Raw genomic sequence first — 72,089 nt, 5'->3', positions numbered from 1 at the left:
AGTGAAGATGAAACCAGTGACTTGTTGAAGACAATGATATGTTGGACCAGTTCTAGTTGCTGTGACAATTGTACGTCTGGTTGGAGCGGCTAGGTATTTAAACCTTAGGACACACAGTCCCGGACACCCAGTCCTGAACACACAGTTCAGGACACCAAGTCCTCACCGTAATCTCCTTGAGCTAAGGTCACTTAGTCCTCGCCCAATCACTCTGGTAAGTCTTCAAGGTAGACTCCCAAACCTTCACAGACTTCGTTCACTAGCAATCCACAATGTCTCTTGGATGCTCTGAACGCGACGCCTAACCGTCTGGAGGATTCACAGTCCTCAAGTGTAATAAGTCTTCAGATCACACAGACAAGAAGACTTAAGTGATGCCCAATTTACTCTGGCTCTGGGTGGTTAGGGCTTTTCTCCTCACTAGGAATTTTCTCTCAAAGGCTTCGAGGTGGGTTGCTCTAAAACGACAAAAGCCGTGCACTGAAATCTGAGCAGCTAACTGTTTATGGTTGTGGGGGTGGGCTATTTATAGCCACTTGGCAACCCGACCTGATTTGTCCGAAATGACCCTGGGTCACTAAGGAACTGACACGTGTCTCAACGGTCAGATTTCGAACTCTCATGGCAACTTTACTTGGGCTACAAGCAAAGCTGACTTGTCCGGCTCTGGAAAAGATTTGCTCTCATTGTCTTCACTCGAAGACATAGGTTTTTGATTTAGGCATCACTTAAGTCATTCTGACTTGTTCTCCTGGACCCCACTTAACAGTACGGTGGTTCCTATGACTCAACAAAAATAAAAAGAACTACGAAAGATCTAAGTCTTCGAGTTCCATAGGCTTCATAACGTGTCTTCTGTTGTCATAGTCTTCAATGTGAATATCTTCATATACCACCTTTGACTTCAATGTCTTCATTCATTTTTAGGGGTCATCTCTGGTAGTAAACCGAATCAATGAGGGACTTCTACCTGTGTTTTCCTGCAATTCTCACAAACACATTAGTCCCTCAACTAGGTTTGTCGTCAATACTCCAAAACCAACTAGGGGTGGCACTAGATGCACTTACAATCTCCCCCTTTTTGGTGATTGATGACAAACTAGTTGAAGTTTTCAACGGGGAATATAAAGTGTGAAGTCTGTAAAGGAATTGTCACCATAAGTTGCAAGTGCTCCCCCTGAAGATGTGCATATAAGTTAATTTGCTTTTGGAATGCAAATGCACATGGCAGGTTGTACTTGTGGAGATCAGCTTCAGCTTATGATGACAATCTACTATGCATGTGAAAGTATATGATGATAATAACATGCATAATGGAAAATGGACGTCTGCAGAATGAGATGAGTGCGGAATTTATCGTCGCACAAGGAGTGGTAAAACAAGTAGCAGACGACCATCGAGTTTTAGTGTTTACAACTCAAAAGAACCAAATGAAGCAAAACAAGAGTTGCAAACACGAAGCAAGTATAACAAAACAGGGCACCCGCCCATATTGACCCGCTTGAAGACTATAAACATCATATGCTCCTCCCCCTTTTGTCAGGAATGACCAAAAAGGTTTGAAGACATAGAGTTTTCTACGCGTTCCCAGGCGCAGCAGGGTCGGTGGAGTTGTTTGGCGGTGCTGAGCTTTGAGGTGCTGAAGCGGGTGGTGGTGAAGTAGCATCATCATCTTCATCAATGATCCTCGCAGTGACGGTGGCAGCAGATGAGGAATACTCAGAGTCTTCAAGTGACGGTGTGTTGCGCATCACAGCCCTCCTAGGAGGTGTGGTGTCAAATTTGAAGCGCTCTGTGAAGCCATCCTCTTCAAGTTCAGCTTCAGTGCAGATCATTGAGAGCCCTTTCCACGTACGACGGCAACTCTCATGCGTAACGAAGGCATTCTTGGTGGCCAGGTTTCGAAGAGGATTGACATCCACCAAGAGGCTCTTCATCTGACGTTTCAGCCAGTCATGATGCCTATCTTGATTTTGGTGAAGGGCCACAAGAAGCTCTCGGTCAGTGAGGACACGAGCATGCTTCTTGGGTCTTGGAGCGTTTGTGCTATCTGTGGCTTCAGTTGATGCTGGTGCACGTGTAGTGCCAGCCATAGGATAGACCCTGGACATGGCTTCAACACCTTCAACATTCTGCGTGAAGCTCTGGTGTTCGGCATTCTGAAGACTTATTGGTTGCTTGGCAGGCTCAGGGTATATTGCTTCAGCAAAGATATCCACATCTGGCAGGATGATGCGATGGTTTCGGGCTGAGGGCTGATACGAAATTGTAGAGTGCAGTTTGATCAGCCTCATCACCCAAGGGGCATAGATTTTTAGACCAAGTAAGTCCGAGCCTGACGCAGCAAGTTGTCGTATGAAAAGATCCTGTGCATTGAAGCATTTGCCATGCATGATATAGAATATGAGAGTCTTCATTGCACCCTCAATCTTGGCATGTGGAGAGTGTCCCTTAATGGGCCAGAGAGTCCGCCGGATAATACGATATATGGTCCTGGGCAGGTACTCTAGGTCTTCAACGAAGAACTCAGTTGGATAGGGTGCATCTTGAGGCAATGGCTTCATCATTGAGAGCATCTGACTCATATTGGGTTCAGGTCTCTGAAATATGCTCTCAATAGCTTCAGAATGAAGTTGACACCCTTCCTCGAAGAATTCGCCTGGAGTGGGCAGGCCAGTGAGCTCAATGATATTGAATGCATTGGCTTCATGATGGACATTTCCGGTCATCCACTCCAGGATCCAAGTCTTAGGATCTCTGTTGTAGCCTTTGATGTGGAGAGTGGCATAAAACTGAAGCAGAAGCTCTTCGTTCCAGTGCTCTTCATCAGTCACGAACGGCAGCAGACCCACTTGCCTGAAGCAGTCCAATGCTTCCTCAAGACATGGCAGACCAGCAATAGCTTCAACCTCAAGGCGCTTGTGTGGGAAGATGCGACCTTGGTTGTATAAGATGCAAGAATAATAGCTGCGCTGCGAATAGCTCCAGAACCTGTCTGATACAATCCTTTCCCTTGAATAGGGGTTCTTGGAGCTATCGAAAAATGTGTTGTCTGCCTTGAAGCTATTTACATCAAAGGAGCCAGGTGCTGATGCAGGACCTGGGAACCTTGGAAGCCTTGGGATTGGCTTCTGGACATGAGGCCTGTGCTCTATGTGGTAGTCAAATTGTGGACCTGCAGCAGACTCAGGAACTGAAGTGTCTGGCTCAGTGGCTTCGCTGTCCGCTGAAGCATTTGGTGGGGCGGGCTCCACATTGGCTTCAGTGTTAGTAGTTTGAGGGACATCTTCAGGCACGTTCTCTTGGGGAACTGCATCTTGATGGAGCGAGGGAGTGAGTTCTGGAGGTGCTTCTTCATTGTCTTCGGCTGATGCAGCCGGAATTTCTGCAGACTGGACTTGAGGCCGTGGACCTTTGCGAAGCCTACGGAACGCAGAGGACGCTTGTGGTGTCGGAGTGGGCTGGGCCTGAATGTCTTCTTCCTCCTGAGGGCGATCCGCCTATGACTCATCTTGTGCCATTGGCGTTAGAGGACGACCAATGCTGATGGGTTCGCTTGTTTCAAGCTGAGGAAGGGCTGCATCACCTTGCACATTGTCCTGATGACCAATGTCTTCAGCAGCTAGTGGGTCGGCTGCTGGAATATCTTCAGCGTCAGGTGCCTCTGTGGGAGCAGGCTCATGAACTGTTAGTCTTCTTTCTGCATTGGGGTGAATGACAGAAAGGGGTTCAACCATCAAGGGCTCTGTGGGAGCAGCCCTAGATTTCTTAGTCTTGCGCTTCTTTTTACTGGGGGCAGAAGGAGAGGCTTTAGAGCTCTTCCTTTTTCTGGCTTCAGCTTCTGCAGCTCTTGTCTTCTTTAGCTCTGAAGCTGTTGACCGGCTCTTTGGCTTCGAGCCAGTCGTGGCGGTTGGGAAGACAATGGAAGTGGCTACTTGTCTTGATGCCTCTGGTTCACTCACAGCAGGCTGCTTCTTCTTCTTTGCGGCCATCTTGGGGTCGATGCCTGGACGCCCAAGTGCCTTGCGCTTTTCAGCCTCGTTGTAGGCTTGAACACATTTGTCAGCCAATGACTTCATCCTTTCACGCGGGCCTTGAGCTTCAGCACGCTTTTTCAGAAAGTTTTCTTTGAGATCATGTAGCATGATTTTGAAGCTTCTCACTTCCTGCACGCTGAGACTGGCCATGTGCTTCTTGAACTGAGCTTTTTCGTGATCAATTTTCTGCTTCAGCTCAACAATGCGCTGAGCAATGGCCAGTTCTGAAGCAATTGCGCCTTGGAAGGCGACGCTGAGTCCAACAGGCAGCTGCAGATCATTGAAGCTTATATCTGGTGTGTCAAACCATTCATCGATGAAGCTGTGGATGATGGCGACATCAAAGAGAGGCAGATTGTTGAAGATTTCCGCTTCCTCCTTGCTTTTGATGAGCTGTTCTAGTGCGTCATCGCCCAGATCTTCATCGCTTGATAGATCAATGGCTTCACTGCGCAGAATGGCAGCAGCAGTGAGCTCTTTGCCTGTGTGTTGCTGGGGCTCCTTATCCTTCAGGGGCTTGGAGATGCGGGATACATCTTCAGACTGCACACTGACTTCAGGAGGTGTAGTGTTCAATGGCTTCACCCTTGAGATTTTTGAGGCAGGGGCCGGCTTCGAAGCTTTTGGTTTCTTTGTCTGCTTTGGCTTCGGCATAGCAGGAGCTTCATTAGACTCAGAATCAGCTGGAGGGTCATTCACAGCAGTCCCTTGGACTAAGATGTGGGTGATCAGGCCCTCAAGATTGGCAAACGGACCGATGATATTGGGTTCCGCGCGTGTGCCATCTGCCCTTGGTGAGGAGGGACCAGGATTGAAGCCAAGCCCAAATTTCTTCTTGTTTAGCTTCACAGACTGTTGAGCAAACTGAAAGTTGTGTTTGAAGAGATTGTCGTCACGACACCAGAGAAGTGACGACGGATGTGCATCATCAGGCTGTGGTCCTCGGACCATGCATGGGTAGAAGCCTTGAGCAATGGCTTCATCTCTGGTTCTGGGTACAAGGTTCTTGTATAAGATATCCCCCCATGGACTCTTGATTGCATTCTTTTCAGCATACTCCTGGGTGACGAAGCGGTATTTGAACCACTGTTCTGCCCAATAGCGTCGAATCCATTGGATTCGGGTTTTGCGCTGCCCATAGCTCTCTTCTGGATCTGTTTTGTACATTTCTGCCAAGTCTTCAGGCAGATCCTTGGAAGTTCCCTCACGTCTCTGTCTGCCCCCCTTTCTTGCTGCTGCAACTGAAGCCATAAACTTTAACTTGAAAGGCTTCAAAACTTTCAAAGGCTTCAAAGGATTTCTTTTTCTGGACAAACAGGAACTGGCTTCAGGAGAGTTTATGTGATGCTGTAGGAATTCTGCAAATGAATGCAGACTATGAGAACCGAAGGATTCTCCCACGGACATGTACCTGTGACAGCATTAAGGTGCGAGGGAAGGGGAAGAGGTCATATGCATTCTCAGAAGGTCTTGAAGATTAATCAGTTTAGAAGACATTGACCTCATTGTGCGAAGACATTCACTTATAGATAAGAAGTTGGTTCCAGATTTGTACGAACCCATAGATCAGTACAAGTGAGGAATCTAACTACTTTATGAAGCACAAGTGAATATACTAGGCATGTTATGAGATGCAGCGAGAGATCTAACTGGTGTGAAGAGAAACTTCTTATGGTTGAAAGTGACAGAACCAAGAGATCAAAAGAGGCTGTAAAAAGAAGTTTTATTTACCACACTGGAACTGCTAGACGGAAGGAAGTTGATGCCGAGCAGTTCAGTCCTCCGTGCCCTAACTTGGCGACGGAAAACACCTACGGCGATGGCGGAGAGGACGATGTCCGCGATCGGTGTGAGGACGGTGTTGGAGAGGTTGCGGCAGCGAAGCGCTTCGTCTCCGGCGTCGTCGAGTGCTAGCGGTGGCGCTAGGGTTCGTGCGAGGATGGAAGAAGGAGATAATGACTGCGGTAAGTGTGAATTTATAGACTCAGAGGCGGCACTGTGCTATTACGCAGGTGCCCCTGGCGGTTCGCATTTGAGGCACGCGTGGCCAGTTAGTGGAAGTTTGGGGTTTGTTCCACGTCCCACGCATGCCTAAATTGTCGGGCGGTCGTTCCTGCTTCTCCGGATCTTATGTGGTGGAATGAGCATTAAAAACGGACTTTTATGGTTGTCTTTATGTCTTCAGCTGACAAGGACACAGTGAAGACATTCGACAGTTTCAACAGAATGCATATGACTTGGAGAGATAGAGTTTGAGATAGAAAGCATAGAGAGGTTAGGGTCCGATCACATTCACTTAGTTCAAACGATTCAACCAAGAAGACATAGTTATAAGTGAATGCTGTAGAGGACAGAACACTTACAGCATATATATATATATAATCATCGTAGTGAAGATAATCATGAATACATGTTAAGTTCAAAGCCAAACCAATGTGAAGATATTGCAAGGTAACGCCATGAGTTAAACACTTCAAAATGGAACGTTTGGTGGTGGCGTTACCCACCGTATAGGAAGTAATAGACCCAGACACGGCGCACAATTATAGTGGCGCTCCGAAGTCAAATTCCACATTAATGTATTCACACTTAGAATGTATGTCTTCATTGATTGAAGATATACTTTACTTTGTGCATTGCACATCTAAGTCATCAATATGCATAAGTGTTAGGATGTGTGCCTGATCACAGGACATTTGAGGATTCCAAGATATTTAGCTCACACCGTAACTTGCAAAACCTCTTCTCATCCAAGGGCTTGGTGAAGATATCTGCCAATTGCTCTTCAGTGTTGACGTGTATGATATCAATGTCTTCCTTCACAACATGATCTCTGAGAAAGTGATGGCGAATTTCAATGTGCTTTGTCTTTGAGTGCTGAACTGGGTTGTTGGCAATCTTGATGGCGCTTTCGTTGTCGCAGTAAAGTGGCACTTGCTTCAGATGAATGCCATAATCCTTGAGTGTTTGCTTCATCCACAGAAGCTGAGCGCAGCAAGATCCAGCAGCAATGTATTCAGATTCAGCAGTGGAGAGAGATACATAGTTCTGCTTCTTTGAAGACAAACATACAAGTGATCGTCCCAGAAAGTGACATGTGCTTGATGTAGACTTGCGATCAACTTTGTCACCAGCATAATCAGCATCCGAAAATCCAACCAAATCAAACTCTGAGCCCTTTGGATACCATAATCCTAGAGTTGGGGTGTGAGCCAAATATCGAAGAATTCGCTTCACAGCTAAGTGATGCGACTCCTTTGGTGCCGCTTGAAATCGAGCACACATGCAAACACTAAGCATGATATCTGGCCTAGATGCACATAAATAAAGCAAAGACCCAATCATGGAGCGGTATACCTTTTGATCGAACTCTTTACCATTGTCGTCAGGACCTAGATGATGTTTGGCTGGCATTGGTGTTGTGAAGCCTTTGCAGTCTTGCATACCGAACTTCTTCAGGCAATCTTTGAGATACTTCTCTTGAGATATGAAGATGCCATTGCGCTGTTGTCGGATTTGAAGACCAAGAAAGAACTTCAGCTCCCCCATCATGGACATCTGATATTGCTCTTGCATCATATATCCAAACTCTTCACTGTACTTCCGATTGGTGCAGCCGAAGATAATGTCATCCACATATATTTGGCACACAAACAGTTCACCATCGTATGTCTTCGTGAAAAGAGTGCGATCCAGGGAACCAGGTATGAAGCCTTTTCTCTTCAGAAAGTACTTGAGTGTATCATACCAGGCCCTAGGGGCTTGTTTGAGGCCATACAGTGCCTTGTTGAGCTTGTATACCATATCAGGATGTTTTGGATTTTCAAAACCAGGTGGTTGTGCAACATACACTTCTTCTTCAATCTTGCCATTGAGAAAGGCACTTTTCACATCCATTTGATATAGAAGTATGTTATGATGATTTGCATAGGCCAGCAGTATGCGTATGGCTTCAAGCCTAGCCACAGGAGCAAAAGTTTCATCGAAGTCAATGCCCTCTACTTGAGTATATCCTTGAGCAACGAGACGAGCTTTGTTTCTGACAACTTGACCATGCTCATCTTGCTTGTTGCGGTATATCCATTTGGTGCCTATTATGTTGTGCTTCCGTGGATCGGGACGCTTAACCAGTTCCCATACATTATTCAGCTCAAACTGTTGAAGCTCTTCTTGCATAGCTTGAATCCATTCAGGTTCCATGAAGGCTTCTTCAACTTTCTTGGGTTCTGATATTGAGACGAATGCGAAATGCCCACAGAAGTTTGCTAGCTGAGTTGCGCTTGAATGAGTGAGTGGACCAGGTGCATTGATGCTGTCAAGTATTCTGTCAATCTGCACTTCATTTGCAACACGAGGATGTATAGGGCGAAGACTTTGCTCTTGCTGATCTGCGTTGTTGTTTGGAGGAATGTCTTCATGCTGAGCATTGTCTTCATGTTGATCAGGTGCTGAGATGATGAGTTCTTCTTCAGGATGAGCTTCAGAAGGCATAATCTCTCCAGTTCCCATAAGCTTGATTGATTCACTAGCTGGGACTTCATCTAGCACATTTGGCAGTTGCTCTCTTTGTGAACCATTTGTTTCATCAAACCGCACATCCACTGTTTCGACCACTTTGTAATGGAAGAGATTGAAGACTCTGTAGGAGTGTGAATCCTTTCCATATCCAAGCATAAAGCCCTCATGTGCTTTTGGTGCAAACTTTGAGGTGTGATGTGGGTCCTTGATCCAGCACTTTGCGCCAAATACTCTGAAGTAACTGACATTTGGCTTCTTGCCAGTTAGGAGTTCATAAGATGTCTTGTTCAGAAGCTTGTGAAGATAAACACGATTGATTGTATGGCATGCAGTATCAATGGCTTCAGTCCAGAATTTTCTTGGAGTCTTGTATTCATCTAGCATTGTTCTGGCCATTTCAATGAGTGTTCTGTTCTTGCGTTCGACGACGCCATTCTGCTGTGGCGTGTACGGAGCTGAGAATTCATGTGTGATGCCCAAGGTATCAAGATATGTATCAAGGCCAGTGTTCTTGAATTCAGTGCCATTGTCACTTCTAATGTGCTTTATCTTGGCGCCAAAATTGTTCATAGCTCGATTGGCGAAGCGTCTGAAGACATCCTGCACTTCAGTCTTGTAAAGGATTATGTGTACCCAAGTATATCTAGAGTAATCATCAACAATGACGAAGCCATAGAGGCAAGCAGTAGTAGTAAAAGTTGAGTAGTGAGTGGGACCGAAAAGATCCATGTGGAGCAGTTCGAAGGGTTGTGTAGTAGTCATGATTGTCTTCAAAGGATGTTTTGCCCTTGTCATCTTCCCTGCTTCACAGGCACCGCATAAATGATCTTTCTTGAACTTGACGCCCTCGATGCCTATGACATGCTTCTTCTTCGCAAGGGTGTGGAGGTTCCTCATGCCAGCATGCCCAAGCCTCCGATGCCAAAGCCAGCATTCTGAAGCTTTTGCAAGAAGACATACCGCAAGTTGTGGTCCTGCTAAGAAATCTACCACGTACAAATCACCTTTCCGATACCCTTCAAACACTAGAGATTTGTCAGATTCCATTAGCACCAGGCAGCGATATTTTCCAAACATTACAATCATATTCAGATCGCAAAGCATTGAGACAGACATTAAGTTGAAGCCAAGGGATTCAACAAGCATGACTTTATCCATGTGTTGATCCTTTGAGATTGCAACTCTACCTAGACCCAATACCTTACTTTTACCAGTGTCAGCAAATGTGATGTGGCTCTTGTCGGATGGACGTAATGTTGAGTCCATAAGAAGGCTTCTTCTGCCAGTCATGTGATTTGTACACCCACTGTCAATAATCCATTCTGAAGATTTTGTATTCGCTGGTGTCGTACCCTACAGTACAGTTAGGGGGATAGGCTTCACGAAGAGAATTGTGAAGCATAAACATTTGACGAACCAGTGGGTTATGAAAACTTAAATCCAGATTAGGACTAATAGGGAGAGTAGCATGCGATTCAGGAACGAAGTACATATTGATCCCATTCGGGCATTTTATCTTGCGCCCTACAAGATTTTTAAGGTCCCCAGCAATAGCATCAGAAGATTTTGTTTTTCTGCTGGAGACCTTTCCCTGCAAAAGAGAGTTAAGCTTTCTTAACCACCCACATCTTCAAGGGTGGCTTAGAAGCAATAAGTCTAAGTGCAGCATCTGAGAATTTTGGCTTTGAAGCCTTAGCAAACAGTCTAGCAGGTGGACAATAATACTCATAGGAATAAGCAGAATAATTTTTGGTCACATGAACACGGTTCGATGAACCGCTCTCATACTCATGTGCCTGAGTATGGTTTCCCTGCAAAACATTTGTGTTAGTGTGACTCAGGTGAGTCCTCTGTTTGTATGAAGCCATTGGACCGTATGAAGCCTTTGGTCTGAGATTTGTCTTCTTCAAGTGAGGTGTCATGAAGACATTCACAGGAAGATTTTCCAGAAACTTTTTGGAAACCCAGATCTTCTTCATAGGCGGTCCATTCCTGCAGTTAGTACCAATGTACCTGGCAAACACTTCACCATTCTGATTCTTAAACAGTTTATAGTTTGCATCAAAGGATTCATCAATGATAATGGGGTTAGCACAAGTGAAGCCAGATAAGTTGGATGGATCTGCTGAAAGTTCCTTTGCAGCAACCCATGTGGTTTTGGGGTACTGCTCAGGTTTCCAGTAAGAGCCATCTGCATTGATTTTCCTCACAAATCCAACACCCTCTTTCCTAGGGTTTCGATTCAGGATCTGCTTCTTGAGGACATCACATAGTGTCTGATGTCCTTTAAGACTTTTGTACATCCCTGTTTCAAGCAATGTCTTCAACATAGCATTCTCATCAGCAATAGCAGTGGTATCCTCAGCAGAGGGGTTAGTTACCACGTCAACAGTTGAAGATATTGCAACAACAGTAGAAGTGGAACATTCAGCAACAGAATTAGCATTATCACACTCAATGCATTTAAGACATGGTGGTTCAAATCCTTCCTGAGCGGGACTGATCTATTCGGAGCGAAGTGACTCGTTTTCCTTTTGAAGATCTTCATGAGCCACCCTCAATTTCTCAAGTTCTTGCTTCCTTTGAAGATAATCATAGGAAAGCTTTTCATGAGTTGTTGAGAGAGTATCATGACGATCTTCAAGTTCCTGATACTTAACGTGAAGGTTTTTTATGTCTTCAATTAAGGATTCAGATCGAGTCATTTCTGCACCCAACAGATCATCGCTTCTGTCTAACAGTTTTTGAATATGTTCCATAGCTTTCTGTTGTTCAGTTGCAATTTTAGCAAGTGTTTTGTAGCTAGGTTTTGAATCACATTCAGAGTCATCGTCACTAGATGTTTCATAGCGAGTAGTGCGTGTGTTTACCTTGGCACCGCGTGCCATGAAGCAGTAGGTAGGAGTGGAGTCGTTCTTGTCATTTGCGTTGGTGTCGGTGATGCAGTCATTGTCTTCAGTGTTGAAGATGGACTTGGCGACGTATGCTGTAGCCAGACTCGCAATGCCAGAATCAGACTCCTCCTCAGACTCCACCTCTGCCTCCTCAGATGCGGACTCCTCCTCTGAATCCATCTCCTTTCCAACAAACGCACGTGCCTTGCCAGATGAGCTCTTCTTGTGTGATGAAGACTTTGATGAAGACTTGGAAGAAGACTTTGAGTATTTCTTCTTCTTCTTGTCGTCAGAATCATATTCCTTGCTCTTCTTCTTCCTTCTGTTCTCATTGTCCCACTGTGGACACTCAGAGATGAAGTGTCCAGTTTTCTTGCACTTGTGACATGTTTTCTTCTTGTAGTCATGAGCAGAAGCTTCATCATTCCTTGAGCTTGATCGTGAAGATTTTCTGAAGCCTTTCTTCTTGGTGAATTTTTGGAACTTCTTCACTAGCATTGCAAGTTCTCTTCCAATGTCTTCAGGATCATCAGAACTGCAGTCAGATTCTTCTTCAGATGAGGAGACAGCTTTTGCCTTCAAGGCGCGAGTTCGCCCATAGTTTGGACCGTAGATATCTCTTTTCTCAGAAAGCTAAAACTCGTGTGTGTTGAGCCTCTCAAGTATGTCAGACGGATCGAGTGTCTTGAAATCAGGACGTTCTTGAATCATCAGGGCCAGGATGTCAAACGAACTATCAAGTGATCTCAGCAGCGTTTTGACGATTTCATGTTTGGTGATTTCAGTGGCGCCGAGAGCTTGAAGCTCATTTGTGATGTCAGTGAGTCTATCAAATGTGTGCTGGACATTCTCATTGTCATTTCGCTTGAAGAGGTTGAAGAGATTGCGAAGGACACTGATTCGTTGATCTCTCTGGGTTGAGATGCCTTCATTGACCTTGGAGAGCCAGTCCCAGACCAGTTTGGATGTCTTCAAGGCACTCACACGGCCATACTGTCCTTTGGTCAGATGACCACAGATGATGTTCTTGGCAGTAGAGTCCAGTTGAACGAATTTCTTGACATCAGCAGCAGTGACACCTTCTCCAGCCTTGGGAACGCCGTTCTCGACGACATACCATAGGTCGACGTTAATGGCTTCAAGATGCATGCGCATCTTATTCTTCCAGTAGGGATATTTAGTTCCATCGAAGACGGGGCACGCAGCGGAGACTTTGATTATCCCTGCAGTCGACATAGCTAAAACTCCAGGTGGTTAAACCGAATCACACAGAACAAGGGAGCACCTGGCTCTGATACCAATTGAAAGTGCGTTATATCGACTAGAGGGGGGGTGAATAGGCGATTTTTATGAAAGTCTTCAAAACTTGGGAGTTATGAAGACAAACAGTGAAGATTATGCCTATTACTATGCAGCGGAAGTTAGATTACACTAGGCCAGCCATGGTCATGTATTCAATAGAGTGAAAGCACAGTGACAAACAGCTTCAGTGTAATAAGGATCAAGTAGGAAGAAGTTATGAAGCCAAACAGATCATGCATTCACGTTGTGAAGACAAATGATAAAGCAAGCACGCAATGACTTCACAATGAGTAACAGCAAGAGAAGGAAGTGAAGATGAAACTAGTGACTCGTTGAAGACAATGATATGTTGGACCAGTTCCAGTTGCTGTGACAACTGTATGTCTGGTTGGAGCGGTTAGGTATTTAAACCTTAGGACACACATTCCCGGACACCCAGTCCTGAACACACAGTTCAGGACACCAAGTCCTCACCGTAATCTCCTTGAGCTAAGGTCACTTAGTCCTCGCCCAATCACTCTGGTAAGTCTTCAAGGTAGACTCCCAAACCTTCACAGACTTCGTTCACTAGCAATCCACAATGTCTCTTGGATGCTCTGAATGCGACGCCTAACCGTCTGGAGGATTCACAGTCCTCAAGTGTAATAAGTCTTCAGATCACACAGACAAGAAGACTTAAGTGATGCCCAATTTACGCTGGCTCTGGGTGGTTAGGGCTTTTCTCCTCACTAGGAATTTTCTCTCAAAGGCTTCGAGGTGGGTTGCTCTAAAACGACAAAAGCCGTGCACTGAAATCTGAGCAGCCAACTGTTTATGGTTGTGGGGGTGGGCTATTTATAGCCACTTGGCAACCCGACCTGATTTGTCCGAAATGACCCTGGGTCACTAAGGAACTAACACGTGTCTCAACGGTCAGATTTCGAACTCTCATGGCAACTTTACTTGGGCTACAAGCAAAGCTGACTTGTCCGGCTCTGGACAAGATTTGCTCTCATTGTCTTCACTCGAAGACATAGGTTTTTGATTTAGGCATCACTTAAGTCATTCTGACTTGTTCTCCTGGACCCCACTTAACAGTACGGTGGTTCCTATGACTCAACAAAAATAAAAAGAACTACGAAAGATCTAAGTCTTCGAGTTCCATAGGCTTCATAACGTGTCTTCTGTTGTCATAGTCTTCAATGTGAATATCTTCATATACCACCTTTGACTTCAATGTCTTCATTCATTTTTAGGGGTCATCTCTGGTAGTAAACCGAATCAATGAGGGACTTCTACCTGTGTTTTCCTGCAATTATCACAAACACATTAGTCCCTCAACTAGGTTTGTCGTCAATACTCCAAAACCAACTAGGGGTGGCACTAGATGCACTTACACTATTCCATTCATGATAACATGTTTTCAAATTCAAGTACTGTCATTCTACTCTATCGCAATGCCATCTGCTTAATTTGGACATCATGCTTCTGAATATCTTATGCATTGTTATTCATCAGTATGTACTTCATCTGTCTACCATACCATATTTTTTTTACATTGAAGTGTTGTTCTAGTGCTCTGTTGCAATGCCATCTTATTTTCCCAATCATACACGTGTATGTTGCCTTAGTTATTTCTGTACGTATTCCTCTAGCATACAATTTTACATTCAACTAGTGTTTTTTCGCTGTGTTGTCATGTCGTATCCCTAGCTCTTACACCATACTCCCTCCGTCCGGATTACATGTTGCCGAAATGGATAAAAAAGGATGTATCTAGAACTGAAATACGCATAGACCCATCCATTTATTTCCGGATGGAGTGAATACATGTCAATATGTCATGCCTTTCTATTCTTCAGTACCTATTCCATCTCTGCTGTAGCATGTTTTATAACTGAATCACCATTCTTCTATATAAGGCATGCAAGGGGAAGACGGCTATGTTAGAATGTGAAGGGTTACAAACCAGGTCTTTGCAAAAGATCCAAACGCCAGGAGATAATAAATCAACTCCATTTTTCATAGATACTGCTCCAGCACAGAGAAACCCAACTCCCACTAATAATAAGCAGATTCCAGTGGCCAAAGAACTAGTCCGCTCCAGTCCAGCAAAAGAATGTCAACTCCATTCTAAGAAGTGTGTGCGTATCCTCGCATCATGAAATTTTATAGCATTCTGATCATATTTTCTACATGTTTCTTACCCGTATCTCTTTTAGAAAATAAGGTTAAATGATACAAGACTTCCTCCATTGGGATCGTATTCGAGGAAAATATCTTGCGGGTATTCTCTGTGATCCAGTGCTGATGTAAGTACCTGTTGTATATCGCTATATTTTTACATCAGCATGTATTTTGTTAATCGACATGAATCTAACCTTTATCTGATCTAAAATTAGTTGTAGCAAAATGTTAAAGGCGCCAATGTTGATTTTTGTAAGGAAAACTGCCTGCTAGTTTTGCATACTGAGCTGCATGAATGTGCTATCTCATATCACGCACATTACTGAATTGTAGTGCTTCTCTGATTGCCCATTCATTCATTGTGTCAATGTTGCTTTCGTATTACCTTACCTGGCTGATGATAGCTGTGCCATATTGTGTTAATTTGGTGTAGGCTAGTTGCCCAAACGTTCCTTGTGTCAATGTTGCTTTCCTATTATCTGACTTGGCCAATGATAGCAATGCTAGTGTGTTAATTTTGTGCAGGCTGCTGAAGATAAGAAGACAAACTCTGAAAACAGCAAGGCAACCCCATTGTTTCTTTCCAGTAAATCTAGGCCAGGTAATATGGAAATAACTCATGATTAATCTGTTTGGTTCCCGTCCTAATTTATGTTATGATGCAGTGGTCAAGACACTCTCCACTATCAATAATACAAGCCTGCCAAAATCGCCATCTGAATCTGTTCAGTATCCTCTGTCTCGAATGCAATGAAATAAATGTATGTTTGTGAACCAATTAATGGCTGAAGCAATGATGGAAATGGTGGATGAATTAGAGGTGCAGAGTCGTGCGACACAACAACTGATCAATGTTTTCAGAGACAGTGTGGCAAAGCAGCAAGAACTTGCCCACATGCTTATGGGCGTCATCTGTGCTGAGGTTTGCAGATTGTGACGTTGTAGATGGTTAGGTTCTGCTCATTTATTTGCACTGACATCAATCTTTGATTGCCCAGTGGATGTAATTTCCTGTAATATATTCTGGATGTGCAACGTTATTCCCTGTATGCCGTACCTTTGCTCGTCGTAATGGGCTCAAATTATCTAATTTGGCCTAAAGACATGAACGAACTTTAGTGGGCCCATTAAGTTAATGGGCCGTTACTAGGCCGAAAGTTAATGGTCGGCCCTCTTACCTCCCGGGTCGTTAACAGGCCGACATCGAAGCGGGCAACAGGTGGCCCCAATTTATTTCACGGGCCGTTAGTAGGCCGTTACTAAGTTTGGGCTACATATGGCCCAACTATATTGTAGGCCTTTAATAGGCTGAAAGAGACAGCGGGCTTGTATTGGACCATGAAGAGCATGGGCCTCTAAGAGGCCGAAAGTCAGGTCGTATTGTAAACGGCCCAACTGTGTTGTGGGCCTTTAGCAGGCCGAAAGAGAAACCGGGCTGGTATTGGACCATGAAGGGCATGGGCCATTAAGAGGCCAAAACTAAGGTCTGACTACAAATGGCCCAACTCATTTATGGTCCGTTAACAGGCCAAAAGGCACACATGGCCGGGAATTGGCCCAACACTTAAATGGGTCGATAAAGGCCAAAACTCAAGTCCGACTACAATTGGCCCAACTGATTTAAGGGCCGTCAATAGGCTGAAAGTGACACCGGGCCAGAAATTGGCCCAACACTTAAATGGGCCGCTAAAAGGCTGAAACTCAGGTCCGACTACAAATGGCCCATCAGATTTATGGGCCGTCAACAGGCTGAAAGACACACTGGGCCGGAAATTAGCCCAACAGTTTAATGGGTCACTAAAAGGCCGAAAGATGTACATCCTGAAAATTAGCCCATCCATTAAATGGGCCATTAACAGGCCAAAATCTCATCGGGCCGATATTGAGCCCAAATATATAGCGGGCTATTAACGGGCTCGAACTGAAGATGGGCTGCAATGGTGTCAAATCTTTAACGGGCCGAATTGGCACATCTCGTATGGGTCATGGGCTTAAATGTACCTGACACAAGTAGGCCTTATATGGGCCGGCCTGCTAATTTTTACTGGGCCGGCCTTTTTCACCGGAATGGGCCACTGTTAGGCCGTGCCACGTGTCGACCTATCATAGGCGCCTCCTGTCCAATGAGTGGATGACATATGTCTGTGACGCCCCCGATTTAATCGTACACTAATCATACACGCAAACGTGTACGATCAAGATCAGGGACTCACGGGAAGATATCACAACACAACTCTACAAATAAAATAAGTCATACAAGCATCATATTACAAGCCAGGGGCCTCGAGAGCTCGAATACAAGAGCTCGATCATAGACGAGTCAGCGGAAGCAACTATATCTGAGTACAGACATAAGTTAAACACGATGCCATAAGATGGCTAGCACAAACTGGGATACAGATCGAAAGAGGCGCAGGCCTCCTGCCTGGGATCCTCCTAAACTACTCCTGGTCATCATCAGCGGGCAGCACGTAGTAGTAGGCACCTCCGGTGTAGTAGGAGTCGTCGTCGACGGTGGCGTCTGGATCCTGGGCTCCAACATCTGGTTGCGACAACCAGGTAGAAGGGATAGGGGGAAAAGAGGGAGAAAGCAACCGTGAGTACTCATCCAAAGTACTCGCAAGCAAGGAGCTACACTACATATGCATAGGTAAAAGTGTAAAGGGACATATCGGTGGACTGAACTACAGACAACCAGAATAAGAGGGGGGATAGCTAATCCTGTCGAAGACTACGCTTCTGGCCACCCCCATCTTGCAGCATGTAGAAGAGAGTAGACTGAAGTCCTCCAAGTAGCATCGCATAGCATAATCCTAACCGATGATCCTCCCCTCGTCGCCCTGTGAGAGAGCGACCACCGGTTGTATCTGGCACTTGGAAGGGTGTGTTTTATTAAGTATCCGGTTCTAGTTGTCATAAGGTCAAGGTACAACTCCAAGTCGTCCTGTTACCGAAGATCACGGCTATTCGAATAGATTAACTTCCCTGCAGGGGTGCACCACATAACCCAACACGCTCGATCCCATTTGGCCGGACACACTTTTCTGGGTCATGCCCGGCCTCGGAAGATCAACACGTCATAGCCCTACCTAGGCACAACAGAGAGGCCAGCACGCTGGTCTAAACCTAAGCGCACAGGGGTCTGGGCCCATCGCCCATAGCACACCTGCACGTTGCGTACGCGGCCAGAGAGCAGACCTAGCAACCTCCATTACAAAGGAAGTCACGTTACGCGGTCCAACCCGGCGCGCGCCGCTCAGTCGCTGGCGTCACGAAGTGCTTCGGCTGATACCACGACGTCGAGTGCCCATAATTGTCCCCGCGTAGATGGTTAGTGCGTATAGGCCAGTAGCCAGACTCAGATCAAATACCAAGATCTCGTTAAACGTGTTAAGTATCCGCGAACATTGACCAGGGCCAGGCCCACCTCTCTCCTAGGTGGTCTCAACCTGCCCTGTCGCTCTGCCTCAAAGTAACCGTCGGGGGCCGTCGGGAACCCAGGCCCACCTCTACCGGGATGGAGTCACCTGCCCCTTCAGCCCCCATCTCCGAACAGTATCACAGGTAATGTAACTGTGTAAAGTATATTGTATATGCCCGTGATCACCTCCCGAAGTGATCACGGCCCAGTAGTATAGCATGGCAGACGGACAAGAGTGTAGGGCCACTGATGGAACACTAGCATCCTATACTAAGTAGTAGGATAGCAGGTAATGGTAACAACAGTAGTAGCAAGGACAGGCTATGCATCAGGATAGGAATAACGGAAAGCAGTAACATGCTACACTATTGTAATGCAAGAAGTATAGAGAAGAGTAGGCGATATCTGGTGATCAAAGGGGGGGGGCTTGCCTGGTTGCTCAGACAAGGAGGGGTCGTCAACACCGTAGTCGATCGGGGTACCAGCAGCAATGTCAGTCTCGTAGTTTACCGGAAAGAAGTAACGGAGGGGGAACAAAATAAATAACAGAGCAATCAAATGTAACACAAAGCAAGACGCGGCAATACGTTGTGCTAGGGGTGACCTAACGCAGGGATAGGTGATACCGGCGAAGGGGGGAAACATCCGGGAAAGTATCCCCGGGGTTCCGCGTTTTCGGGCAGAGGAGCCGGAGGGGGAAAGTTGCGAGTTTGATATGTTAGGGATGTGTGGCGGATGAACGGGCTGCGTATCCGGGTTCGTCTCGTCGTTCTGAGCAACTTTCATGTTGAAAATATTTTAATCCGAGTTACTGATTAAAAGATATGATTTTCTAAAGATTTTATTAATTTCTGGAATTTAATTAATTATTGAAATTAATTCAAAAAACAGATTAATGACATCAGCATGATGTCATGCTGACATCAGCAGTCAACAGAGTTGACTTGGTCAACCTGACCAGTGGGTCCAGTGGGACCCACCTGTCATACACTGTTTAGGTTAATTAGATATTAGGGTAAACAAACTACTGTTTAATTAACTAACAGATTAGTTAGATTAATTAACTAGGATTAATTAACTTAATTAATTTAGTTAATTAATTAATTAAGTTTATTTATTTATTTATTTTATTATTTCTTTTTCTTTATTGGAAACGTTCTGTGGGGTGGGGCCCCTAGTGTCAGTGGCACAGAGGCCATAGTGGGTTACGGGCGTTACGGGCGGGTCGGGCGTTGCGGCGCCCGACGGCTATGGAGGGCATCGGCGAGCTGCCCACGCTCGAGCGCATCTGGAGGGGCGAACGGGGGCCGCCGGGTTGACGGTAGGTGGACGACGTCGTCGCCGTTCGAGGAGGTAGCGGGGGCGGTGGCCGGCGCTGGCGCAGGGGGGGCAGCGAGCGGCGCAGGGTGCAGGCGAGGGCTGCCGCGGCCGCAGGGGTGAGGCGCGCCCCGGGCATGCGCGAGCTTGAGGGAAAGCAGCAGGGGGTGGCCGGAGCTGGGGCTGCCGGAATGGACGCCGGCGACGAGGTCTAGCGGCAGCTGAACAAGAGCTCGACGGATCCGGTGAACCAAGAGGAGATTGAGGTAGGAAAAGGGTCAGGCGACATCTGTACAGCTCCTAGAGCTCGCGCACACCAACGGAACGCAGCGGGGAGCACGGCAGCGATGCATTCATCGGCCATGGCGGACGAGAGCTTTGGGGCTCGCAGGGGACGATGCCTCTGTGGTTGATTCACGCGGGAGAGAGGGGAAGCAGGTGGGAGCTCACATTGAAGCTCGTGGGGGACTCGGTGGAGCCGGAGCGGTTCAGGGCGAGGCAGATCGCCGGTCAGCCATGGCGGATCCAGTTGGGGGAGAAACAAAGAAGGCGACGACGGTGCGGCATCCCGGCTAGGTCCGGTGGTTGCGGTCGATGAAGATGATCCCTGGAGAGCTCTTAGACGTGGAGAGGCGGCGATGGGCGGTTGCCAGCGAGCCGGTGCGGCCAACGCGGGCGGGGAGCGCGGCCATAGGGGAGGGAGGGCGTCGGGCGCCGGCGACGTGGCCCAAAGCAAGGGCGCGTGCGGGGGACTGCGGGGGTTCTCGCTCCTCTCTGTGTCTCCTCCTGGCGGCGCGAGGAGGGAGGATGGGATCGAACGGGAGGAGTGGGGGTAGTGCGGTCCATGCTAGGGTTTCGGGGGTTATGGGGGCGCCGGCTGGGCCGGCCTGGCTTGCCCAGTGGCCAGCTGGGCCGAGGCCCAGCGGGGGGGGGGGGGGTTCTTTTCCTTTTTTTTGTTTGTTCTGTTTTCTATTTACTTCTTTTTTGTTTTTATTTTATCCTGGTATTCTTTTTTTATAAATCACAAAACAAATTCCTAAATTAGTGTTTCAACACAATCCAATGTCACAAAAAAAAAACTTTTACCCTGAAATAAATTAGTTTAGCATTTTACAAAATACCAAAGGCATTCAAATAATTGTTTTAGCTACTGTTTTGTTCATGTTTAAGTATTCAAACATTTTATAAAAGTTTGATTTCTACACCATAATTACCTGTGCATTATTTCACTCACACTAAACATTTTAGTTTTAATATTTGAAAACTTTTATTGTTTGTTAGATTTTGAAATTGAATTCGAATCGGTTTCGAACTAAATCGAGATTAGCAACAGTAACCATGGTGACGTGGCACCATTAGCGTGGAATCACTGTAGCTTAATTATCCGGGCGTCACAATGTCCCAACGCTGAGCCGACACGTGTTTCCTCTAGCCAATGATGATTTTACACGTGGAAAATCCCCATTGGTCAGGGTTGTTAACGGGTTATCGGATCCAAAACCCGACCCGATAGCTTAACGGCGTTCCGTTACGGTGGTTGCCACGTGTCGGTCACCCTTGACGAAAGCACTTCTGTGACGCGCGATTTATCGTCATGGAAGTGGACACTTCCGTGATGATAATTTTGGTAATTTCATGGAACACTTCTACGACAGCACATGTATGACTATCTTGATTCTGTCATATATTTGTCATGGATGTACATGCATGACAAAAAACGCGACCTACTGTGAAAAACACGTATCATCACGGAAGTGCATTTTTTTGTAGTGATACCTTCTATCACATATCCGAAGGCAAGATATTCGTTGCTAAGAATGGATCCTTTCTAGAGAAGGAGTGAACTCGAAAGAAGTGATGGTAGGAAAGTAGAACTTGATGAGGTAACTATACCTGCTCCCTTATTGGAAAGTAGTTCATCATAGAAATTTCCTACACCAGTAAGTGAGGAAGCTAATGATGATGATCATGAAGCTTCTTATCAAGTTACTACCGAACCTCGTAGGTCAACCAGAGTAAGATCCGCACTAGAGTGGTACGGTAATCCTATTCTGGAGGTCATGTTACTTGACCATGATGAACCTACGAACTATGAGGAAGCGATGATGAGCCCAGATTCCGCAAAATGGCTTGAGGCCATGAAATCTGAGATGGGATCCATGTATGAGAACAAAGTGTGGACTTTGATTGACTTGCCCGATGATCGGCAAGCCATACAGAATAAATGGATCTTTAAGAAGAAGACTAACACTGACGATAATATTACTGTCTACAAAGCTCGACTTGTTGCGAAAGGTTTTTGACAAGTTCAAGGAGTTGACTACGATGATACCTTCTCACCCGTAGCGACGCTTAAGTCCGTCTGAATCATGTTAGCAATTGCCGCATTATATGATTATGAAATATGGCAAATGGATGTCAAAAACTGCATTCCTTAATGGATATCTTAAAGAAGAGTTGTATATGATGCAACCAGAAGGTTTTGTCGATCCAAAAGGTGCTAACAAAGTGTGCAAGCTCTAGCGATCCATTTATGGACTGGTGCAAGCCTCTCGGAGTTGGAATACATGTTTTGATAGTGTGATCAAAGCATATGGTTTCATACAGACTTTTCGAGAAGCCTGTATTTACAAGAAAGTGAGTGGGAGCTCTATAGCATTTCTGATATTATATGTAGATGACATATTGTTGATCGGAAATGATACTGAATTTTCTGAATAGCATAAAAGGATACATGAATACGATTTTTTCAATGAAACACCTCGGTGAAGCTGCTTATATATTGGTGTTAAGGCATGTCTCTCGCTAATTAGTTTTGGTGATTGATGACAACGCCTTTGCGGACTAATTGTGTGCGGTGAGTATTTCAGAGTTTCATCCTTGGCACGAGATGATTCCCTCCCCTCGGAGTTTTAAGCAAAGACGGTGTAGCTCTTTCGATTCAGTTCTGGTGGTCTTGTGTCGTAGGAGTCACCGTACTATCAAGAGGGGGTCTACATTGGTTAGGCTAGGGTGGAATCAACATGTACACATCCCCTTTGCACCCTCTGAGCCTTCTCGCTGCGATGGAGGCTACCTCATTGCCTTCTCTATGAAGTCTGGTACCAGCGGTAGTACCATGGACCCCAGCGGTAGTACCGCTCATGAACTACAAGCGGCAGTACCGCTCCTCTGCGGTAGTACCGCCTGGAGCTCTCAGCCATTGTACCGCTACTGTTCCGCACACCTACCGCCTCGACTCGAGGTTTTCGCCTCTCGTATCAGGTTTTGCGGCACTGGCAGCGGCCGTAGAGGCGGTAGTACCGCTCGTAAGCGGTAGTACCGCTCGTAAGCGCTGTTAGTACTGCCCTGGGTCCAGGTCCTACTGCACCTCTTGCTTTCCTCTGTCTGCGAGGCAGTACCGCGAGGGGGAATGGTAGTACCGCTGGTCACAGCAGTAGTACCGCTATCCCCAGCGGTAGTACCGCTCTATGCGGGGCTGAGCGGGGGTAATGGTTGGATTGTTTCCCCCTTATAAAAGGAGGTCTTCTTCTCCAAGTTGACTTGCCTCTTTTCCCCCAAGCTCCATTGTTGCTCCAAAGCTCTTTTTCGCCCGATCTCTCTCCCTAGCCAATCAATCTTGTTGATTCTTTGGGGATTGCTTGACAAGGCCCGGATCTACACTTCCACCAAGAGAAATTTGATTCCCCCACTAATCCCTTGCGGATCTTGTTACTCTTGGGTGTTTGAGCACCCTAGACGGTTGAGGTCACCTCAGAGCCATATTCCATTGTGGTGAAGCTCTGTGGTATCGTTGGGAGCCTCCAATTGAGTTGTGGAGATAGCCCCAACCTTGTTTGTAAAGGTTCGGCCGCCGCCTTCAAAGGCACCAATAGTGGAATCACGGCATCTCGCATTGTGTGAGGGCGTGAGGAGAATACGATGGCCCTAGTGGCTTCTTGGGGAACATTGTGCCTCCACACCACTCCAATGGAGATGTACTTCCCCTCAAAGGGAAGGAACTTCGGTAACACATCCTCGTCTCCACCGACTCCGCTTTTGGTTATCTCTCACATTTACTTGTGCTAGCTCATTTTGTGTTATTTTCCTTGATTGATTGTGTGCTTGTTGTTATTGCATCATATAGGTTGCTCACCTAGTAGCATATCTAGAAAACCTACTTTGATGCAAAGTTTAAATTGGTAAAGAAAACTTAAAAATTGCTAGTTGCCTATTCACCCCCCTCTAGTCAACTATATTGATCCTTTCAATTGGTATCAGAGCCTCGTCTCTTTATGGAAGACTTTGCCATTCGAAGAGTATGGTTGAGACCGTAGACGGTGAGGAGGAGCACCCCAGTGTGATTCCGTCCTCGTCTTCGGCCTATGGGGGAACCTCGGTCTCACGCGAGGAGTTCAATGTGGCTTTGGACACATTGAAAACCTCCATGATGGTCGAGGTCAAAGGCATGCTTAAGAACTTTCTTGATGGTCTTAAATTATCCATCGCACCTTTGGAAATGCTTAATCCCACTAACAAGGTGACGGATGCTAACTCCGACAAAGGGGAAGCTTCTAGTGATAAAGTTCCTTTGTCTATTGGTAAAAGTGGTAACGACATCTTTGCCCATGTGGAACCTCCTATTGCTTATGGAGGACCTATTCCCTCCACCCATTTAAATCATGTTGGCTCTCCTCCTAAGATTGTGAAAAATGAGGATTTTGACGCTTGGGTTTATCGCCTTAAACGTCATTTAAATCATGTTAATACTAACCTTTGGAGAATCATTGAGCACTTTTTTTATCCGCATGACCCAAACAACTTCACCCCTCGAGAAGCCGCGGATCATCAATTCAACGAGAATGCTCTCTTCATCATCCAAGATGCAATTCCTCCCGAAGATATTGCGCATCTCCGACCATTCACTGTGGCAAAGGAAGAATGGCACCATGTTGTATCTCTTTACAAGGGAAGCGCAAGCATTCAATGCTCCAACTATGAAGTGGTGCAAGATGAAGCCGATGAATTTGCAATGAATGAGGGTGAAGAACCTCATGAGCTTTACCAGAGATTAACCACTCTCGCGATCTCACTCCGAGATGATGGGAGTAAGGATACAAATGACAATTGGATCAAGCGCAAGTTTCTCAAACCCATGATGCCTTACCATAAGGCCATGTCCTCCGTCGTCCGTCAAAGGCCGGACTTCCACACCTTGTCCTCAAGTGAAGTGTTGGATGAGTTTGTGGCAATGAGTATCTTGGACAAGACCGCCGACAATGCGGTGTTGCGTTGTCAAAGAGCAAAGAAGCCCAACCTTGCCTTGAAGGCCAAGGCTAGTGTGGAAGAAGAGGATGAAGAGGAAGAAGAGGAGAGCAACCCCGAAGATGCAAAATATGCTTATCATGAGCACATGGCTCTCGTTTCAAGGCAATTTTGAAACAAGAAGACCACGAGGCCCAAGTTCAACAAGAACAACACAAGTGGTGCGAAGGGCAAGTCACGAGTGAGGACTTGCTATAATTGTGGCAATGTGAGCCACTTTGTTGCGGAATGCCCATATGAGAAGAGGGAAGACAACGGTGGCAAGCTCATCTGAAAAGACAAGGCCAAGTCCTTCCCCAACAAGAACAACTTCACCAAGAAGACTCATCCCAAGGGGATGGTGGCCCAAGAAGAATACAATGAGGATGATGATGGTGATGATGATGATGAAGAAAGTGAGTCGGTGGCTATGGCATCTTCTGCCATTGCGACGACCCCATGGGTGTCCCTCTTCAACTCACCCAATGAGAACATCACCGCCAAGTGCCTCGTGGCGAAAGCCACAAACATGGTAACCTCCAACATCAAAACTACCATCATTACTAATACTTCTTTGACAGATTGCATTGATGAAAGTGAGGGGTCTAATGAGGAGGAAAATGAATTTGAGTGTTTTATGAGTAAGCTCAAGGGTAAATCCAAGAAGCACTTTGTTGCTCTCTTGGAATAACTCGGTGAAGCCAATGACATGATCGAGGCTCACGAAGAGACCATCTCTAAGATGGAGGGGCATAGTCATGACTATGCCGATGAGATATCGGATCTCTCTAATGCGCTTGAGGAAGAGCGCGGTCATCCTTTGGCTCTTGAGGAGTCACACAAAGATGACCATGCTAAATTGAAGAAAGATCTTGATCATGCTCTTGTTGTATATCATGTGCTAAATTCCGAGAAGGAAAAGCTTGGGGTTGATCTTGCCAGACTCAAAGAGGAGTTTGATTTACTTGACAAGACTCACAAGGTCTTGAAGGGTGCTCATGCTAGCCTCAAAGAGTCTCATGATCAACTCCAAGTAGATCTAACCAAGGAGAAAGCCACTTTTCCTCATATGGTTTTAATTGATAATGCAAATGCAACTAACCCTTGTTGTGAGCATGTGCATCTTGTTGAGGAGAATGCAAAGTTGAAGGAGCAACTTGAGAAAGGCCTTGTGTCGTGCATACAAGGTGAGAAGAACCTCAACAACCTTTTGAGTAATCAAAAGGAAGTTGTGGCCAAGAAAGGGATTGGGTTCGTACCCAAGTCCAAGATCAAGAAGAAGAATGACAAGGCTAAACGGCCTCCTCCTATCAAGCAAACTTTTGTGAAAGAGGGAGAGGGTGCTCCCAAGGAGAAGAAGAACAATGTGAAGGGTGGTGGTGCCAAGAAGGGCAATGCCACCCCTTCCAACAAAGCCGACGACTTTAACCCTTCATATGTGTTATGTCGTGCTAGTGATGGGCATTTTTATGCTAAATTTGTTGGTTCTCCTTATGAGTACATTGAATGGTCTATTTGGGTTCCTAAGACCCTTGTCACTAACATCAAAGGACCCATTACAAAATGGGTACCTAAAACCAAGCATTGATCTCTTGTTGGTGTTTGCTTCCAGTGGGGGATCATGGTTGCTCGATAGTGGAGCCACTAATCATATGACCGGAAGCAAGGACTTGGTGGTGGACGTGCACAAGATTCCATCTATGCCCACCAATGTCGAGTGGGGTGATGCCTCGTCTTCTAAGGTATTGAGACTTGGCAAGGTTGTCATTTCTCATGATCTCATGATCGAGAAAGTCATGCTTGTTGAGTCCCTTGCATACAACTTACTTTACGTTCGTCAACTTGCACTCATGGGGTTTGTGTCAGGACCCTGATTCCAAGTCACATCGATCTAGCCGGTAACACCTCATATCACTTTGCGGCCTCACGCACGGTATTCCCACGAGTGTCGCCTTACCATGGCCCGGGACCGTTTACGCCTTTTGGCTCACGTATATGATAGTGTCGCTAGCATCCATATGACAGAGAACACAGGCCGGCATGGCTAGTCGTGAACCCAAAGCGGCACCAACCTATGGGGACAGGCATACATGATTCACATCAAGCATGTCGGTCAGCAGCGTGTGAATCCGGGCTATAGCATTGGGCTAACAGGACTCCAGGAACCCGGGCTGTAGCAGGCTAGGCAGGACTCCAGATGTCACTGCGTGACATTTCCCCGAAGGGACAGACACAGGAACGAAGTGAAAGACATGCCGGCCAGTCAAGTGTCCTGAGCAGTAGTGCTGGGCTAGTAGGACTCCAGTGAACCGGGCTGTAGCGGACTACTATGGCTCATGGAAGCACTAGACTACATTTCCCCATAAGAGAGGCTGCCAAGGATAAACAACTAGATTGTCGGATCCCACGCATACCAAGCATTTCAATCATACACACAATATGCTCGATATGTGTAAATACAACATGGCATCACAACATAACTCTACGACTCAAGTATTAATTCATTAGGCTCCGAGGAGCGAGATATTACGAACATGGGTCTCATGACCCAACAATCATAGCATACAAATCAGAACGCATGCGGAAGCTTAACATGTCTGAGTACAAACATCTGTAAATGAAAAAGGCTAAGAAGCCAGACTATCTACCAGATCCTGCCGAGGGCACAAGATCGTAGCTGAGGTATCAAGCTAAACGTCGAAGTCCACACGGAACTACTAGCGAGACTGACGTCTCTCTAGTAAACATAAAATAGGCAAACGTGAGTACAAAATGTACCCAGCAAGACTTACATCAGAACTATCTACATATGCATCGGTATCAATAAAGGGGGTGGTGGAGTTTAACTGCAGCAAGCCAGCTTTGACTCAGTGGCTAACCTGAACTACGACTGCAAGCAACTCTTTTGAGGTGGTGCACACGAGTCCACATATTCACCATTCAATACACCATTATGGATCCGCTCCCGTCTCCCTACGAGAAGGCCATCCATAGCACTCACACTTATCTTGCGAGTTTTAGAGTGTCCACTTTCACTTGTCTATGAACTATTATAGGCAACGCAGAAGTACTTTATCGCGGACACGGCTATTCGAATAGATCATTTATAACCCTGCAGGGGTTTACTTCTTCACACACGCTCTCGCCACTTACCACCACGTACACGTTGTGTATCTCGGCAACCTTAAAGCGGAAGCCTGGCGAGGGAGTCGGCCACGACCCGACTAACCACACAAGTCTCTAGTCCAGGTTTATCGCCTATTCGGGTTCCATCCGCGAGGAGATCTGGCCGGACTTTCGCTCACAGCCCCAAACAATGTGTGCAGGGTTCCCGAGACACCAAACGGGTGCCCGGTACACCGTGCCATGGTGTATCTACCGCATCATAGCCCACCCCTAGGGTCAGCGCTACGCACGGCCGCCAACACCTATCCTATATACACCAGAAACTAGTTGCAACTCCTGGACAGAGGACAAGGGCAGTTAATAAGTCGAGAGGGTCCATTGGTTTCGGGCCCAATGCGTGGTAGTAGCTGGTCATGGATCACAAACACAGAACTCAGTTCCTAAGAACGGTTTCAATGAGACAACCCACCATGTACTCCTACATGGCCTCTCACCGCTACCTTTACCAAATCGTGTCACACACTTAGCTCACACACAGTAGGACATGTTCATCACTATTCCAATTCATCCCCGATGAATCAGACCTGACTCAACTCTAAGCAGTAGCAGGCATGACAAACAAGCATGAATGAGTAGGCACATCAGGGCTCAAACAACTCCTACTCATGCTAGTGGGTTTCATCTATTTACTATGGCAATGACAGGTCATGCAGAGGATAAGAGGGTTCAACTACCGTAGCAAGTAACAGATGAATCGTTGTTTTCCTAATGCAGTAAAAGAGAGCAGGAGCGAGAGAGTGGGATTGTATCGGAATGAACAAGGGGTTTTGCTTGCCTGACACTTCTGAAGATAGCATTGAGTCTTCATCAGTTTCAACGATCACAACATCGGAACAACGTCTACCGAGGGGGAACAACACCGGCAATAGAAAGGAAACACCATCAATGCAATGCAACAATATGATGCATAATGTGACATGGCAAGATGAGTGTGTTTTGGCTAATGCAGCTATAAACAGGGTGTTTTGAGTTCATTTGAATTAAAGATTCAAATGCAAACTCAAAATATGAACTCATATAAGTGAATTATCTAGATTTATATAAACAGGAATGTTAAGTTGGTCTAACATGCATGAAACCAGTACAGATGGATAGATTGGATTTTTCTGATCATTTTTCATATATAAATCTTTTCAATCCGAGCTATAGATTATTTTCTGTAATTTTTAGAAGTTTTAGCTATTTTCTGGAATTTCCTATATAAGAATAAATCCAGAAAAGGGCATTAATGCATCAGCACTACGTCATTGTGACGTCAGCTGGTCAACAACGCCTAACCAGAGTGAAACCTGACAGTGGGACCCATATGTCATCCACTCAGCTAATTAATATAGTTAATTAGTCTTAAATTAAACCTAACTAAAATGTCAGTGGGGTCGGGGCCCACATGTCAATGACCCAGGATTAGATTAGCAGGGTCATTAGCCTAGTTAACTTGTGGTTAGGCCGGAGTTTAGCCGGCGGCGACAGCACGCATGGAGGAGGCTCACCGGAATTCCTCCTCCGGCGGCCTGAAGCGCGGCGGAGGGCATCTACGTGTTGCTCGTGCTCGTCCGCATCGAGCAATGCAAGCAGCAGTGGCTAGGGCGGCCCGTAGCAACGGCAACAGCGACAAGTGCGGTGGCCGGAGCTCGGGCGTGAGCGCGGGCAGTGCTGCAGTGCGCGAGCTAGCGAGCTGAGGCACTAGCGGGGGCCTACGCGATGCGGTGAGTGGGTTGGACGCGTCGGGCGGACCATTTGGTCACCGGAGTTGCGTCGGCGGCGAGCGCAGGCGGCGGCGGGTTCGGGCGTAGGCGGACGGTGGCTACGGAGGCCTACGGGGAAGAAGAGAGGGATGGGCAGGGTCAGAGGCTCACGGCGAGTCGGACGAGGAGGTCAGCGAGCTCGGAGACGGTCTGGAGCAGTCTTGGCGGCAAGGGGGATCTCCGGCGACCGGCGAGAAAGAAGATGATGTTGGTGGCATCACAGGGCGACCCAGCTCCTGTGACTCGGTGAAGAAGATGAGGACGACGTGGCAGAGCTCTCAGACGCGTCATGGGAGCAAGGGGGTGGCTATGGTCGCACGAGCGCTGGTCGGCGGCGACGGCTTCGCTCAGTTCAGCTAAAGGGAGAGAGCCTGGGGAGGGGAGAGAGAGCGGCGAGTGAGGGAGAGGGGACAGGGGCTTCGGGGCATCTCCGTGGCGTCGCTAGAAGGGGTCGGGGAAGCAGGAGGTGGCCAGAGCAGGGTGGAGGTGGCGCGCGCGTGGCGAGCACACGCCCGGCGTCCTCCTGGCAGCAGCTGGAATAAGACAAGGGAAGGAGGTGGGCTGGGCCAACAGTGCTGGGCCACAGCTGGGCCGCCGGGTTTGCTTTCTCTCTCTCTCTGTGCTTTCTGGATTTTTATTTATGTTTCTGTTTTCTATTTTTTCTGCAATTGTGTTGACTTAATTAAAATGCTAAGACATTTCCAAAAATCATGAAACTAATCATGGCTACTGTTTATAATATATCCAACAGTAAACATTTTAGTTTATGATTATTTGAGCATTTAAAATATTTTATAGCTTTTAAATGCCCAAATGCAAATAGAGTATGATTTAATTCAGAGCCCAAATATGTCATGGAAAAGTGTGCATCACCTCTGGTTACTGTTTACAGCATTTTCCATAAATGATGAACATTTTTGAAAGCCATTTGGATTTACTGAAAATATTTTAGTTGAACCTAGTGACTTCCTTTGATGCTAGGGGTTTAGGCAATCCACATTTCAAGTTTCTTTGGAATTTAAACATGATGGCATGATGGACAAGCAAAGTCAAGCAAGGGCTGAACTGGGGCTGTGACAGCTCACCCCCACTAAACAAGAATCTCGTCCCGAGATTCAAGCGTAGGGTAAGGTGAAGGGGGGAACACAAGCTAACATAATCTTCACGATCCAGGTTGCACCTCATAAGGTTGTTTATTCATTGCATACGTTGATCTTGACATCCTCGCTTTTGAGATCTTCATCCACGCGATGACGACGGAAAGAAACTCTACTAGGATTGATCTTCTCAAAGATCGAGCTATACAATATCACTCGCGGAATGATATGTTGAAACATCTCGAGTTGAGACACAAAACATATCGAGAGGGATGGAAGAACAATGTCAGGGTTTGATTTGGTGGCCAATAATTCCACGCCTAGAAAGATGGTGCATGGTGTCAAGGTGGCGGGGAAATAATTGCCATGATCACGAAACGGGGCACCTTGGGAAAGGTGACTCAATGGATTGTTCCCTTAAGTGGCAAAAAGAATTACTTTTGATCCATAGATCATTGAAACTCTTCATACCAGCTTAAGGCAATTTACAATTGATCGTTTGAAAGAGCTTGAAGAAATGGCAAACTCGGACTAGGATGGATGGCATGGACTACCTTGTTGAAGACAACGCAATGGATGATTTTTGGCTTATCATCGGAGATGGATGGGACCCGTGGTAGGACCACTTTGAAGATGATCCTGATCAGTAATTACTGAGAAGGGTAGTCCGTAGTAGGATGACACAATGGCGGTGCAAGCTGGGAACAAAATGCAAATGCTAGGAATGATTCTAGTAACTGGGGAGAAACCCAACAGTAGAGAGAGATTCCACTGTTTGAAAGGTTATGGCATAATCGAAGAAACTGAGAACGGATCCCAATTAATGCCGATGATAAATCCTAGTGCTTGCGCGTGCTCTCAAGAACCTGAGCATTTCCGTATTCATCAAGGTTTTACCAATATCCGTGTCAAGGATCCTGGCAACACAACATGCTACCATGATGAATAATGGTGGAAGATGCAGATGCAAAGAAAGATAACACTTTCTCAGATTTCACCTTAGCGAGGCCAAGGAATCAAAATCTGGATGATCGACCGAGAGACATTTAGCGCTCCGCTTCTAATGCTCTCCTTGATGTGCTAGCCTAACCATTCTTTGAAATGGTTTGGTATCTAGAACATCAAGTAGCAGGTCGGACTTCGGAAACACAAAAATCCATAAGGAACTACTATTGGAATAAATTCTATGAGATCCTAATGGGGAGGTGGCCAACTTACTCAATCAAGATACTACAATAATAGGTCTTCCGGCTGGGTGTGTTGGTCACAACATCCACTTTACCAGGTTACAGAGAGATCAATATTATAGCTCTTGGGAAAACGTCCTAACCATCACATCTTCCTGAGATTCAGATCTGGTTGGTGTCAGGATATTCCAGACTCATCGAGTCTAGAAAGAAAATGAAGGTTTGCAACACAAATCGACGAGATGACATTGCAAGATTCTCAGGAAATGGACTATGGTAGTAAGCTCCAAAACATGAGCTGGTTCTGCTAAACACATGTGAACATGTTGTCCCAGACAGGCATGACCACATAGCAGTCTTACAATGAAACACTACCGAGTCCTAGTTGGGAACCATCATCAAGGATATCGAAGTCCTTGCATAAGTCATATGATTAGCTCTTATGAAGAAACTTCTTTTCCCTGAACAAATCAGCCAGTGGCTTGGTGTGATAGGGAATACAAATGGAATGGAGGTAGCGAGCCTGTCAAACCATAGCATACTTCGCACATGCATGACTGACTTGGGATGGTACGAGAGGAAACAAAAACAACCTTTCTCGAACTCACGGCGGCAACTTGCATCGTTTGCACGTGAAATTAGAGGAGGTCACTACTTTCATCCAAACATATTCTACATGAACGGGGCATGAAGAAAATGCTTACACAAGTTTTCAACACTAGCTGGATGTTCAACACAAATCATGGAGGAGACAAAATGCTGCTGATGGGCTCAACAACAACTCATCGGAATTTCCATATCACTAGACTTCCACCACTATGTGAACAATGTGATAGTATCGGTCAGACCAAAAGATGTAATGGTGTATGCTCGAGGAGTCAACCACGAGTAAGAAAACATTACGAATATCGTTGGTTCTGATTTGATTTGAGGATAGTCCATACTCAAGTCAAAGTTTTGACAAGGTAATAGATCCAACAACGGATCACGAGGACCAATCGATGGAGATATCATCTTTCTTCAACACACACACACAAAAGATATCCCTTTGGAATGAACTAAGTTGGGCAAGCTTTTATCTTCCAACTCTCCAAGTTGTTGTTCAGCTTAACCAACTAGCTCAGGGGTATCCAACACAGATTCTTGGAGAAAGGGGTGGTTTATAAGAAACCAATTTGATCACGAACTCAACATAGCGGTCAGGTGACAACCTGGTAATACTTCCGAGAAGATATTCAGAACATCACGAACTACCGATATGTTATTAAGCTCGAGAACAATCTTGCTTTTCAGAGCAAGATGATATGATCAAATAAGCAGGGGATTGAATAACCCTAACTCATTGATCGAAGAGTGCACTGGAAATAAGGACTAGGTAGCACAATATATCTTAGAATGATGATTCAATAACCAACACGCTAAGAATGAGAATATTGTCCATTTACTACCAAGCAACTAGTTGCTAGGAGTATTGATTTCACACATCACGGTTCACTTGTCGGTATTCCGGTTGCAACAACACGGAACCGAGGAATGAATAATGATGGAGAGAAATATCACTGCATCAAGAGTTCATAAGAGGTTGTGCAATTCTCATGACAATTCTGACATAAGGAGGCAACACTCCAAGGTAGAACAGACCAAAAGCTGGATTGGCACTTTGATCTGTGGAATACAACTACTTGGACCCAATCCTAGATATGGATGAGGTACTGGAGTTTGTTTCTCCTAGTCATTCCGGAATAGAATGGCTTGACGGATCACATGAATAATAGGCATCGATAACACCAATGCACAACTACTCTTGACCAACAATTGATGGACGAGGGTCAGAATACAACTAAAGAGGGACAACTCAAAGGAACATATAATTTTCTGAGTTATGGATGCATGGATTAGCATGTTATTTCTTCCGGATAACCCATGCAGAAATGTTGAACTGGCAGAGTCACAATATAGAATGGAGAACTCCTCAAGAGTACTCTGATTGTGATATTTTGGTTCAAGAGAACTCCTGCCATATTGGTTCATGGTATTGGAAGAACGTTGTACCACGGACCTCGAGGACTATCGCAAAGGTTACTAATATCCTAAAGGAACTATCAAACACTATCAACATGAGGTAAGTTGGATGAATCTCGGGTTCAAGAACCCATGAATAGAATACCTACCACTACATGGCATCACGGGATGCTTTCGAGAATAATGGCCAGAATCACACACTGGGGATACAAAACATGGCTAGATCACTAGGTGACTCCCTGAAACACCTAGGGTCATATTAATAACTCCAACATACATGTCAAGGCAACGGAGTACCTCAACACACCGATTAGTGTGCTTAATCTGGCCCAAAAATACAACGGGAACATGGAGGAAAGATTTGCAAGTGCATCAGACTATTTAGAAACCTAGGATGACTCGGACAGCATAACGGCTGTAAATGCTCAAAATGATTTGAGACATCCTGCAAAATGGTGGCATAACCACTCAACATCACAATATCAAAGTTCTGAGGCCAGATATGACATATGGAAGTAGTAGGAACTGAACTGAGGCTTGAACTCAACAATCCTAGGCAATTACGGTTTAGCAACTCGTCATCCTGAGAGATAGAAGAGAAGCCTAGTTCTTAACCCCCGCAGAAAAGAAGAGGGTGACTCAGATCAGAAGGCATAGGGTATAAGAAGTAAAAAGAGCCTTACGTTCCCTTCCACAATCAATTCCCCTACATAACTAAAGCATTTCCAGACACAACTTCGACCAGTTTGGCTTGGTAATCCTACAGGCAGTCAGGCTCTGATACCAAAACTGTCAGGAACCCGATTCCAAGTCACATCGATCTAGCCAGTAACACCTCATATCACTTTGCGGCCTCACGCACGGTATTCCCACGGGTGTCGCCTTACCATGGCCCGGGACCGTTTGCGCCTTTTGGTTCACGTATATGATAGTGTTGCTAGCATCCATATGACAGAGAACCCGGGCCGGCATGGCTAGTCGTGAACCCAAAGCGGCACCAACCTATGGGGACAGGCATACATGATTCACATCGAGCATGTCGGTCAGCAGCATGTGAATCCGGGCTGTAGCACTGGGCTAACAGGACTCGGGGAACCCGGGCTGTAGCAGGCTAGGCAGGACTCCGGATGTCACCGCGTGACATTTCCCCGAAGGGACAGACACAGGAACGAAGTGAAACACATGTCGGCCAGTCAAGTGTCCTGAGCAGTAGTGCTGGTCTAGCAGGACTCCGGTGAACCGAGCTGTAGCGGACTACTATGGCTCATGGAAGCACTAGACTACATTTCCCCATAAGAGAGGCTGCCAAGGATAAACAACTAGATTGTCGGATCCCACACATACCAAGCATTTCAATCATACACACAATATGCTCGATATGTGTAAATACAACATGGCATCACAACATAACTCTACGACTCAAGTATTAATTCATTAGGCTCCAAGGAGAGAGATATTATGAACATGGGTCTCATGACCCAACAATCATAGCATACAAATCAAAACACATGCAGAAGCTTAACATGTCTGAGTACAGACATCTATAAATGAAAATGGCTAAGAAGCCTGACTATCTACCAGATCCTGCCAAGGGCACAAGATCGTAGCTGAGATATCAAGCTAAACGTCGAAGTCCACACGGAACTACTAGCGAGACTGACGTCTCTCTAGTAAACATAAAATAGGCAAACGTGAGTACAAATGTACCCAGCAAGACTTACATCAGAACTATCTACATATGCATCGGTATCAATAAAGGGGGTGGTGGAGTTTAACTGCAGCAAGCCAGCTTTGACTCAGTGGCTAACCTAAACTACGACTACAAGCAACTCTTTTGAGGTGGCGCACACGAGTCCACATATTCACCATTCAATACACCACTATGGATCCGCTCCCGTCTCCCTACAAGAAGGCCATCCATAGCACTCACACTTATCTTGCGAGTTTTAGAGTATCCACTTTCACTTGTCTATGAACTGTTATAGGCAACCTAGAAGTCCTTTACCGCGGACACGGCTATTCGAATAGATCATTTATAACCCTGCAGGGGTGTACTTCTTCACACACGCTCTCGCCACTTACCACCATGTACACGTCGTGTATCTCGGCAACCTTCAAGCGGAAGCCTGGCGAGGGAGTCGGCCACGACCTGACTAACCACACAAGTCTCTAGTCCAGGTTTATCGCCTATTTGGGTTCCATCCGCGAGGAGATCCGGCCGGAGTTTCGCTCACAGCCCCAAACGATGTGTGCAGGGTTCCCGAGACACCAAACGGGCGCCCGGTACACCGTGCCACGGTGTATCTACTGCATCATAGTCCACCCCTAGGGTCAGCGCTACGCACGGCCGCCAACACATATCCTACAAACACTAGAAACTAGTTGCAACTCCTGGACAGAGGACAAGGGCAGTTAATAAGTCGAGAGGGTCCATTGGTTTCGGGCCCAATGCGTGGTAGTAGTTTGTCGTGGATCACAAACACAGAACTCAGTTCCTAAGAATGGTTTCAATGAGACAACCCACCATGTACTCCTACATGGCCTCTCACCGCTACCTTTACCAAATCGTGTTCACACACTTAGCTCACACACAGTAGGACATGTTCATCACTGTTCCAATTCATCCTCGATGAATCAGACCTGACTCAACTCTAAGCAGTAGCAGGCATGACAAACAAGCATGAATGAGTAGGCACATCAGGGCTCAAACAACTCCTACTCATGCTAGTGGGTTTCATCTATTTACTGTGGCAATGACAGGTCATGCATAGGATAAGGGGGTTCAACTACCGCAGCAAGTAACAGATGAATCGTTGTTGTCCTAATGTAGTAAAAGAGCGCAGGAGCGAGAGAGTGGGATTGTATCGGAATGAACAAGGGGTTTTGCTTGCCTGACACTTCTGAAGATAGCATTGAGTCTTCATCAGTTTCAACGATCACAACATCGGAACAACGTCTACCGAGGGGGAACAACACCGGCAACAGAGAGGAAACACCATCAATGCAATGCAACAATATGATGCATAATGTGACATGGCAAGATGAGTGTGTTTTGGCTAATGCAGCTATAACATGGTGTTTTGAGTTCATTTCAATTAAAGATTCAAATGCAAACTCAAAATATGAACTCATATAAGTGAATTATCTAGATTTATCTATAGAGCAATGTTAAGTTGCTCTAACATGCATGAAACCAGTACAGATGCTTAGATTGGATTTTTCTGATCATTTTTCATATATAAATCTTTTCAATCCGAGATATAGATTATTTTCTGTGATTTTTAGAAGTTTTAGCTATTTTATGGAATTTCCTGTATAAGAATAAATCCAGAAAAGGGCATTAATGCGTCAGCACTACGTCATTGTGACGTCAGCTGGTCAACAACGCCTAACCAGAGTCAAACCTGACAGTGGGACCCATATGTCATCCACTCAGCTAATTAATATAGTTAATGAGTCTTAAATTAAACCTAACTAAAATGTCAGTGGGGCCGGGGCCCACATGTCAATGATCTAGGATTAGATTAGCAGGGTCATTAGCCTAATTAACTTGTGGTTAGGCCGGAGTTTAGCCGGCGGCGACAGCACGCACGGCGGAGGCTCACCGAAATTCCTCCTTCGGCGGCCTGAAGCGCGGCGGAGGGCATATACGCGTTGCTCGTGCTCGTCCGCATCGAGCAGTGCAAGCAGCAGTGGCTAGGGAGGCCCGTAGCAATGGCAACGGCGACAAGTGCGGTGGCCAGAGCTCGGGCGCGAGCGTGGGCAGTGCTGCAGTGCGCGAGCTAGCAAGCTGAGGCACTAGCGGGGGCCTATGCGATGTGGTGAGTGGGTTGGACGCGTCGGGCGGACCATTTGGTCGCCGGAGTTGCGTCGGCGGCGAGCGCAGGCGGCAGCGGGTTCGGGCGTAGGCGGTCCGGTGGCTATGGAGGCCTATGGGGAAGAAGAGAGGGATGGGCAGGGTTAGAGGCTCACGGCGAGTCGGACGAGGAGGTCGGCGAGCTCGGAGACGGTCCGGAGCAGTCGGGGCGGCAAGGGGGATCTCTGGCGACCGGCGAGGAAGAAGATGATGTTGGCGGCATCACAGGGCGACCCAGCTCCTGTGACTCAATGAAGAAGATGAGGACGACATGGCAGAGCTCTCGGACGCGTCATGGGAGCAAGGGGGTGGCTGTGGCCGCGCGAGCGCTGGTCGGCGGCGACGGCTTCGCTCGGGTGAGCTAAAGGGAGAGAGCCAGGGGAGGGGAGAGAGCGGCGAGTGAGGGAAAGGGGACAGGGGATTCAGGGCATCTCCGTGGCGTCGCTAGAAGGGGTCGGGGAAGCAGGAGGTGGCCAGAGCAGGGTGGAGGTGGTGCGCGCGTGGCGAGCACACGCCCGGTGTCCTCCTGGCAGCAGCTGGAAGAAGACAAGGGAAGGAGGTGGGCTGGGCCAACAGTGCTGGGCCACAGCTGGGCCGCCAGGTTTGCTTTCTCTCTCTCTCTGCTTTCTGGTTTTATATTTATGTTTCTGTTTTCTATTTTTTCTGCAATTGTGTTGACTTAATTAAAATGCTAAGACATTTCCAAAAATCATGAAACTAATCATGGCTACTGTTTATCATATATCCAACAATAAACATTTTAGTTTATGATTATTTGAGCATTTAAAATATTTTATAGCTTTTAAATGCCCAAATGCAAATAGAGTATGATTTAATTGAGAGCCCAAATATGTCATGGAAAAATGTGCATCACCTCTGGTTACTGTTTACAACATTTTCCATAAATGATGAACATTTTTGAAAGCCATTTGGATTTACTGGAAATATTTTAATTGAACCTAGTGACTTCCTTTGATGCTAGGGGTTTAGGCAATCCCCGTTTCAAGTTTCTTTGGAATTTAAACCTGATGGCATGATGGACAAGCAAAGTCAAGCAAGGGCTGAACTAGGGCTGTGACAGTTTGCCAGTTTCTTGGATATTGATACCGTGGCCCTCTTGTGGAGCAAGACTCTTAAAGTAGCCTTTGTGGGCATGTCGAGAACGGTCTCTATGTGATTAACTTTTCGGAGCAACCCACTAATAACCCACAAGTATAGGGGATCGCAACAGCTTTCGAGGGTAGAGTATTCAACCCAAATTTATTGATTCAACACAAGGGGGTCCAAAGAATATTCTCAAGTATTAGCAGCTAAGTTGTCAATTCAACCACACCTGGAAACTTAGTATCTGCATCAAAGTGTTTAGTAGCACAGTAATATGATAGTGGTGGTAGCGGCAACAAAAGTAAAGACCGCAAAAGTAATGTTTTTGGTATTTTGTAGTGATTGTAACAGTAGCAACGGGAAAGTAAATAAGCGAGAACTAATATATGGAAAACTCGTAGGCACCGGATCAGTGATGGATAATTATGCGGGATGTGGTTCATCATGTAACAGCCATAACATAGGGTGACACGGAACTAGCTCCAATTCATCATCAATGTAATGTAGGCATGTATTCCGTATATAGTCATACGTGCTTATGGAAAAGAACTTGCATGACATCTTTTGTCCTACCCTCCCGTGGCAGCGGGGTCCTATTGGAAACTAAGGGATATTAAGGCCTCCTTTTAATAGAGAACCGGAACAAAGCATTAGCACATAGTGAATACATGAACTCCTCAAACTAAGGTCATCACCGGGAGTTGTCCCGATTATTGTCACTTCGGGGTTGCCGGATCATAACACATAGTAGGTGACTATAGACTTGCAAGATAGGATCAAGAACTCACATATATTCATGAAAACATAATAGGTTCAGATCTGAAATCATGGCACTCGGGCCCTAGTGACAAGCATTAAGCATAGCAAAGTCATAGCAACATCAATCTCAGAACATAATGGATACTAGGGATCAAACCCTAACAAAACTAACTCGATTACATGATAAATCTCATCCAACCCATCACTGTCCAGCAAGCCTACGATGGAATTACTCACGCACGGTGGTGAGCATCATGAAATTGGTGATGGAGGATGGTTGATGATGACGACGGCGACGAATCCCCCTCTCCGGAGCCCCGAGCGGACTCCAGATCAGCCCTCCCGAGAGGTTTTAGGCCTTGGCGGCGGCTCCGTATCGTAAAACGTGATGATTTCTTCTCTCTGATTTTTTTCTCTCCGAAAGCAAATATATAGAGTTGGAGTTGGCGTCGGAGGGCATCCAGCGGGCCCACGAGGTAGGGAGGCGCGCCCTAGAGGGGGGGGGGGCGCCCCCGACCCTCATGGACAGGGTGTGGGCCCCCTGGTCTTCATCTTTGACGAGGATTTTTTATTATTTTTTCTAAGATGTTCCGTGGAGTTTCAGGTCATGCCGAGAATATTTGTTTTCTGCACATAAAACTACACCATGGCAATTCTGCTGAAAACAGCGTCAATTCGGGTTAGTTCCATTCAAATCATACAAGTTAGAGTCCAAAACAAGTGCAAAAGTGTTTGGAAAAGTAGATACTATGGAGACGTATCAACTCCCCCAAGCTTAAACCCTTGCTTGTCCTCAAGAAATTCAGTTGATAAACTGAAAGAAAGAAAGAAAAACTTTTACAAACTCTGTTTGCTCTTGTTGTTGTAAATATGTCAAGCTAGCATTCAAGTTTTCAGCAAAGATTATAACTAATCACATTTGCAATAATTCTCAGGTCTCATGATTACTCATATCAATAACATAATCAACTAGCAAGCCATGATAATAAATCTCGGATGACAACACTTTCTCAAAACAATCATAATATGATATAACAAGATGGTATCTCACTAGCCCTTTCTGAGACCGCAAAACATAAATGCAGAGCACCTTTAAAGATCAAGGACTGACTAAACATTGTAATTGTCGGCGTTCTGGGAACGGAGGGTCCCCAGACTTGCCTACCTGCGCCCTGCGGCGTGGCTCGAGGAGGGGCCCACCACGGCCCATCTTCATCAACACAGACCCAAGACCCTCACGAGGGGCCAAGCCTCGCGGGGCAGACGACACGGAGCTTCCTCAGGCACGGCCTCATCAGGCTGGCTCGCGAGGAGGCGGAGAGATCAAGGCGGGGTACCTCACGAGGTGCCCGTGACGCAAGCCATGATGACCAAGGGCGCCAGGCTGGCGCCAGCCCGCGCAGTGTCCTCCTTTCCTCTTTGGTGCAAAGGGAGCAAGCGCAGGCGAGAGCATCAAGTAAAGGCACCCGTTTCGGTGCAACGAGACCAAGACCAGTCCAACGGCAGGGAGGAAGTCATTGTGGAGCCCAAGCCAGCATCACCACCAGAGCCTTTGGCAGGCAAGGACCAACTTTAGTCAGGATAAGTGTACCAGATGTTTCCCTTCAAAATGGCCAATTGTTGGCGCCCTTCCCGCTCAATATTTGGGAAGAGGCCCAGGGCCTTTGCCTATAAATAGGACTAGCCACCCCCAGGGTAGGGGGGCAATCAGGAAGGGAGAATCTAGAAGCCAAGAGAGAAACAAGCTAGGATAGGATCGAGTAGCATCACACAGAGAGAGAGAAGGGCGACTGAACTCCTCCCAGCAGTTCATTCCCCCAGCCAAGAACAGACCCTCGTGAGGCTGTTCTTCCTTGTATTGCTCATCATTATCAGCCCAAGAGGCAATCCACCACACCACACACTGGAGTAGGGTATTACACCACAACGGTGGCCCGAACCAGTATAAACCCTGTGTCTCTTGTGCTGTTCTTTCCATAGTTTAGATCTTAGCGAGGCGGAGGGGTGCAGGTAGGTAGAAGGTGAAATCTCCGTGCGCACCCCAGTGTTCGAACCTCAAGGGTCTGCCGGAACCCGAAATCTGACATTTGGCACGCCAGGTAGGGGTGCACCGGAGTTTTCCCTTCCGCCACCGCCACGACCTGCCCCGCGATGAGTAGCGCATCGCCCGCTCCGGCCGCCGGCGCCAGCACGGGGGCGAGGGGGCTCCGAGCCCTGGCCCCAGCCCTGCAATGGGTACAATGGCCAGACAAGTTCAAGCCAATGACGCCGCCGCGCTACAGCGGCGCGTCTGATCCGCTGGCCTTCTTGCTGGTGTACGAGGAGGCCATCCTCGAAGCTGGAGGTGATGATAGGGTCATGGCCAACTGGCTTCCCATGGCCCTCACCGGCACTCCGCGCGCATGGCTGCCCCACCTGCCGGCAGCCTCTGTGGCCTCTTGGGAAGAGCTCCGCAGCCTCTTCCTCGCCCACCACGCTACACCAACACCCCCAGTCGTCGCGGCCCTCCTGGGCAGCTCGCAGGCGCCGCCTACAAGTCACCACGTCAAGCCGTTCATCCGCCGGGTCAGTGTCGCTTCCACGCGGCAGGGGGCTCCCCCGGACCGGGCGGCGCCCAAGGCCGGCCTGACCTTCAGCTCGGAGAACCACCCCTCCAACTCGGCCTGCTCGGGTGCGCTCCCCATGCTGTGCACCCCCATCATCTGCCAGGTGGCCGTCACCAAAACTCTCATCAATGGCGGCGCGGGCCTCAGCGTGCTCTCCGTTGAGGCCTTCAACCTCCTCTGCATACCCCTGGAACGGCTGCAACCCAGCCGGCCCTTCTCAGGCGTTGGGGGCGGGTCATCCAGCTCCTTGGGACAGATCCGGCTCCCAGTAACCTTCGGCACCTACGACAACTTCCGCACGGAGCTGGTCGACTTCGACATCGCCCCCATCGGCCTCCCCTACAACGCCATCCTCGGCTATCCAGCGCTGGCCCAGTTCATGGCCGCGACGCACCCAGCGTACAACCTCATGAAGATGCCCGGGAGCAGCGGTGTCCTCACCGTGCATGGGGACACCGGAGACGCACTGCGAGTGCTCGAGCTCGGCTTCAAGACGGCGGCGTCGGCACAGCCCGCCGACTCGGAGACCCCCGAGCCCAAGGGGGCTGGACCCGCCAAGAAGAAACAGTTGTTCACCCAAGACAAGGCAGAAACCAAGCAGATACCCGTCGATGAGGACGAGTCCACCAATGCCACTTTCACCATAGGCGCCAACCTCGAGCCCGAGCAGGAGGAGGCCCTGGTCAGGTTCCTGCGCGCGAACAAGAAGGTATTCGCTTGGGAGCCTGACCAGTTGGCAGGGATCCCTAGGAGCGTAATCGAGCATCACCTCAACGTGTGCCCCAACGTGCGCCCTGTGAAGCAGAAGGCAAGGCGGCAGTCCACAGAAAAGCAGGCCCTCATCGTCCAAGAGACCCGCAAGCTAGAAGCCGCTGGGGTCATTCGCATGGTCCGATACCCGGATTGGTTGGCCAACCCTGTTGTTGTGCCAAAGAAGGGAGGGAAGGAGCGCATGTCTGTCGACTTCACCAACCTCAACAAGGCATGCCCGCAAGATCCGTTCCCGCTCCCCCGCATCGACCAGATCATCGATTCCACCACAGAATGCGACCTGCTATGCTTCTTGGATGCCTTCTGTGGGTATCACCAGATCAAGATGGCGGTAGAAGACGTCGAAAAGACAGCCTTCCTAACCCCATGTGGGGTGTACTGCTACACATGCATGCCATTTGGGCTGCGTAACGCAGGGGCGACCTTTCAGTGGCTGATGCACATCACCTTGGGCCCGCAGCTCGGGAAGAACGTCGGGGCTTACGTCGATGACATAGTGGTGAAGTCTCGGGAGGCCAGGACCCTGATACAAGACCTGGAGGAAACCTTCGCGAGCCTCAACGCAGTGAACCTGCGGCTCAACCCAGAGAAGTGTGTGTTCGGAGTCCCATCGGGCAAGCTCTTGGGTTTCCTCGTGTCCCACCGAGGCATCGAGGCTAACCCGGAAAAGGTCAAGTTGGTCGAGGACATTAGCCCGCCAAAGACCCTCAGAGAAATGCAGAAGCTCACTGGGCGCGTGACCGCGCTAGGGCGCTTCATCTCCAAGTTGGGGGAGCGAGCGCTGCCCTTCTTCCAGCTAATGAAGAAAAAGGGGCCCTTTGAATGGACTGAAGAGGCCGACAAGGCGTTCCAAGATCTCAAGAGATACCAGACCAGCCCTCCGGTCATGGTGGCTCCGCGCCCTCAAGAGCCCCTGGTGCTTTACCTCGCCGCCACTCCCTACTCCGCCAGCGCAGCCCTGGTGGCGGTTAGGGAGGAGCGTCGAATCAAAACCACAGCAGCAGCCCGGGACAAGGCAAAACAGGAACAAGGAAGGCCCACAGAAACCGCCACCGCGGCTAAGGAGGATCAGCCGCCGCAGAGGAGTGCACCGGAGGCGGAAGGGGCCCCTCTCCTAGATGGCCAGCCTCCGGAGGCCCCATCGCCTCAGGAGGCGCCATGGACTCCGGGGGGCGTCACCAGCACTGACGCACACAACCTCGTCGAGCACCCAGTGTACTTCGTCAGCACGGTGTTGCGGGACGTGAGGGCACGGTACCCCATGCCTCAGAAGCTCCTCCTCGCGCTACTGGTGGCCTCGCACAAGCTGCGGCACTATTTTCAGGGTCACCCCATCAAGGTCGTCTCGTCATACCCCTTGGAGAGAGTGCTCGGGAGCCCTAACTCAGCCGGAAGGGTCGCTGAGTGGAACATCGAACTGCAAGCGTTTCAGCTCGAATTCAGCACGACCAGAGTCATCAAGGGAGCAGCATTAGCGGATTTTGTGGCAGAATGGACGGAGGCCCCAGGCCTCAAGGCCGACGAGGATCGGTCCCTCTCCTCGGGAAGCGAGGCGCCAGAAGGCTGGGTCATGTACTTCGATGGGGCGTTCTCCAGGCATGGCGCTGGGGCTGGGGCAGTGCTCATATCACCCACTCAGGACAAGCTCTACTACGCTGTACAGCTCTGTTTCCAGCAAGGTGAAAAGGTCTCCAACAACATAGCGGAGTATGAAGGTCTAATAGCGGGCTTGAAGGCCGCAGCTGCCCTGGGGGTGAAACGCCTCACCATCAAGGGCGATTCGCAGCTCCTTGTAAATCTCTCCAACAAGGTGTATGAGCCGAAAGATGAGCACATGGAAGCCTACCTTGCGGAGGTCCGCAGGATGGAGAAGCAGTTCTGGGGGTTGGAGTTGCAGCATGTGCCCCGTGGCACCAATCAAGAGGCCGACGACATCGCCAAACGGGCGTCCAGGCAGTTACCTCAGGAGCCTGGCGTCTTCGAGGAGCGGCCCTTCAAGCCCTCAGCCCTGCCATCATTGTCAAACACGGCTCAGCCTCGGGAGGAGCTCCCCCAGCCACCTGCCTCAGGAGCCCCGGTCTGTGGCCCGGCCTCAGGAGCACGCCTGCTCCTGACGATGGAACCCCAGGAGGGGTGCTGGATCACGGAGCTCCGGAGTTACTTAACACAAGGGACCCTGCCAGAGAAGGAGGAGGAATCGGAGCGTGTGGCACGGCTGGCCACGGCATACTGCATCAATGATGGAGAGCTCTACCGAAAGCGACCAAACGATGTATCCCTGCGCTGCATCTCCAGGGAGCAAGGAAAGGAACTGCTGGAAGATATACAGGGCGGAGACTGTGGACATCATTCATCATCACGGACCCTCGTCGGCAAGGCGTTCCGCAGTGGGTTTTATTGGCCTACCGCACTCAATGATGCCGTCGAACTGGTGAAGGCTTGTGAGGCCTGCCAGTTCCACGCCAAGCAGATCCATCAGCCGGCAGGAGGCCTACAGACTATACCCCTTTCGTGGCCGTTCGCAGTCTGGGGGCGGGACATCCTGGGCCCGTTTCCTCGGGCGCCAGGGGGCTACAGCTACCTCTACGTCGCCGTGGACAAGTTCACCAAGTGGGCTGAAGTAGAGGCCGTCCGCACCATCCCCGCGGGTTCCGCGGTCAAGTTCATCATTGGCATCGTGAGCCGGTTCGGGGTGCCGAACCGCATTATCACAGACAACGGTTCGCAGTTCACCAGTAACCTCTTCAAAACATACTGTGCTAACCTTGGAACGCAGATATGCTACGCTTCGGTGGCGCACCCCCGAAGCAACGGCCAGGCCGAGCGAGCCAATGCAGAGGTCCTGAGGGGCCTCAAGACCAGGACGTTCAAGAAGAAGCTGGAGGCCTGCGGCAGAGGTTGGTACGACGAGCTTCAGTCCGTGTTGTGGTCCATCCGCACAACCGCGACCAAGCCGACTGGAGAGACCCCGTTCTTCCTGGTCTACGGAGCCAAAGCGGTCCTCCCTCACGAGGCCAGACGTTGCTCCGCACGGGTCCTGGCGTTCGACGAGGCGCAGCAGGACGCCATGTGGGGGATGGACCTCATGCTGGGGGAGGAACGTCGCCGAGAGGCCGCGCTGCGAGCGGCGAGGTACCAACAAGCACCGCGACGATATCACTGCCGCAACATCCGCCCCAGAACTCTCGAGGTAGGCGACCTCGTGCTCAGGCGGGTTCTCTCCAGGGAGGGACTGCACAAGCTCTCTCCCATGTGGGAGGACCCGTTCAAGGTTGTTCATGTTTCCAGGCCTGGCTCCGCGCGCTTGGAGACTCAGGAGGGGGTGCCGGTCCAGAACGCATGGAACATCCAGCACCTCCGGAGGTTCTACCCCTAAAAAGGCCCAGAGCCTGTGAAGAAGGCGAATGCCTGTGAAGATTATCCTTTTTGGAAAAGGCCCAGAGCCTGTGAAGAAGGCGAATGCCTGTGAAGATTATCCTTTTTGGAAAAGGCCCAGAGCCTGTGAAGAAGGCGAATGCCTGTGAAGATTATCCTTTTTGGAAAAGGCCCAGAGCCTGTGAAGAAGGCGAATGCCTATGAAGATTATCCTTTTTGGAAAAGGCCCAGAGCCTGTGAAGAAGGCGAATGCCTGTGAAGCCGTCGCGTTTGGGAAAAGGCCCGGAGCCTGTGAAGAGGGCAAATGCCCGTGAAGCCTGCTCCCCCCCAAGAAAGGCCCGGAGCCTGAGAAGAAGGCCAACGCCTGTGAAGCTCGCCGCCCGTGACACTCTCACATAATAATGAGTTGGGGCTGTACACGCCCCGGAGTCTCAAGAGTGCCGGCCTCAGGCCCTGGGGCTCCCTCCCACGCCCAGTGGCAGCACTTAGCTCCGTGCTGGTGAGAAGACGTCGAAGACTAGATTAGGTGCCGGACGCGGCTTTTTCATTTGCTTTTCGCAGTTGGCTTGTTCATTCTCATTCGAAGTTTTATTGAAGCTGTTGCCGTCTTTGACTTGTGGTTCTTCGACTTTTCACTCTCCTGCCTCGATTTCTCTTATGAAAGGCCTCGCGAGGAGGGCAGCCGAGCGCCCTCGTGAGTGTTTCCGTCCTAGTCGTTCAAAGGTTTCGCTACCTGGGTCCATTACAGGAGCACCCCTCCAGTTTGTGCCCCACGGGCACCGCGACACGAACGCAGGGCCTGGGTCGGTCACCCCCCCCCCACGCCTGGGGCTGGGAACTATCCACGCGCGGGCATGTAGCCGGAAGGCACGATAACGGAAGCAAAGTGATGATTAACAGCAATAACCCAAACACGCCCCCGCGGGGCTCCACGCTACTGTCTTTTTACGCAGGAAAAAGGAAAAGAAAGAACAAATCAGGCGCAGCTCGCCTCACACCGGCCTACAGGGAAGACTCGAGCTGCCTCCAGGGCTCAGGCAGACTCCCTCTCACGCTTCACCGAGGCGCGACGGCGGGCAGACGTGCTACCACCTCCCAAGCAGGTATGACGGCGTGGAGGCTGACCGCGGCCACCGCTAGAAGAGTCGCCGCCTGAAGAAGAACCGGTGAAGCTTGGGGAACCCTGAGCGTCGCCAATCACGCGAGCGCTGTCCTCTCCATCATCGTCGGGGCTGGGTCCCCGGCCGCGGTCGTCGTCCTCAGGGCAGCACCCTGCGCGGTGACCATCTTCCCCAAACACCCTCACGTAGAGGGTGGCATCACCGTCAAACTTGAAGTGCAGGGTGCACCGACGGCCCAGGCCACGCACGCGGGCAAACGTCTGCCAACCGCGGGTCAAGGCCAGGCTCCCGGCCGCGGAGACCTCCAGTGAAGCCCATGAGGCCCGGCTGCAGCAGCCGTCTGCCTGAAGCCAGAGGCCGCCTGGGGCGCCGGCCGGGAGCTCGCCGAGGAGGAAGCGAGGAAGTTGAAGCCGGGTGCTAGTCAGCTCAGCCGACCACATAATGAACTCCGGCAGCACCTCTGCAGCGCGAAAGCGCAGCCTAGGGGAACGCGCGACCGAAGCGCGCCCCCCGGCCGCAGCAGTCCGCCCATCACTGTGCTGGAAATCATCTCCACGGCCGCGGGGAGCTGCCGTGGAGGCCACAGGATGTTTGCGAGGACGCCCTCGGCCGCGCTTGGGCGGGAGAGAGGCAGGCTCAACCTGGCGAGCCTTCCCCTTCTCTGCGGCCGAGAACCTCCTCGACGGAGCCATGAAGAAGGAGAAGAAAGGGGGATGAACTGGAAGGGCGCGCGACGCTCCGTACTTATAGCCGGCGAGGGCCAACCGTCGGCCCCCACGATCGCAGGTAATCATGACCTGCTTTGCATGCAGGGACTTGTCCAATCCATGCAGTTGCCGAGGTGCCGTGGGGAAGTGGAGACGCCCATGTCCAATCAACCGCCATGCGGCGCCCAAGGCTGCAGGCTGTTAGGGCTTGCGGCGCTTCGCTCTTGCCCTTTCGCCTCCCTGCACGGCCAAGTCCGGGCGCGCCTTGGGCCCGGCGGCTACTATCGGCGTTCTGGGAACGGGGTCCCTAGACTTGCCTGCCTGTGGCCTGCAGCGTGGCTCGAGGAGGGGCCCAGCACGGCCCATCTTCATCAACACAGACCCAAGACCCTCGCGAGGGGCCAAGCCTCGCAGGGAGGACGACACGGAGCTTCCTCAGGCACGGCCTCATCAGGCTGGCTCGCGAGGAGGCGGAGAGATCAAGGCGGGGTACCTCACGAGGTGCCCGTGACGCAAGCCATGACGACCAAGGGCGCCAGGCGGGCGCCAGCCCGTGCATTGTCCTCCTTTCCTCTTTGGTGCAAAGGGAGCAAGCGCAGGTGAGAGCATCAAATAAAGGCACCCGTTTCAGTGCAACGAGACCAAGACCAGTCCAACGGCAGGGAGGAAGTCATTGTGGAGCCCAAGCCAGCGTCACCACCAGATCCTTTGGCAGGCGAGGACCAACTTTAGTCAGGATAAATGTACCAGATGTTCCCCTTCAAAATGGCCAATTGTGGGCGCCCTTCCCCCTCAATATTTGGGAAGAGGCCCAGGGCCTTTACCTATAAATAGGACTAGTCACCCCTAGGGTAGGGGGCAATCAGGAAGGGAGAATCTAGAAGCCAAGAGAGAAACAAGCTAGGATAAGATCGAGTAGCATCACACAGAGAGAGAGAAGGGCGACTGAACTCCTCCCAGCAGTTCATCCCCCCAGCCAAGAACAGACCCTCGCAAGGCTGTTCTTCCTTGTATTGCTCATCATCATCAGCCCAAGAGGCAATCCACCACACCACACACTGGAGTAGGGTATTACACCACAACGGTGGCCCGAACCAGTATAAACCCTGTGTCTCTTGTGCTGTTCTTTCCATGGTTTAGATCTTAGCGAGGCGGAGGGGTGCAGGTAGGTAGAAGGTGAAATCTCCGTGCGCACCCCAGTGTTCGAACCTCAAGGGTCTGCCGGAACCCAAAATCCGACAGTAATTCATGGTAAAAGAGATCCAATCATAGTCACACCCAATATAAATTAATAGTGATGAATGCAAATGATAGTTGTGCTCTCCAGCTAGTGCTTTTTAATAAGAGGGTGATGACTCAACATAGAAGTAAATGGATAGGCCCTTCGCAGAGGGAAGCATGGATTTGTAGAGGTGCCAGAGCTCGGTTTTGAAATACAGATAAATTGCATTTTGAGCGGTATACTTTCATTGTCAATGTAACAACTAAGAGATGGCGATATCTTCCATGCTAAACACATTATAGGCGGTTCCCAAACAGAATGGTAAAGTTTATACTCCCCCTCCACCAACAAGCATCAATCCATGACTTGCTCGAAACAACGAGTGTCTCCAACATACATCACGTCCCAGGGGGAGTTTTGTTTGCAATTAATTTTGATTTAGTTTGCATAAAGCATGGGACTGGGCATCCCGGTGACCAGCCATTTTCTCGTGAATGAGGAGCAGAGTCCACTCCTCTTGAGAATAACCCGCCTAACACTGAAGATAAGGACAGCCTTGGTTGATACATGAGCTATTCGAGCATACAAAACAGAATGTTTATTTGAAGGTTTAGAGTTTGGCACATACAAATTTACTTGGAACGGCAGGTAGATACCGCATATAGGAAGGTATGGTGGACTCATCTGGAATAACTTTGGGGTTTAAGGGATTGGATGCACCAGCAGTATTCCCGCTTAGTACAAGTGAAGGTTAGCAAAAGACTGGGAAGCGACCAACTAGAGAGCGACAACAGCCATGTACATGCATTAAAATTAATAAAAATTGGATGCAAGCATGAGTAGGATATAATCCACCATGAACATAAATATCATGAAGGCTATGTTGATTTTGTTTCAACTACATGCGTGAACATGTGCCAAGTCAAGTCAGTTAAATCATTCAAAGGAGTATACCACCCCATCATACCACATCATAATCATCGCAATAGCATGTTGGCACACAAGGTAAATCATTATAACTCATAGCTAATCAAGCATGGCACAAGCAACTATGATCTCTAGTTGTCATTGCAAACATGTTTATTCATAATAAGCTGAATCAAGAACGAGGGACTCATCATATTTACAAAAACAAAAGAGGTGGAATTCATACCAGCTTTTCTCATCTCAGTCAGCCCATCATATATCATCATAATTGCCTTTCACTTGCACGATCGAACAGTGTGAATAATAATAAGGGTGCATGTGCATTGGACTAAGCTGGAATCTGTGAGCATTCAATAAACAGGAGAAGACAAGGCAATATGGGCTCTTGGTTAAATCAACAATAATGCATATAGGAGCCACTTCAACAATTTAATTATGGTCTTCTCCTACTGACCCCCATAGAAAAGAAAAGAAATAAAACTATTTACACGGGAAAGCTCCCAACAAGCAAAAGAAGAACGGGAAATATTTTTGGGTTTTCTTTTTAATTATTACTACTACAGCAGAAAAATAAACTACTACTAATTTTTTTGGTTTTTCTTAAGGTTTAACAAACACACAAGAAGAAAGCAGGAAAAAGAAAATAAACTAGCATGGATATTACAGTGAAAGAGTATGAGCACCGACATCTAGTAATGAGTGTGTGTGAGCATAAATGTAATGTCGGTGAGAAATACGTACTCCCCCAAGCTTAGGCTTTTGGCCTAAGTTGGTCTATTGCCAGGGATAGCCTGGCGGGTACCCGTAGATGTAGCTGGGGTCGTACTGCGATGAAGAATAGTTGGGATCATACTGTGATGAAGAAGAAGACTCTGACTGCCACTGGCTGACAGTCATCTCTGGATCCCAAGAATAAACAGATTGTCGTGGAGGCTCATCTTGTGGTTCCTGTTCCGGGGCTGGTGCAGGATTCTTGTAAGCTTGGATGGCAGCCCACGTAACGAGATAGGGTCCTACAAAATTAAACAAAGAAGGAGCAGGCAATGTAATAGTTTCAGGATAATGTTTATCAAAGTATAACTTATATTTGAGCTCTCCATTCCTATCCTTAACAAGAAAAGCATGAGCTATCATGCTCTTATAGTCTAGATAAGCATTAGGCAGCAATTTTTCTTCTCTCTTATAATGCCTAATAGCTATGTTAAAGTGTGCAGCAAGGCGAGAAGCATAAATGCCTCCAAAGATGGGGCCTTTAGTTCGGTTCAGGCTCAACCGCCTAGCAATAGTTCCGCCCATACTGACAGTGTTGTCGCGGTATAAACCATGGAACAAAATAATAATATCAGGAACACTAAGGTTCCCACAGTTCCAATGACCAATCAAGCATCGACTAGCAAATAAAGCAAAATAGCGTAACACAGGAAAATGTATGCTAGTGATTCTTGCATCAGAAACCTTCCTGGTTTCTCCCATAGAGATAAGGTTAATAAATGGTTCCAACTCTTTACGAGGTGGTTCCTCTAAGATACCATCAGGAGGTATGTTGCAGACTACGCAAAATTCAGACAATGGCATTTTCTTCACAACGTCATATAAATGAAACTCTACTGAAGGAGGTGACTCTTTAGGGAAAAAGTAGAAGTTTTGCACAAAAGTATTTGTGAGTAAGAGATACTGTGGACGTTGGTCGCGGTCGAAGTCGGTGAGGCCAGCATTCTTAATCAATGAATAGAAATCCTCATAAATCCCGGCCTCTCTCAAGAAATTATCAGAAGGCCATTCACACGGCCGGATCTCCGCGGTACGAGGCAAATTATATTTGGGCCTTTGAGCTTCTTCATTTTGTTTATCCTTTGAGCTTCGGCTCGATGAACCCCTCAAAAGTCTCCACATTATTTTTCTGAAATAATCTGAAATTTTTAGTAACTTCAAACAAAAGTGAACCAACTTCAATAAAACTGATAGCAACTACTCCTACGAGTGCCTAGAGCCTATATCAAGCATTAGAACTACTTGGAACCATATAAAATTGATATGCAAGCTCAAGAACATGGTCACCTATGCAGCACAAATTTGGAAAGAATAAAGCACTAGAACAAAAACTAATTGGACCAATGGAGGAGTCACATACCAAGGAACAATCTCCCCAAGCAGTTTTGTGAGAGGTGCTTTGAGCAAGGAGATCGAAAATCATAGCAAAAGTGGCCGGAACTCGTGCTTGAGTTGGTTTTTCGGGTTTGTGTGAGACAGAGGAAGAAGATGGGTGCTGGGATAAGTGGAGGAGGGACATCTTGGGTCCACGAGGCAGGGGGGCGCGACCTAGAGGGGGGGGCTCCCACCACCCTCGTGGCCAGGTGGCAGCTCCTCTCGCGGTAATTTTTGCACAGTAAATCCTCAAATATTCCCGAAAAAATCATATTAAATTGGCATGTCATTCTGAGGACTTTTCTTTTCGGGATATTTCTATATTGCACGGATAAGTCAGGAAATAGACAGAAAAATACTATTTTTACTTTATTTCTACTAATTAACAGAAAATATAGAGAGGGTACAGAAGGTTGTGCTTCTAGTTTCATCCATCTCATGCTCATCAAAAAGAATCCACTAACAAGGTTGATCAAGTCTTGTTAACAAACTCATTCTGAAAATCATGAAACCAGAGAAATTTCGAATAACACTAAGTTACCTCAACGGGGATATGCACATCCCCTATAATAAGTATATCATATTTCTTTTTGACAGTAGGAAGAGGAAATTCAAAACCTCCAATTATAATCGATGGAATTTTTCCAATGGAGTTGATACTATGAACTTGAGGTTGTTTCCTCGGAAAGTGTACCGTATGCTCATTACCATTAACATGAAAAGTGACATTACCTTTGTTGCAATCAATAACAGCCCTTACAGTATTAAGAAAAGGTCTTACAAGAATAATAGACATACTATCATCCTCGGGAATATCAAGAATAACAAAGTTCGTTAAAATAGTAACGTTTGCAACCACAACAGGCACTTCCTCACAAATACCGACAGGTATAGCAGTTGATTTATCAGCCATTTGCAAAGATATTTCGGTAGGTGTCAGCTTATTCAAGTCAAGTCTACGATAGAAAGAGAGAGGCATAACACTAACACCGGCTCCAAGATCACATAAAGCAGTTTTGATATAATTTCTTTTAATGGAGCAAGGTATAGTAGGTACTCTGGGGTCTCCAAGTTTCTTTGGTATTCCACCCTTAAAAGTATAATTAGCAAGCATGGTGGAAATCTCAGCTTCCGGTATCTTTCTTTTATTAGTAATGATATCCTTCATATATTTAGCATAAGGATTTGTTTTGAGCACATCAGTTAATCGCATACGCAAAAAGATAGGCCTAATCATTTCAGCAAAGCGAAATCCTCATCATCCTTTTTCTTGGATGGTTTTGGAGGAAAAGGCATGGGTTTCTGAACCCAAGGTTCCCTTTCTTTACCATGTTTCCTAGCAACAAAGTCTCTTTTATCATAACGTTGATTCTTTGATTGTGGGTTATCAAGATCAACAGTAGGTTCAATTTCTACATCATTATCATTACTAGGTTGAGCATCATCATGAACATCATCATTAATATTTTCATTAGGTTCATGTTCATTACCAGATTGTGTTTCAGCATCAGACATAGAGATATCATTTGGATTATCAGGTGGTTCAACAATAGGTTCACTAGAAGTTTGCACGGTTCTATCATTTTTCTTCTTCTTTTTAGAAGAACTAGGAACATCAATATTATTTCTTTGAGAATCTTGCTCGATTCTCTTAGGGTGGCCTTCAGGATACAAAGGTTCCTAAGTCATTCTACCAGTTCTAGTAGCCACTCTAACAGCATAATCATTTTTCTTACTATTCATTTCATCAAGCACTTCTTTTTGAGCTTTAAGCACTTGTTCTACTTGAGTGGTAACCATAGAAGCATGTTTGCTAACAAGTTTAAGTTCACCTTTAATATTAGACATATAATCACCCAAGCGTCTAATCATATAAGCATTTTCTTTTAATTGTCTACCAAAATAAGCATTGAAGTCGTCTTGCTTAAACATAAAGTTATCAAACTCATCCAAGCACTGACTAGCAATTTTAGTAGGAGGAACTTCAGCTTTATCATATCTATAGAGAGAATTTACCTTTACTACCTGTGTCGGGATATCGGGATCAGGAGGTTTTTCAATAAATAAGGAATTGAGATCATAAGTTTCTTCGACAGGTGGTAGATTAAGACCATGTATTTCTTCAATAGGAGGTAAATTCTTAACATCTTCAACTTTAATACCTTTCTCTTTCATAGATTTCTTTGCCTCTTGCATATCTTAGGGACTGAGAAATAGAACACCTCTCTTCTTCGGAGTTGGTTTAAGAATAGGCTTAGTAATTGGAGCAGGAGCTGGCTCAGGAGGTGCCCAATTATTTTCATTTGTCAACATATTATTCAATAGAATTTCAGCTTCATCCGGTGTTCTTTCCCTGAAAAGAGAACCAACACAACTATCTAGGTAATCTCTGGAAGCATTGGTTAGTCCATTATAAAAGATATCAAGTATTTCAGGTTTCTTAAGAGGATGATAAGGCAAAGCATTAAGTAACTTGAGAAGTCTCCCCCAAGCTTGTGGGAGACTCTCTTCTTTAATTTGCACGAAGTTGTATATTTCCCTCAAAGCAGCTTGTTTCTTATGAGCAGGGAAATATTTAGCACAGAAGTAATAAATCATATCCTGGGGACTACGCACACAACCAGGATCAAGAGAATTAAACCATATCTTAGCATCACCCTTTAATGAGAACGGAAATATTTTGAGTATATAAAAGTAATGCGATCTCTCATCATTAGTAAACAGGGCGGCTATATCATTTAACTTAGTAAGATGTGCCACAACAGTTTCAGATTCATAGCCATAAAATGGATCAGATTCGACCAAAGTAATTATATCAGGATCAACAGATAATTCATAATCCTTATCAGGAACACAAATAGGTGAAGTAGCAAAAGCAGGGTCGGGTTTCATTTTATCTCTAAGTGATTCTTTGTTCCATTTAACTAATAACCTCTTAAGCTCATATCTATCCCTGCAAGCTAAAATAGCGGCAGAAGATTCCATATCAAAAAGATAGCCCTCAGGAATAACAGGCATATTTTCATCATCACTATCATCATCGTATTCAGATTCAATAATTTCTTTTTCTCTAGCCCTAGCAATTTGTTCATCAAGAAATTCACTAAGGGGCACAGTAGTATCAGGCATAGAAGCAGTTTCATCATAAGTATCATGCATAGCAGAAGTGGCATCATCAATAACATGCGACATATCGGAACAAATAGCAGAAGTAGGTTTAGGTGTCGCTAGCTTACTCATAACAGAAGGTGAATCAAGTGCAGAGCTAGATGGCAGTTCCTTACCTCCCCTTGTAGTTGAGGGATAAATTGTTGTCTTAGCGTCTTTCAAGTTCTTCATAGTGTCCAGCAGATATAAATCCCAAGTGACTCAAAAAATAGAGCTATGCTCCCCGGCAACGGCGCCAGAAATTGGTCTTGATAACCCACAAGTATAGGGGATCGCAACAGCTTTCGAGGGTAGAGTATTCAACCCAAATTTATTGATTCGACACAAGGGGAGCCAAAGAATATTCTCAAGTATTAGCAGCTGAGTTGTCAATTCAACCACACCTGGAAACTTAGTATCTGCAGCAAAGTGTTTAGTAGCACAGTAATATGATAGTGATGGTAGCGGCAACAAAAGTAAAGACAGAAAAAGTAATGTTTTTGGTATTTTGTAGTGATTGTAACAGTAGCAACGGGAAAGTAAATAAGCAAGAACCAGTATATGGAAAACTCGTAGGCACCGGATCAGTGATGGATAATTATGCCGGATGCGGTTCATCATGTAACAGTCATAACATAGGGTGACACAGAACTAGCTCCAATTCATCAATGTAATGTAGGCATGTATTCCGTATATACTCATACGTGCTTATGGAAAAGAACTTGCATGACATCTTTTGTCCTACCCTCCCGTGGCAGTGGGGTCCTATTGGAAACTAAGGGATATTAAGGCCTCCTTTTAATAGAGAATCGGAACAAAGCATTAGCACATAGTGAATACATGAACTCCTCAAACTAAGGTCATCACTGGGAGTGGTCCCGATTATTGTCACTTAGGGGTTGCCGGATCATAACACATAGTAGGTGACTATAGACTTGCAAGATAGGATCAAGAACTCACATATATTCATGAAAACATAATAGGTTCAGATCTGAAATCATGGCACTCGGGCCCTAGTGACAAGCATTAAGCATAGCAAAGTCATAGCAACATCAATCTCAGAACATAATGGATACTAGGGATCAAACCCTAACAAAACTAACTCGATTACATGATAAATCTCATCCAACCCATCACCATCCAGCAAGCCTACAATGGAATTACTAACGCACGGCGGTGAACATCATGAAATTGGTGATGGAGGATGGTTGATGATGACGACGGTGATGAATCCCCCTCTCCGGAGCCCCGAACGGACTCCAGATCAGCCCTCCCGAGAGGTTTTAGGGCTTGGCGGCGGCTCCGTATCGTAAAACGCAATGATTTCTTCTCTCTGATTTTTTTCTCTCCGAAAGCAAATATATAGAGTTGGAGTTGGCGTCAGAGGGTATCCAGGGGGCCCAGGAGGTAGGGGGCACGCCCTAGAGGGGGGGCGCGCCCCCCACCCTCGTGGACAGGGTGTGGGTCCCCTGGTCTTCATCTTTGGCGAGGATTTTTTATTATTTTTTCTAAGATGTTCCGTGGAGTTTTAGGTCATTCCGAGAATATTTGTTTTCTGCACATAAAACAACACCATGGTAATTCTGCTGAAAACAACGTCAGTCCGGGTTAGTTCCATTCAAATCATACAAGTGAGAGTCCAAAACAAGGACAAAAGTGTTTGGAAAAGTAGATACGACAGAGACGTATCACCCACTAAGACCGCAACATGCCTAATGGCTAAAGTTGACATGGGATGGCTTTGGCATCGCCGTTTAGCCCATGTCAATATGAGATCTTTGCAAAGTCTTCTCAAGGGGGACCATTTCCATGCTTGCAGTGCTTGTATTGAAGGAAAGCTACATGAGAAGGCTCACCCTCCCACGACTATCATTTACTCGGAGAGGCCTTTGGAGCTCCTTCACTTGGATCTCTTTGGGCCTCCATCCTTTGATAGTCTTGGGGGTAGAAAGTATTGCTTGGTGATTGTGGATGATTATTCAAGATACACTTGGGTATACTTCTTCAAGAGGAAGAGTGAGACCCAATAAACCGTCATTGACTTTGCAAATGATGCTCAACGCCAACACAATGCAAATATCTTGACGATAAGAAGTGACAACAACACCGAGTTCAAGAACTACTCCTTGCATGAGTTTCTTAGTGATGAGGGGATCAAGCATCAATATTCTGCACCATACACCCCTCAACAAAATGGTGTGGCAGAGAGGAAGAACCGGACGTTGATGGATGCGGCAAGGACCATGATGGCGAAGTTCAAGTCTCCATACAACTTTTGGGCCGAAGCCATCAACACCGCGTGTCATGCATCCAATCGGCTCTATCTCCTCAAAGGCTTGAACAAGAGATACTCACCGGTAACAAGCCCAACCTCAAGTACTTTCGGGTGTTCGGGTGTAAGTGTTTCATTCTCAAGAAAGGTGTTCGTTTGTCTAAATTTGAGGCTAGAGCTCAGGAGGGCATATTTGTTGGCTATTCTACAAACTCTCATGCTTACTATGGTGTTTGATGAGAATAACGGTTCCCAAGTGGAGCAAAGTGGCACTTGTGATGTAGGTGATGAAATTCCTCCCCAAGACATAAGAAGAATGGGTGTTAGTTTTATCCTACCCATTGAGGAACCCCTTGTGGCCGAAGGAGAAGGACAATGTTCCACTCAAGTGGAACCATCACCAACCCAAGGCCCACACACTTCCGAAGAACAAGGTCAAGGCCCTCAACCGCATGAAAAAGACCAAGGGCAAGATCAACCTCAAGATGGTATTAAACCACCAAGTGATGCCCAAGGTCAAGTTCTCTCCTCCGAGCAAGTTCAAGATCAAGAGCAAGCTCAAGATCAAGAACAAGCTCAAGATGATGCTCAAGATGATCAAGTAACCGCTCCTCAACTCACTCTCGAGGAGGAATTGGAGCGTCGTGCCGCCAAGATTGCATCCAAGCTATCTACCAAGGGTCATCTCATGACAAATGTGCTTGGTAGCATACGAAAGGGGGTAAGCACACGTAGACAATTGGCAAACTATTGTGAACATCACACGTTTGTCTCTTGTGTGGAACCCCAAAAGGTCTATGAGGCGCTCGAAGATCTGGATTGGCTTAATGCATGAAGAACTCAACAACTTCGAGCACAACAAGGTGTGGAGATTGGTGCCAAGGCCAACGGGGAACCATAATGTCATTGGAACCAAGTGGATATTCAAGAACAAGCAAGATGCTCATGGAATTATTGTCCGCAGCAAGGCTCGCTTGGTAGCTCAAGGCTACTCCCAAGTCGAGGGTATCGACTATGGTGAGACCTTTGCTCCCGTTGCTTGCCTTGAATCTATTCGTTTGTTGATTGCTTATGCTTCTCATCATAACTTCAAGTTGCAACAAATGGATGTGAAGAGTGCTTTTCTTAATGGTCCTATTAATGAGTTGGTGTATGTCAAACAACCCCCCGGGTTCGAGGATCCCTATTTCCCTGATCATGTGTACCAACTCGATAAGGCACTCTATAGCCTTAAACAAGCCCCACGTGCATGGTATGACCACCTTACCGAGTTGTTGCAAGATCGTGAGTTTTAAATTGGGAACATCGACCCCACTCTTTTTACTAAGAAGGTCAAAGGGGAGTTGTTTGTGTGGCAACTATATGTTGATGACATTATCTTTGGTTCTCCTAACAAAGCTTTCAATGAGGAATTTGCCGCTCTCATGACCTCAAAGTTCAAGATGTCCATGATGGGAGAGTTGAAGTTCTTTCTCGGGTTCGAAGTCAAGCAACGAAGAGAAGGAACCTTCATCAACCAAGCCAAATACACTCAAGACATGCTCAAGATATTCAAGCTAAGTGATGTCAAGCCGGCTTCCACTCCAATGCCTGTCAAATGCCAACTTGACATAGATCCTAATGGTAAAGCGGTGGATCAAAAGGTATATTGCTCCATGATTGCCTCCTTTCTTTACCTTTGTGCATCTAGACCAGATATCATGTTGAGTGTGGGAATTTGTGCACGGTTTCAAGCCGCACCTAAGGAAAGCCACTCTGTAGCGGTCAAGCGAATCTTTCGATATTTGGCTCTGATACGTCTCCAACGTATCTATAATTTTTTATTGTTCCATACTATTATATTATCTGTTTTGGATGTTAATGGGATTTATTTTACACTTCTATATTATTTGGTACTAACCTATTAACCGGAGGCCCAACCCAAATTGCTGTTTTTTTTGCCCATTTTAGTGTTTCGCAGAAAAGGAATATCAAACGGAGTCCAAATGGAATGAAACCTTCGGGAGTGTGATTTTTGGAACAAACGTGATCCAGAGGACTTGGAGTGGACGTCAAGCAATCAACGAGGCGGCCACGAGGCAGGGGGGCGCGCCTACCCCCTAGGCGCGCCCTCCCCCTCGTGGCTCAACCAACCTACTTTGTCCTCCTATATATGTTCACGTACCCCGAAAACATCCAGGAGCACCACGAAACCCTATTTCCACCGCTGCAACCTTCTGTACCCAAGAGATCCCATCTTGGGGCCTTTTTCGAAGCTCCGCCAGAGGGGGCATTGATCACGGAGGGCCTCTACATCAACTCCATGGCCCCTCTGATGATGTGTGAGTAGTTTACCTCTGACCTTCGGGTCCATAGTTATTAGCTAGATGGCTTCTTCTCTTTCTTTGGATCTCAATACAAATTTCTCCTCGATTCTCTTGGAGATCTATTCGATGTAATCTTCTTTTGCGGTGTGTTTGTCGAGATCCGATGAATTATGGGTTTATGATCAAGATTATCTATGAACAATATTTGAATCTTCTCTGAATTCTTTTATGTATGATTGGTTATCTTTGTAAGTCTCTTTGAATTATCAGTTTGGTTTGGCCTACTAGATTGATCTTTCTTGCAATGGGAGAAGTGCTTAGCTTTGGGTTCAATCTTGTGGTGCTCGATGCCAGTGACAGAAAGGGAAACGACACTTATTGTATTGTTGCCATCGAGGATAAAAAGATGGGGTTTATATCATATTGCATGAGTTTATCCCTCTACATCATGTCATCTTACTTAAAGAGTTACTCTGTTCTTATGAGCGTAATACTCTAGATGCATGCTGGATAGCGGTTTATGTGTGGAGTAATAGTAGTAGATGTAGGCAGGAGTCGGTCTACTTATCACGGATGTGATGCCTATATACATGATCATGCCTAGATATTCTCATAACTACTTACGCTGCTTTGCTGCATCACCCTTTCCTCTTCAAGGGAAAACCAACGCATGCTCAAGAGGTAGCAAGAAGAATTTCTAGAGCCGTTGCCGGGGAGATCTACAACAAGTCAAGACATACCAAGTACCCATCACAACTCTTATCCTTCGCATTACATTATTTGCCATTTTCCTCTCGTTTTCCTCTTCCCCACTTCACCCTTGCCGTTTTATTCGCCCTCTTTGCATTCGCCTCTTTTCTGCTTGCTTCGTCGTTATGGCTAGTCCTTTATCTACTCCTTTGTCTCCCGAGAATGAAGTTCTTAATTTTAAACAAAGGGAGGGAGAAAATCTAAAAGATGCTTGGTACAGAATTTTTAATGCGCAAAATAGATCTACTAGGAAGCAATCTACTTCCGTTCTTCTTCGCAATTTTTATGTAGGCATCACTCTTTGGAATAGATATATTCTTGATACCATTACCGGAGGAAATTTCTTGGGTATCCATACTTTTGATTCTTATAATGCTATGATAGATTTGTTTGGCCCACCACCTCTTTTGGTTAATGGCACTATTTTAACTTTGGAACACGTGATGCAACGGCTTGAAATTATTGAAAATAAAGTTGCCACCGTAGAGTTGATTGAAAATTTGGATAGAAAGATCCATAACCAAATTACCCAATACGGATCTAAGGTAGGAGTTGCTCTTAAATTTTTTAAAGAAAAGGAACCTATGGTTAATGAGCAGATAGATCAAGATTCCACTAGAATTGATAAAATTGAGGATATTATTACCAACCTAGGGTATGCCTTTTATTCCGTGAAAAATACTCCTTCTAATGCTAAGATTGCCAAATTGATGTATGTTCCTAAAAATAAGGGTGAAACTTCTAGTAAAAGAAATGCGGACCTCAAATCCATAAGTGTTCACCCCAACTTTCTCACCATCCTTAAGGAACCTTTTGCTACAAATGATTTTCTCGTTTTCGTTCCTAGGAGTTTGATAATTAATAAAAAGAAAGAAACACCTAGGAGTTATAGGTGTCTTATTGAAGAATTTCCTACCAAAGATGGCAATACCTAGATCTATCCTTGCTTTTATACCTAGCTAGGGGCGTTAAACGATAGCGCTTGTTGGGAGGTAACCCAATTTTATTTTTTATTCCTTGCTTTTTGTTACTGTTTAGTAATAAATAATTTATCTAGACTCTGTTTTGGTTGTGTTTTTTGTGTTTAATTAGTGTTTGTGCCAAGTAGAACCGTTGGGAAGACTTGGGGAAAGTCTTTTTGATCTTGCTGTAAAAACAGAAACTTTAGCGCTCATGATAATTGCTGCCATTTTTTATTGGAGAGTGCTATTTAGTTAATTATTTTTGAAGATGATTAATAGATAAATTCCACACGTCCATAAATTTATTTTAGAATTTTTGAGGTTCCAGAAGTATTCGAACCTACAGATTACTACAGACTGTTCTGTTTTTGACAGATTCTGTTTTTCGTGTGTTGTTTGCTTATTTTGATGATTCTATGGCTAGTAATAGAGTTTATGAACCATAGAAAAGTTGGAATACAGTAGGTTTAACACCAATATAAGTAAATAATGAGTTCATTACAGTACCTTGAAGTGGTGGTTTGTTTTCTTTTACTAACGGAGCTCACCAAGATTTTTAAGTTTTGTGTTGTGAAGTTCTCAAGTTTTGGGTAAAGATTTGATGGATTATGGAACAAGGAGTGGCAAGAGCCTAAGCTTGGGGATGCCCAAGGCACCCCAAGGTAAAATCCAAGGACACCAAAAAGCCTAAGCTTGGGGATGCCCCGAAAGGCATCCCCTCTTTCGTCTTCGTCCATCGGTAACTTTACTTGGAGCTATATTTTTATTCGCCACATGATATGTGTTTTGCTTAGAGCGTCTTGTATGATTTGAGTCTTTGCTTTTTAGTTTAGCACAATCATCCTTGCTGTACACACCTTTTGGGAGAGACACACATGAATTGGAATTTATTAGAATACTCTATGTGCTTCACTTGTATCTTTTGAGTTGGATAATTTTTGCTCTAGTGCTTCGCTTATATCTTTTATAGCACGACGGTGGTTCTATTTTATAGAAATAATTGATCTCTCATGCTTCACTTATATCATTTTGAGAGTCCTTTAGAACAGCATGGTAATTCACTTTGGTTATAAATTTTAAATGCTAAGAGAAGTTGGATGCTTGATAGATTGTTTTGAGATATAAAGGTGGTAATATTAGAGGTGTGCGAGTTTAGTAATTGTGAAATTGATGAATACTTGTGTTGAAGTTGGCAAGTCCCGTAGCATGCACGTATGGTAAACATTATGTGACAAATTTGAAGCATGGGGTGTTCTTTGATTGCTTTCCTTATGAGTGGTGGTTGGGGACAAGCGATGGTCTTTTCCTACCAATCTATCCCCCTAGGAGCATGCGTGTAGTGCTTGGTTTTGATGACTTGTAGATTTTTGCAATAAGTATGTGAGTTCTTTATGACTAATGTTGAGTCCATGGATTACACGCACTCTCACCCTTCTATCATTGTTAGCCTCTTCGATATCGTGCATTGCCCTTTCTCACCATGAGAGTTGGTGCGAACTTCGCTGGTGCATTCAAACCCCGTGATATGATACGCTCTATCACACATAAGCCTCCTTATATCTTCCTCAAAACAGCCACCATACCTACCTATTATGGCATTTCCATAGCCATTCTGAGATATATTTCCATGCAACTTTCCACCATTCCATTTATTATGACACGCATCATCATTGTCATATTGCTTTGCATGATCATGTAGTTGACATCGTATTTGTGGCAAGGCTACCATGCTTAATTTTTCATACATGTCACTCTTCATTCATCGCAATCCTGGTACACCGCTGGAGGCATTCACATAGAGTCATATTTTGTTCCAAGTATCGAGTTGTAATTCTTGAGATGTAAGAAAATAAAAGTGTGATGATCATCATTAGAGCATTGTCCCACGTGAGGAAAGGATGATGGAGACTATGATTCCCCCACAAGTCGGGATGAGACTCCGGACGAAAAAAAAGAAAAGAGGCCAAAAGAAAGAAAGAAAAGAAAGAAGGCCCAAAAAAGGAGAACGAGAGAAAAAGAGAGAAGGGACAATGTTACTATCCTTTTTCCACAATTGTGCTTCAAAGTAGCACCATGATCTTCATGATAGAGAGTGTCTTATTTTGTCACTTTCATATACTAGTGGGAATTTTTCATTATAGAACTTGGCTTGTATATTACAATCATGGGCTTCCTCAAATGCCCTAGGTCTTCATGAGCAAGCGAGTTGGATGCACACCCACTTAGTTTCTTTGATGAGCTTTCATATATTTATAGCTCTAGTGCATCCGTTGCATGGCAATCCCTACTCCTTGCATTGACATCAATATGTGGGCATCTCCATAGCCCATTGATTAGCCGCGTCAATGTGAGATTTTCTCCCTTTTTGTCTTCTCACACAACCTCAATCATCATATTCTATTCCACCCATAGTGCCATGTCCATTGCTCGCGCTCATATATTGCGTAAAAGTTGAAAGAGTTTGAAAAGGCTAAGTATGAAACAATTGCTTGGCTTGTCATCGGGGTTGTGCATGATGAGAGCATTTTGTGTGATGAAAATGAAGCATGGCCAAACTATATGACTTTGTAGGGATAAGTTTTCTTTGGCTATGGTATTTTGATAAGACATAATTGCTTGATTAGCATACTTGGAGTATTACTATTTTTATGTCAACAACAAACTTTTATGTTGAATCTTTCGGATCTGAACATTCATGCCACAATAGAGAAAAAATACATTGAAGAATATTCTAGAAAGCATTCCACATCAAAAATTCTTTTTTTATCATTTACCTACTCGAGGACGAGCAGGAATTGAGCTTGGGGATGCTGATACATCTCCAACGTATCTATAATTTTTTATTGTTCCTTGCTATTATATTATCTGTTTTGGATGTTAATGGGCTTTATTTTACACTTTTATATTCTTTTTGGGACTAACCTATTAACCGGAGGCCCAGCCCAAATTGTTGTCTTTTTGCCTATTTAAGTGTTTCGCAGAAAAGGAATATCAAACGGAGTCCAAACGGAATGAAAACTTCGGGAGCGTGATTTTTGGAACAAACGTGATCTATAGGACTTGGAGTGGACGTCAAGCAATCAACGAGGCGACCACGAGGCAGGGAGCGCGCCTACCCCCCTGGGCGTGCCCTCCCCCCTCGTGGGCCCCTCGTGGCTCAACCGACCTACTTCTTCCTCCTATATATGTTCACATACCCCGAAAACATCCGGAGGCACCACGAAACCCTATTTCCACTGCCGCAACCTTCTGTGCCCAAGAGATCCCATCTTGGGGCCTTTTCCGGAGCTCCGCCGGAGGGGGCATTGATCACGGAGGGCCTCTACATCAACTCCATGGCCCCTCCGATGATGTGTGAGTAGTTTACCTCAGACCTTCGGGTCCATAGTTATTAGCTAGATGGCTTCTTCTCTCTCTTTGGATCTCAATACAAAGTTCTCCTTGATTCTCTTGGAGATCTATTTGATGTAATATTCTTTTGCAGTGTGTTTGTCGAGATCCGATGAATTGTGGGTTTATGATCAAGATTATCTATGAACAATATTTGAATCTTCTTTGAATTCTTTTATGTATGATTGGTTATCTTTGCAAGTCTCTTTGAATTATCAGTTTGGTTTGGCCTACTAGATTGATCTTTCTTGCAATGGGAGAAGTGCTTAGTTTTGGGTTCAATCTTGTGGTGCTCGATCCCAGTGACAGAAAGGGAAACGACACGTATTGTATTGTTGCCATCGAGAATAAAAAGATGGGGTTTATATCATATTGCATGAGTTTATCCCTCTACATCATGTCATCTTACTTAAAGTGTTACTCTGTTCTTATGAACGTAATACTCTAGATGCATGCTAGATAGCGGTTGATGTGTGGAGTAATAGTAGTAGATGTAGGCAGGAGTCGGTCTACTTATCACGGACGTGATGCCTATATACATGATCATACCTAGATATTCTCATAACTATGCTCAATTCTATAAATTGCTTGACAGTAATTTGTTCACCCACCGTAATACTTATGTTATCTTAAGAGAAGCCACTAGTGAAACCAATGGCCCCCGGGTCTATTCTCCATCATACAAGTTTCCAATCTATTTTATTTTGCAATCTTTACTTTCAATCTATATCATAAAAATACCAAAAATATTTATCTTATTATTATTATCTCTATCAGATCTCACTCTTGCAAGTGGCCGTGAAGGGATTGACAACCCCTTTACACTACTAGAAAAAACCTTATACACAGAAGTTTATCAGCAGCGCGGTTTAAAAATGGACGCTACTGCTAATTAGTAGTAGCGAGGGGTATAAAAACCGCGCTACTACTAAATTGACAGTAGTAACGAGGGGTATAAACCCGCGCTGCTACTAAATGGTCTCCAACAATGCCCCCGGGATAGGCCATAGTAGTAGCGAGGGTATAAAACCGGCGCTACTACTAAGTAAGTAGTAGTAGCGCAGGTAAGACACCCACGCTACTACTAAGCGTGTCCACCCCGACCCGATCCACACTCCCACCCCACCACCTCCCACCCCACCAACCGTCCCACACCACCCACCCTTGTCTGTATCAAAAAAAAGCAGCCCGATCCAGATCCCCAACCCACTCGCCGCCGACCTCCCTTCCACCTCCTCTCCTCCCTCCGTCCGCCCCCACGCCCCCCGTCGCGTGCACCACGCCGGCGGCCGCGCGCCCGCCGCCCCCCGTCTCGCGCCGCTGCGCGCCCCCGCCCCCCTCCGCCACGCACGTGCCCGCCCGCCGCGGTGCCAGCTCCTCCTCCGCTACGGCATGCCGCTGCACCGCGGCCTCCTCCCCCGCGGCATCGGCGTCGGCGTGGGACTGCACCCGCTGGAGCGGGCACTTCGCCGAGGTGGACCAGGCCGAGAGCTACGCGTCCGTGCTGCGCTTCCAGCTGGAGGAGGCCGAGGACTTCGCCGAGGCCGCCGCCCTCAAGCGCGCCCTCCTCGATGCCACCGCCACCGACGCCGTCTCCCGTGTCATGGCCAAGCTCAAGGTCCGCTCACTCGCCGCCTCCTCACCGATTCCAGCCCTGATTCTTAATACCTAGGTTATGTATCAGTTTTTCAATCTAATTTTTCAATCTAATTTTTCAATTGAATCACTTCTCGTGCATGACTGCACGACCGCAGGTTGATAGATCACTTCTATCTTATTACTCTTTTCAATCTAATTTTTCACATGTCCATGAATTCCTAGTTGGATATAAACTGCAGCCATCCATTGATTTAGTATCAGTTTTTCAGAAATCATGGTCATCTAATTTGATAAGAAACTGGAATCTAAGTCCATCGATTCCGAGTTTCTTGCCATATTATTTTCTTATAGTAAGTACACTTCACCGGTTTCTTTTGCACACCATGACAGTCTAATTTGAGTGTTGTTGAAACATACTGATTTTACTCTACGCAAGTCAACCTGTATCACTAGATAATTTTTTTGTACACAATTGAAGGGAATGAAGTATGTACAGTAGTAGTATCAGCATATTCAGAAGTATCACTAACTGAAGGACATCTGCACGTATATGTAAATCGGTAGCAATCCTTTTGCATAATCAAACTGAATTCAGTTCGGTTCAGTTAGTCGAGTCAAACACTGACGAATTCATCCAAACCAACCATGGTCACTCACCTCTTACTCCTCTCAGAACCTTGGAACTGCTGTGCTCAATGTGTAAAGAGAAGACCAGGCTTTTGATTGTAAATTATGCATGACAGACGTATTAAATGATGGTCTGCATGTTTCCATTATGGCTTTCCCTCTGAATTTTTAGAACACATCGTTACAAGGATATCAGATTTCTTTTTTGCCTAATTCTACACCTAACTACCTATTTCAATTCATGACCATTACTTGGTGAACCATGCTTTTAGCACTTCACCATACTGTTTGCATCTTTGTCCCAGTGAAGTTTTTTCATAGGCGATTGATGCGTTGACATAATGTGCAAACAGCAAGACGTTGATTTGTGAACTATATATTTACATGCAGTATAGGTTAATATTGATCTGTGATTTTCCTTACTTGGTTAACCTGTTTTTAGCACTTAATCATATTCTTTGCATCTTTGTTCCAGTGACATATATGAGTATATCATGTGCGATTGAGGCTATCTTGCTGAAGGGAAGGAAGATGGAGGAGCAGATTCTAACAGCAAGCGTTAATTTCTTTACTTTGCTGTTAAGTAATTGTTGTCTTACTTCCTCTTATTTGTTTCAGGCGAATGTATACCCATCCACCTGATGGTTTTCTTAGTTTATCAAGCAGTCCACGAACGCCAACATTCCAGCCAATGCACTATCCATCTCATGTCCCCCCTCCTAGACAACAGCAACAGGAGAATCTCCATTTTGTCGGTGTCCCCTCACATGTTGCATTCTCAACACCACCACCACCACCAGTTCATACTAAAAGGAAAAAAAACACCATCCGAGTCTGGTTCTGGTAGAGGTTCTTTACAAAAAAAGCCCATGTTGTAGAACAGGCCGGTGATGTCTTTGGTTGTCATGAGGCTGGCCGGTGAGAATGCCACGTTGCCGGAGCCAAATGAGCCCGGCGTAAACCTGCGGAGGAACATGACAGATACAGGATTTTCTGAAAATGAAAGCGAGTTCACCATGACTACGACAGATACTAGGTAGTTTAGCTTGGGATAGAATACAATGCACGGGTTACAACAGAAGTTATTTCTTGTCTCAGAATTACTGATTGCTCTTTGTTCTCATTTTCCTTGTTAGCTGAAACTATTCCTTGTCTACAAATAAGCGGAAGCCGTGTTCAGAGCCACCAACAGTGTCTTCCTTGGATTCGTTCGTGCAATAAGGAGGGTACCCAGCCTTCTTCACGTGTCGAGCAACAAGTAAGGACCAGCCCTCGGCTGTTACTATTGATTCATGTGCATGCGCAAAAACGAAAGAAAATACAATACTAGATTTGGACACAGCATGTGAACCAACAAGTTTTCACTTTCCTGACATGGGTGCAGGGGTGATCGAGGAGGATTTTCGTGGCCCGGTGGGTGTCGTGCTCTTCAACCACTTGGAGGCGGACTTCACCGTGAAGCCCAGTGACTACTGCACACAGATGATCATCCAGGTGATCGCGATGTCGGAGGTCGCCAAGGTGGAGGTCCTCGACGCCACCGTCCGGGGGGAGGTCCACCGGTGTCTGAACTCCAAGCCTTAGTAGATACATCTAGAGAAGTGGTCTGTTTAGGTTGGTGGTGGAATGCTAGGGAAGGTACCCACCTTTAGATGATGGTTGTGTTCGTCTGATGTTAAATGGGATTTCGTGATTTCTTTCAGTTGAGATGTTGTTCCTTGACACGAGTCTGATGTTAAATGGGATGTTGTGATTTCTTTCAGTTGAGATGTTGTTCCTTGACATGAGTTTATTTTGCACTGGGCATGTCTATTTTCTATCCAGGAATAATGCATATAAATTTTATTTTTTTAATTCCTAATTAGCTACTAGTAGCGTGGGAGGAGAAGTGCACGCTACTACTACCTAGGATAGTAGTAGCGCTGGTTGAGATAGTAGTAGCGCGCTGCCATCTGCGCTACTACTAACAGACGTACTAGTAGCGTGGGTGGCATACGCGCTACTGCTATCTAGTTAGCTGTAGCGCCTTATTGGTAGCGCGGATGCCCGCGCTGCTGATAGGCCTAAAACCCGCATTGCTGCTAGGCTTTTCCCTAGTAGTGTTATCGCGTTGGTTGCGAGGTTATTATTTGTTTGTGTAGGTACGAGGTGACTCGCGCGTGGGCTCCTACTGGATTGATACCTTGGTTCTCAAAAACTGAGGGAAATACTTACACTGCTTTTCTGCATCACCCTTTCCTCTTCAAGGAAAAACCAACGCATGCTCAAGAGGTAGCAGGCTCATACCCCAAACTTTGGCTTATGGTACCCAAGAGGAGCGAGCTTCAACCTTGTAGGCTATTTGGACTCTGATTGGGCGAGAGACAAAGTGGATAGGAAGTCAACTTCCGGAGGGTGCCAATTCCTTGGTTGCCCTTTGGTGAGTTGGTCTTCTAATATGCAAAGTTGTGTGTCTCTCTCGTCCACCGAAGCGGAGTATGTGGCCGCCGGTAGTTGTTGTGCACAACTTCTATGGATGAGGAAAACTTTAAAGGATTATGGTGTCATTGTGACAAAGTGCCTCTTTTGTGTGACAATGAAAGTGCCATCAAGATTTCTCTTAACCCGGTGCAACACTTCAAGACGAAGCATATTGAGATTCGATATCACTTCATCTGGGATCATATTAGGCGAGGGGAGATCGAGCTCAACTATGTCAACACTCATGATAACCTTGCAGATATCTTCACGAAGCCTTTGGATGAAGCAAGATTTCACGAGTTAAGGCATGAGCTAAATATCATTGATAGCAATGTTGCTTGAACCCTTGCATACCCCACCACACTCAACTTGTTATCTTGTTTAGGTGTAGGCATGGACATAGGGGGAGTGTTGTTCTCTCAATGAACTCTCCCTCCCCCATTATGCATAAATTGATCAAGTCTTTCACATTAGCCATTTTTTATGTACTTGTGCTTCAAAGATGAGTTTTGGTCATGGGCCCAAGGTTAAAATCTTCGCGGCGCCATACCATCTTGACTCAAACATAGGTGGCCTCGGCCACCGCCCTCTCTTGAAGAGGCATGTGTGTTTCTTGTCCTCTAGCTGGTGTTTTTGTCACTTTGATTTTGCTCTCTCTTCTTGCCGTTTGTTCTTCCTTTTGAGCTAAGCCTTTGTGTCTAGTCTTTGGGGTCTTGGCTGAGCGGTACTACCGCTTGTGATGACAAGCTGTACTACCGCTCACCCAAGCGGTACTACCACTGTGGAGTAGGGCTGGGGGGTATGTCAGGGCAGGGGGAAGTTTCTTCTCCCCCATACCCATTCGCACAACCCCCCGTTCCCCCTCGTCTCTCCAGCGCTAAATCTCCGCGGGAGGGCTCCGGCGGGCCGCCATCTCCGGGTCGTCCCTCTCCATTCCCTTCGGTGGAATCGATCCCCACCCCGTCCTCTTGCCATGGATGCTAGTATTGCCCCCGTTCCCTTTATCTTCTTGCCTAGATTTCAGATCTAGTGTTTTAGGGGCAATAGTTGTTGCATCTCTCGATTTTTTGCTAAATCAAGGCTTGAGTAGGTTGGAGAAGGCGACTAGATGTTAAGGCATGTCTCTCTCTAAGTAGTTTTGGTGATTGATGACAATGCCTTTGTGGACTAATCGTGTGCATTGAGTATTTGAGAGGTTCATCCTTTGGCACGAGACGATTTCTTCCCCTCGGAGTTTTATGTGAAGAAGGTGTAGCTCTCTCATTTCAGTTTTGGTGGACATGTTTTGTAGGGGTCACCGTACTATCAAGAGGGGTCCGCATTGGATAGGCTAGGGTGGAATCATCATGTACACATATCCTTTGCACCCTCTTCGTCTTCCCGCTTCGCTGGTGGGCCCCTCGTTGCTTTCTCTATGAAATCTGGTCCCAGCGGTAGTACCGCGCACCCCAGCGGTAGTACCGCTCTACAGCGGTAGTACCACTTGGAGCTCTCGGCCGTAGTACCGATGCTGTTCTGTGCTCCTACCGCCTCAACTCGAGGGTGTCGCCTCTTGTGTCGGGTTTTGCGGCACTAGCAGCGGCAGTAGAGGCGGTAGTACCGCTCGTAAGCGGTAGTACCGCCCCTACCACCGCTGCAGTATCGCCCTGGGTCCAGATCCCGCTCTGTCTCTGGCATTCATCAGTCTGCGCAACAGTACCATGATGGTGGGCGGTTTACCGCTGCCCATAGCAGTAGTACCGCTGCCCCAGCGGTAGTACCGCTCTGTACGGGGTTGAGCGGGGGTAACGGTTGGATTGCTTCCCTCC

General features: G+C 46.7%; 1 protein-coding gene across 1 annotated transcript; it reads left to right on the top strand.

Moving 5' to 3' along the window:
• Positions 1 to 25,296: 25,296 nt before the first annotated feature.
• Positions 25,297 to 69,608, top strand: LOC147991233 (uncharacterized). Its single transcript, XM_087538582.1, has 3 exons — positions 25,297 to 25,591; positions 66,660 to 69,079; positions 69,206 to 69,608. The coding sequence occupies exons 1-2, from the start codon at positions 25,297 to 25,299 to the stop codon at positions 67,265 to 67,267; spliced, it is 903 nt and encodes a 300-aa protein (XP_087394708.1). The 3' UTR covers positions 67,268 to 69,079; positions 69,206 to 69,608.
• Positions 69,609 to 72,089: the final 2,481 nt, after the last annotated feature.

Source organism: Triticum urartu, chromosome 1A (genome assembly GCF_056163025.1).
Source record: "Triticum urartu cultivar PI428250 chromosome 1A, HENAU_Tu73, whole genome shotgun sequence".
Lineage (NCBI taxonomy): Eukaryota > Viridiplantae > Streptophyta > Magnoliopsida > Poales > Poaceae > Triticum > Triticum urartu.
Note: the sequence above shows the minus strand (reverse complement) of the source record. Positions and strands in the feature narration are given on the sequence as shown.

Coding starts and splice junctions, on each gene's coding strand:
- LOC147991233 (XM_087538582.1), top strand. CDS start 25,297: ATGGTGGCCCAAGAAGAATACAATGAGGATGATGATGGTGATGATGAT. Junction 25,592..66,659: donor TTTTATGAGTAAGCTCAAGG/GTAAATCCAAGA, acceptor GTAGTAGCGCAG/GTAAGACACCCACGCTACTA.